Source organism: Nelumbo nucifera, chromosome 3 (genome assembly GCF_055504915.1).
Source record: "Nelumbo nucifera cultivar China Antique chromosome 3, China Antique-T2T, whole genome shotgun sequence".
In the NCBI taxonomy this organism is placed as follows: Eukaryota; Viridiplantae; Streptophyta; class Magnoliopsida; order Proteales; family Nelumbonaceae; genus Nelumbo; species Nelumbo nucifera.
In genome coordinates this window covers 93,270,024-93,342,112 of record NC_142651.1, presented here as the reverse complement: position 1 = coordinate 93,342,112, position 72,089 = coordinate 93,270,024, and the positions used below count along the sequence as shown (strand labels likewise).

General features: G+C 41.2%; 1 protein-coding gene across 1 annotated transcript; it reads left to right on the top strand.

Moving 5' to 3' along the window:
• The first annotated feature begins 27,863 nt into the window (after positions 1–27,863).
• Positions 27,864–67,215, top strand: LOC104589772 (putative leucine-rich repeat receptor-like serine/threonine-protein kinase At3g14840). The gene is made up of 24 exons (XM_010248207.3): positions 27,864–28,173; positions 28,916–29,090; positions 30,511–30,582; positions 30,704–30,772; positions 30,863–30,934; positions 31,052–31,123; positions 31,239–31,310; positions 31,398–31,469; positions 31,565–31,636; positions 32,526–32,597; positions 32,697–32,768; positions 47,866–47,937; positions 48,043–48,108; positions 48,267–48,332; positions 48,426–48,461; positions 48,619–48,662; positions 58,681–59,066; positions 59,145–59,343; positions 59,736–59,882; positions 60,332–60,450; positions 60,557–60,767; positions 60,858–61,095; positions 66,320–66,470; positions 66,597–67,215. Exons 1-24 carry the CDS (start codon positions 28,080–28,082, stop codon positions 66,987–66,989), a joined length of 3,042 nt encoding a protein of 1,013 aa, XP_010246509.1. The 5' UTR covers positions 27,864–28,079; the 3' UTR covers positions 66,990–67,215.
• Positions 67,216–72,089: the final 4,874 nt, after the last annotated feature.

Genomic DNA, 72,089 nt, shown 5'->3' with positions numbered 1-72,089 from the left:
AGGAAGATCTAAGTCAAGGAAAGAGATTAAGTGTTATCACTGTGGCATGTCAGGACACAAGAAATTCTAATGCAGAGTACTTAAGAGGGAACAAAGCAAAGAAAAGGGCGAAGAAAAGAAAGAAGAAGCCAATACTATAGCAACTGCAGTTAGTGATGATGTTTGTATTATATGCGATGGGGTCAATGCCAATCTCACATGTCAGGATTCACAATGGGTTGTTGACTCCGGTGCTTCGTATCATGTCACTTCTCGTCGTGTTGTTTTCTCTTCATATTCTAGTGGTCAGTTTGGTCATGTGAAGATGGGGAATGATGGAGAGTGCAAAATTGTCGATATAGGAGATGTATGCCTAAACACAAATACTACCTACAAATTGCTCTTGAAGAATGTGATGCATGTTCCTGAGATTCGCCTTAATTTGATTTCCACTAGGATACTTGATGATGACGGCTATCATAACTACTTTGATGAAGGAAAATGGAAGCTCACTAAAGGGTCTTTGGTGGTAGCTTGGGGAAACAAGTGCAGTTCTCTCTATGTGACAGAGGCTAAATCTTGTGGGGGAGAGGTAAATGCAGTCGAAGACTCTTCCATTGAACTTTGGCATACACGGTTGGGTCACTTGAGTTAGAATGGTTTGTGGATTCTTTCAAAGAAGCATAATGTTCCAGGTTTGAATTTTTCTGATTTGAAGTCATGCTCTCACTGCTTGGTAGATAAAGAACACAGAGTTGCATTTAAAAATTTCTCCTTCTAGAAGAGCAAATGCTCTAGATTTGGTCCATACTGATGTTTTCTCTATGGACTCTTTTGAGTCTTCGTGGTGCTCACTATTATATTACCTTTATTGATGATCATTCTAAAAAGGTCTGAGCTTATTGTTTGAAAACTAAAGATCAAGCTTTAGATGTTTTCAAATATTTTCATATTCTAGTTTAGAGGGAAACTGGAAGGAAGTTGAAATGTGTTTGTGCAGATAATGGTGGTGAATACAGAGGGCCATTTACAGCATATTGTAGAACTCATGGGATCAAGTTTGAGAAGACAGTGCCAAAAACACCTCAACACAACGATGTTGCAGAGAGAATGAACTGTACCATTAATGACAGAATTAGATGTATACTCTCTCATGCAAAGCTGCCTAAGTCCTTTTGGGGAAAGGTAATGAGAACAATAGTTGACTTGATAAATCTTTCTCCTTCGGTTCCTTTGGATGGTGATGTTCCTGAGAAGGTTTGGAAAGAAAAAGATGTATCTTATGATTATTTGAAAGTTTTTGGCTGCAGGGCATTTGTGCATGTTCCTAGATATGAGAGATCCAAACTTGACAGTAGAACGAAGCAGTGTATCTTTCTTGGGTATGGTCATGAGGAATTTGGGTGCAGGTTTTGGGGTCTAGTCAACAAGAAACTCATCAAAAGCAGAGATGCAATGTTCCTCGAGGATCAGACTATTGCAGACTTTGAAAAGCCAGATAAGCCAAAGTTTACAGATCATGAACCAGTTGACCCAGATATGGTTGGTCCACCAGCTGCAAATACTAGAAATAGAAGAGATGTACAAGAAGATCAAGACGAAAATACCCCTTCAATTGATAATGATCCAGTAAATGAAGAAGAGCAAGCAGATGAACAGAATAATTTAGAGCCACCAGAAGAGCCTCAGAGAAGATCCAATAGAGTGTGTCAACCTTCTGTAAGATACTTCCCTACTGAGTATGTAATGATTACTGATGGGGGAGAACCAGAGAATTATCAGGAGGTCTTGTCTCATGAGAAGAAACAAGAATGGTTAAAAGCCATGCAAGATGAGATGAAATCCTTGTGATGAAGGAAGATTTGGCCCGACCTCGCAAATCATGCCATGTGGCAAAAAGCAAGTAGCTCGGCACTTAAAGCAGCATACCGAGGGTACAAACACCAAAGGGAAGAAGACCAGCGGTCCGAACTCCCCTCGATGAAACCAACTCCCTAAGAGGAGCTCGAACTCCCTACAAGGGGCCCGAACTCCCTAAGAGGAACCCGAACTCCCTACAAGGGGCCCGAACTCTCCCTTTGGCCCCAAGCCACACAAAGCAGTGACCCGAACTAGTCCGTCTCATGATAGTTCGGGACACCCCTCCCCTATCCAAACTCGAGACTTCGCCTCGCACACCGCTCCAAGCACTTCACCTCCAGAGCATTGAACTGGACGAACCACACCGTACCTGACACCGAAGGAGTCCGTATCCAGGGGCGGCGCACCTGACTGACTTGGGATCTGACGCTTGACGGCCGCACTTCAACGGCCACCTGCCACCGTCACCTACCACCGCCATCTCCAGTTATAGAGACGGCTCCGACAAAAAAGAGCAGTGATGGTTCTGCCCCAACAGAGGCAATGACGCCCGAACTGGCAGAAGCATGGAAGTAATCATTCCCGACCTGACAGAAGTCTAGGAGTGAGTGCGCGAGGTGATTATAAAAGGCTCTCCACCCCCCCCCCCCCCAAAGAGGAGGTATGCAAAACTTTGCGCTATCTGGTTTTATCTTGCCTTTGAAGGATTCTAACTTGAGCTTCGGAGCCTTTACACCGGGTTCCCACCGGAGCTTCCTCATCTCCTCCGTTTTAGGTTCCCTGCTACTCAGTTCAGAGGCAAGGTCGTTGACAGCTAAGACTGGCCGGATTGCGCATCATCAATTGGCGCCGTCTATGGGAAAGCTTCAAAAAGCCTCCCTCCAAACTCTCATAACCTCTTTTCTTCAAAAAACCCAACACTCATGGCTTCTTCCAGCAACGCCGGACGTGGCACAGAGACAAACACCACCGGGGAACAACTTCAAGTCCCCGTGGTGGGCATTGGACAGTTCACCATCCCCCTTTCGGTGGATGGGATCCCCAGCTTAAATGCGCCACAAGCAGTGGCGCCCGTAAACCTTCCTACCACGAGCATCCCCTTTCCTCCCCCTATTGAGACAACCTTTACTGAACCAACTGCCATCCCCCTGGCAGCCAGCCAAAACCGGTTGGATGACCTGATGCAGCGCAAGCGGGCAATGCAAGCCCAAATGCAACAGTTCCAGCAACACCAGCTTCACCAGCACCAAGTACTGCACAACATCTCCCAGTATCACTATCAATAATAGTTCCCCCAACTGCCACTGAACCAACCACTACATCTGCCTCGGCACCCTGCTCCGAGGCCGGTTAAGGCCTCCCCACAAGATGGACGCCCCCACCAAGGAAAGGCCTCCCGGCCCCAGAACCCCCCTAACAGCTAGGCCTCGTCCCCAGGCCGAAGAGAGAGAAAAATCATCCCCACCTCGCAGCTCGCAGGCGGGTCGGGGACCTCGCCCGCAAGATCTGCACCTCGGAGCTCCAAGCCCAAATTCCCGCTCACGGAAAACCGATTCGGCACCCTGGCAGCTGACTACCAGCTTTCCGGGCCCATCGAGCTCGGCAACACGGAGGCCAGCAACGCCAGTACAAGGCCCACTCAACAACGAAGGCGCCGGCGAAGTCGCCGAACCGCCACCCGTGTCTTGTCAGAGCTCAAAGGCAAAGAAGAGACGAGCTCGGACGAGGTAGGAGCTGCCCCGATTCTCTCAGTTCCTTCCCCCCTCGCATCAGAACTCCTGGCGGTCCCCTTGCCCAGAGATTTCAAGCTCCCACCTCTGGACAAGTATGACGGGTCCTTCGACCCCAACGACCACGTTGACGCTTTCCAGTCCCAAATGCACCTCTCCAGGGCCAGCGAATCGTGCATGTGCGTGGCCTTCACCACCACCTTCAGGGGGGTAGCCCGCACTTGGTACAGGAACCTGGCCCCCGGGTCGATAAAGTGCTGGGCCCAGTTCGTGCAGGTCTTCACCGCACACTTTGTCACCAACAAACGGTGCCCCTGAATAGAGGAAAGCATCTTCGGAGTAGTCCAAAGGGAAGGAGAATCCATCTGAGGCTACATCAAGCGATTCAATGAAGCATGCTTGCAGATACCGCGGTTGGACCCCGCGGTGCAGCTCGCGGCGGCCAAAAGAGGGGTAACGCACAAAGAGTTCAAATGGCACATGGTAGCTAACCAGCCCACAACCGTGGCCGAATTCCTCAAGCTCGCGGACAAGTTCATGAGGATAGAGGAAGAAATCAACCAACGAACCGAAGGCGGGAACGAGAAAAGAAGGAGGGAAGGCGAGCCCTCCAACCCAGTCGACAAGAAAAGCCCGGCCCGGGAGCCGAAGCCGAACCAGTCGTTCCGAGCTCCCCTAGCAGTTCGGACGGATTACACGCTGTTAAACACGAGGCGGACCGAGATCTTAATGACGATCAAGGATGCCCCATACGTGAAGTGGCCACCTCGCCTAAAGGAAAATCCGAACGAGAGAAATAAGAGTTTGTATTGTAGTTTCCATAGAGACCACGGTCATAGTACCGAGCAGTGTAATAATCTCCGGGACGAGATAGAGGGACTCATCCGTCGCAGATACTTAAGAAATTTTGTACAACACAACAATAATAACAATAAGGCAGGTCAGCAAGGGGAGCACGAAAAGGATGCCCCCGAATCTAGCAGTAGACCTGCCGAACCGTTGCAGCGACAGCCTCTAGAAGAGAGGCCAGTTCGGGGAACCATCCATGTAATCGTGGGAGGTTTGGTGGTAGCAGGATGTACCTCGGCAGCAGCCCGGACTTCAGTTCGCGAAGCGGCCCTCGAGGAACGGAACCCCCCAAAAAGACCAAAGACCGAAGAACCAATCCTCTTCACGGAAGACGACGCGCGAGGGGTCCACTACCCCCACGATGACGCGCTTGTCATTAAACTAAGGATCAGCGACTTTGAGGTCAGACGCGTACTCGTAGATTCGGGCAGCTCAGCGGACATCCTCTTTAAATCAGCATTTGACCAGCTACAGTTACAGAGGAGCGAGCTGAAGCCCACGATTACTCCTCTGGTTGGTTTCAGCGGAGAGGAAGTCAGGCCCCTCGGAAAAATCACAGTACCTGTGGAAGTCGGCACATGGCCTTGTGCGGTCAGACTCAACCATGATTTCCTGGTGGTCGCAACCCCCTCCCCATACAATGCCATAATAGGGCGGCCAATCACACATATCCTACGGGCGGTGGTCTCCACCTACTATTTGGCCATGAAGTTCCCTACGGACTTCGGTGTGGGGGTAGCGTGGGGCGACCAGCTCGAGTCCCGCAAGTGTTATGTTGCCGCGCTGAAGGGAAAAACCAAGGTGGCCAACGACCTTGAACTAGAGCGGCCTGCAGAGCAAGGCGAGGAATGAGCTTCGCCCATAGAGGAAACGGTCGCAGTCCCGACTTCGGCTATGGACCCAGCTCACACACTTCAGATCGGTGCTTCCGTCGAGGAACCCCTACGAACCGAACTGGTCAGTTTTTTACTTCAAAATTTAGATATTTTTGCCTGGTCCGCGGCCGATATGCCTAGTATTAGCCCCGGCCTGATAACTCACAAACTTAATACTGACCCTGTAGTCAGACCCGTTAGACAGAAGAAATGCAACTTAGCCCCAGAGCACTGGAGGGCGGTCGACGAGGAGGTCGAGAAGCTCCTCGCAGCAGACTTCATAAGGGTAGTCCATTACCCGAGCTGGGTGGCCAACCCAGTGCTGGTAAAAAAGGCGAACGGCAAGTGGCGCATGTGCGTCGACTACACCGACCTGAACCGAGCTCGCCCGAAAGATTGCTTCCCCCTCCCCAGAATTGACCGCCTAGTGGACGTGACCTCGGGACATGAGTTGCTAAGCTTCCTGGACGCCTACTCGGGCTACAACCAAATCTGGATGGACCAGTCCGATGAGAAAAAAACCAGCTTCATAACCGAGTTCGGCCTGTACTGCTACAAGGTCATGCACTTCGGATTAAAAAATGTCGGGGCGACCTTCCAAAGACTTGTAAATAGGTTGTTTCGGCCCCTGATTGGCACGAAGATAGAATGTTATGTAGAGGACATGGTCGTCAAGACACAGTTTTCACAAGAATTAATACAAGAATTAGATTCTGTCTTCCAAATCCTACGTCAGTTTAGCATGAAATTGAACCCCAACAAATGTGTCTTCGGCGTCACCTCGGGCAAATTCTTAGGCTACATTGTCAATCGGCGCGGTATTGAGGCCAACCCAGACAAGATAAAAGCCATCCTAGATATGAGACCACCCCAGAAAGTAAAAGAAGTTCAGAGGCTAAACGGCCGCATAGCCGCTTTAAGCCGCTTCATGTCTAAATCAGCAGACCGCTGCCTACCTTTCTTCAAAGCAATCAAAGGCAAAGGGTTCGAGTGGACCCAAGACTGCCAGCTCGCGTTTGACGAGCTAAAAGGTTACCTCGCTAGTGTGCCAACCTTAGCCCGGCCCGAGGAGGACGAGGTCTTAGAACTGTACCTCTCGGCAAGCGATGAGGTGGTCAGTTTGGTACTAATAAAAGAAACAGACCGGGTCCAGTGACCCATCTATTATGCTAGTAAACTTTTGCAGGGAGCAGAGACAAGGTACCCGCAGATAGAAAAGCTAGCATACGCACTGGTGATAGTAGCTAGGAAACTCCGCCCGTACTTCCAGGCTCACACCGTCATCGTCCTGACTGACAAACCTCTGAGACAAGTTTTACTCAAACCCGAGGTTTCCGGTCGACTGACGAAATGGGCCATCGAACTCAGCGAGTATGACCTCCAGTACAAGCCAAGAACTGCTATTAAGGCCCAGGCCTTGGCAGATTTTATCACCGAGTGCACGTTTAGCCTCGAAGCCCCTGAGCTGGTCGAGGCCGAGATCCCCAGTTCGGGCGAGCTCGGAGCTCCCAAGCCAATAGAGTCTGAACCCCGTGAAGTAGCAGCCAATGTAGCATCTCTCCTGGTTAGACCAAATGCGAACTGGGATGAGGAGCCCTAGATCATTCACGTAGATGGCTCCTCGAACCAGCAGGGCAGCGGGGCTAGAATAGTGCTACGCAGCCCGAGCGGAACAAAATTGGAATACGCACTACGCTTTGAGTTCGCAGCATCCAACAACGAGGCGGAGTACGAGGCAGTGATAGCCGGGCTGAACCTAGCACAGAAGGTCGGAGCAAAGCACGTAGTTATCTGCAGTGATTCCCAGCTCGTGGTCAACCAAGTTACAAGCGAGTACGAAGCACGCGAGCTCACTATGATTGCATACTTGGCAAAAGTAAAGGAGGCTCTGCTCAACTTCCAGTCACACTTCATCAGGCAAATCCCGAGGTCAGAGAACACTAAGGCCGATGCCCTGTCCTGGCTAGCCAGCACAAGTCACAACGCCATGAGAATCGTGTACATAGAGGACTTACCTCGGCCCAGCATTCTCGATGGGGCGGAAGAGGTCGCTCCCGTCTTTGAAGCAGAGCCGAGCTGAATCGACCCACTCGCGAGCTTCCTGCTAGATGGAACCCTCCCTGCGGACCGCAATGCAGCCAAGAGGGTGCAGCACCAGGCAGCCAAATACGTCATAATAGACGAACGGTTGTACTGACGATCCTACACGCTCCCCTACCTGCGATGCTTGCGACCTGCCGAAGCTGAACTCGTACTCCGCGACACTCATGAAGGCATGTGCGGCGGATACCTGGGGGGCAGAGCCCTCGCTCAAAAGGCACTTCGACAAGGATACTACTGGCCAACGATGAAGGCAGAGGCCGTCGAGCTCGTCAGAAAATGCGACAAGTGTCAGAAGCATGCCAATATCCACCATCAGCTTGCTGCCGACCTCAAGTACCTCACCAGTCCATGGCCCTTTGCACAATGAGGCATCGACCTTCTAGGGCCATTCCCGCCAGCAACAGGTGGGAGAAAGTTCCTAGTGGTGGCAGTAGATTACTTCACAAAGTGGATAGAAGCTGAACCTCTGGCAACAGTTACAGCCCGAAACATACAGAACTTCTTTTGGAAGAACATAGTATGTCGCTTCGGGCTACCCCGGATACTGATCTTCGACAACGACAAACAGTTTGAGGATATCAAGTTCCAAGAATGGTGCCAAAGTATGGGAATTAGTCAGAACTTCACGTCGGTCGCACACCCGCAGGCAAACAGTCAAATAGAAGTAATGAACAGAGCCATCCTCCGCGGACTAAAAGCACGACTAGACCGAGCTAAAGGGTTGTGGGCGGACGAGCTACCAAGTGTTCTATGGGCTCACCGAACCACGGAAAAAACCGTCACAGGAGAGACCCCCTTTAACCTCACCTACGGCACCGAAGCGGTAATCCCGGCGGAAATCGAAGTACCTACGTTGTGACTAGAAGCATACGACGAGCAGACAAACGGAGACGAGTTGCGCACCAACCTCAACCTACTGGACGAGGTGAGAGACCTCGCGCACATCCGAACTGCGGCCTACCAGCAAAAGGTAGCTCGATACTATAACGCCAGAATAAAGAAGAGGAGCTTCCGCGTCGGCGACCTGGTCCTCCGTAAGATCATGGTACCCGAACCCGGCGTAGGAAAACTCAGACCAAATTGGGAATGACCCTACAGAGTAAAGAAAGCACTCGGGGGGGCATACGAGCTCGAAACCTTAGAGGGAAAGCAAGTACCCCGAGCATGGAACATTGTCAACCTAAGGTGATACTACCTATAGACCGCCAAGCAAAGTGGATAAAATCACCACCAAAATAGGCCGCGCAAGTGCGGTAGCCCGGACAGGAAACAGATCGGACGTATGATTAGTTCGGCAAAAATGCTCAGTTTGGGAGAAAGAACAACCAACACTTAAGCAAAAGTCATTCCATTTCAAAAGTAAGGTAGTACATAAAAAAAAAATTTACAAGCCCGGAGCTATTTCTTCATTGTCAGAAGGCACTTCAACAATACCCGAAGGCCCCGCCTCGCCCTCGGAGTCTAGCTCAGCGTCAGCAGCATTGGCCATCTCCTGAGTTATGCGCGAAGTGGATATAGCGCTAATATCGAGATCAGAGTACGCATTCTGGGTCATCCACCGACTTAGTTTAAAACCCCTCCTGTATGAATCCACCATCAGATCATCAAAGCCCGACGAAGCAATGTACTCATCAACAGCCTTCTTCTTGGCATCTTCGATACCTTGAGAAAAGATCTGCGTCCTCTCCCTGATGTCCTCCTGAAGGTACTCGACTTGATGCTGCAAATCCAGCCTCAAGTCCGCCATGTGCTTCACCACCACTCCCATGGCCTCAGCATCTCTCTGAGACCTCGCCTGCCTGATCCATGAAAAACGAGCAGTCTCTTCGGCAGCACGAGCAGCCTCCTCGGTAGCGCGACGAGCCTCTTCAGCAACTCGCGCCTGTCTCGAGCTCCTCTCCACCTGAGCCGCCAAGGCGTGAATAGAAGAATTCACCTACCAAAAGGGACCAAGTGATCAAAAGAACCAACAAAACAAAAGCCAAAGAGCACTAAAAAAGGGAGAACACTTACCACCATGGCATGGGTAACGGCACGATAGGCCACTTGATGCAGAGGGAGATCAGTCCATGCCGCGACCTCCTCGGGGAAAATAGCCTCCTTACTCTTTTGAAGAGCATGGGTCGGCGACAACACACTCCTGAAATCCCCCCGGGCCCTCGAGCCCGAGGGCCCAGCTCGCGTACGAGCAGACCTGGAGTAAGCAGGAGCACTGGAGTATGTAGGAGCCCCTGTATAGGTAGTCTCAACATAAGGGCCCCCTACCGGCTCCTGCATTGGAGGGACCATCTCGAGCTCCCTGGGCAGATCTTCTGGCTAATAGTCCGGCACCTCGGGCTCCGCATCCCGGGGCATCTCGGCGTGAGTTCGCTTGGCAACCCGCTTTCTCCTCTTCATGCCTTGAAACAAGTGCCCACCCCGGGTCCCTCAAGAATCCATCACACCTGCGAAAAGAAGTTCGCCATCAGTAAAAAGCAAGAAAGACAGCAAGATAAGAATCTCTAAGTGAAGAACCTACCCGAACTCAGGCCGGCCGCAATGAGCTTGGCCTCCGTCAGATACTGTTGACACTTCAGCCCAAGCCGCGCCCATTGCCGGAGGCCCTTCACCGTCTCTTTGTCAAGCGTGACCCCGGAGTCAGGAGCGGCCATCCCCCACCCAGTCTGAAACGGCCACCCTAGCACACTTCGCACCTTGAAATAGTCCCGCTTCCATGCTGAGACCTTGTTGGGGAGCTCATGTAAAAACTTAAAGCCCGGGCGAGGAGACAGGTAGTAAGCCCGCCTATGCCCGGGGAGGGGACCCGCTTGCTTCTTAAGCATCAAGATTGAAGAAAAAATCTCCAAGTCCAACGGAAAGCTCTCTTCGCAAAATAAGGAGATTGTCCCCACCAAGTTTCGAATGGAATTCGGGTGAAGCTGGCCGACCGTCACGCCGAAGTGGTTCAAGACTTCGACAAAGAGGGGATGGAAAGGCAATCGCAGCCCCGCGGTGAGCTGCTCCCGGAATATCATGATCTCATCAGGACCGTGCTCCCAAGGAAAGCTACCCGAAGGTATGAAATAAGCATACTCCCCGGGCAAGTTATAGTAGGTAATGAGGGATTGGAGCCCCTCGGGCGTCATGGTCGAAGGACTGAACTTGTCTAACATCCGACCCCGACGAGAGGTGGACGCCAAACTACCCGAAGCGCCTCGGCCTACGAGCTCGAACTCTTCCTCGAGCTCTACCTCTGGCTCGCTAGGGCTATCGGGGGATGCAACTCAGTTCGTAGAACCTGCATCAGACCCGCTGAAAAGACTATCTGAGCCATCCAAGCTAGACATCGGGGAGTGAGATGGGATCCAGGAAAGTACTCACCCAGACAAAGGCTGTAGACCACAGGAGCTCGGACGAGCGGAAGACCTTGAACGCGAACTGAAAAAACCCGGACATGAACTGGGTGCGAGCTGAAACTCGGACGCGAGCTCGAGAGAAATACAGAAGTGACAACAACTGGGGTCCCCCCCGCTATTTATACGCACAGTGACCAAAAGGCGACGACTTAGATCAAAGCCAATCTGACGGCCTACAGCCGCACTGACCGCACGTCCCCCGAGACCGAGACGTGATTGGCGCACGTCTTTCTGAAACTGACAGAGCACCGGCACACATCTTTTCAAAACTGACAGAACGCCAGCGCACGACTCCTTAGTAAAAGCGGCAGCGGCACGTCTTTTTCAAATTTGAAAAGACGCCCGCTATCGTGCCCCCACGTGGCGCGCTTTTTTGAAATTTCGAAATAAAGCGTGCGCCGCTACATCTATCAGCGTTTAGGCAAGCCGGCGCGCTTCCCGCCTGATGGACGCTCGAAGAAACCCAAGGAACCCTGACAATGCACCTCGCACCGTCAGAACCAAGATTCAAAGTGCAGGGCAAATCTACCTGACACCTTGCGAACTCCCCGCGCCAGGGCAAGACCCTTAGCATGAGGAGTGGGGGACAATTGATGAAGGAAGATTTGGCCCGACCTCGCAAATCACGCCACGTGGCAAAAAACAAGTAGCTCGGCACTTAAAGCAGCATACCGAGGGTACAAACACCAAAGGTAAGAGACCAGCGGTCCGAACTCCCCTCGAGGAGACCGAACTCCCCTCGAGGAAACCAACTCCCTAAGAGGAGCCCGAACTCCCTACAAGGGGCCTGAACTCTCCCTTTGGCCCCAAGCCACACAAAGCAGTGACCCGAACTGGCCCGTCTCATGACAGTTCGGGACACCCCCCCTATCCGAACTCAAGACTTCGCCTCGCACACCGCTCCAAGCACTTCGCCTTCAGAGCATTGAACTGGACGAACCACACCGTACCTGACACCGAAGGAGTCCGTATCCAGGGGTGAGATTTATTTTTGTCTTCGAGTTATTTGGTGATATGTGATGAAATCCACCTTTGGGTGAGTAGTTGATGCTAATAGCCTCTAGATTTACTACTAGAGAAGAACTTTGTTGTATCCCATTGATTTATTAGAGGAAGATTTTAAGTGATTAGTTGCCCGTGGTTTTTCCCTTCGCTTTGGAGGGTTTTTCACGTTAAAATCTTGTGTCTTCTACTTGTGGATTATGTTCTTATTATTGCATATAATTTTTTTACTTGGTTGATATTGTTTGACTTGCATGCCCATTTAAATTGCACAAAGTGGAAAACAAAATTATTTTATTTTCGTTCAGACATATATATTTCTCTATTTGGCTATTGTGAGATAGCAGGTTTTTTCGCAACACCTACTTGTATCAAAATACGAATGCAGATTTATTTCTTTTTTAGGATCCACAAACTTTCTTGCCCCCACTTCTTGGAAAATGAACAAGGTCAAAATTGTCCATAATCATTGTTTGGTTCCGTGTAGAAGTTTGATTAATTAGAAGAATCTTTCATCATTTCATCCTTGGACATTTCATTGCTTAATTGCCTTCAACTGTTGACGATCAGATCTAACCTTCTAAAACCTATCAGTCAACACAAGTCGGAATTAGTGATGAACTAATCAAACAAGTCCAAATATTTCTTCACAAGAGAAGTATTCCATATCGCCTGATACCTCTACTCCTTTTCCTTTTTAAATTTTAAAGCACTATTAGCACTATGAGGAGAGGAAAAGTAGAAATAGACGAGGTTGGTGGCGGTTTTTCGTTTTGTTTTTGTTTTTTGTTTTTTTTTTTTTTTTTTTTCTTTCATGAAGTACAAAATGGGGGTGGGGTTAACCTGCCTCCATACCCATAACACCCCAAACCCTAGTGGCGTCAGGATTTAAAAGTGAAGCCACATCAACAAATTGGAATCGGGAACTTTAAAGAAAATAGGAGGTTAAAGAAAAGTGAAGCCTATCACATCAACAAAGTGAAATTGAGAAAGTAGGAGGTTAAATAAAAAAGCTGATGACGCCAAATTGGAACGGGAACTTTAAAACTAGGATGTACGATAAAAACAAAAGCAACTATTACATCAACAAAACAAAAGCAACTATTACAATTTATTAAACTGTACTACTAGGCCTAGTAGGATCGGACTCCAAACATCCAAATTGGAATGGCCTCAAATTCGCCAAGAATCATATTTACAGTTGGCCTGTTTAATGCCACAAAACCACGGAATGGAAACCACTGCATATATTTATTTCCAAAACAATGGACTCATTGTTCTTGACCTGGAGTAATTGGAGAGAGATTATCAGATACCGGGTTCAACACATGACCTGACCCTTTGCGTTCTTAAGGCTAAGTTTGGAAGGAGTACAAAGAGTGCAAAATCTTATATTTTGTATTATTTTGTATGTATTTACGTTGTACATATTTGCATTTGTACTCTTTCTAAACTGAGCTGGAGTTAAGTCAGATTGCTGATTGAACAGAAAATAGAAACCGTCACACTTTTTCAGTTTGATGCACGGTTAAAATATGTTAATGGATCAGTTTGGTACCTGACAATTTCATAGTTTTAAAAACGACCCGGAGACCAAACCAGTCAGGGGTCTGGTTACCGGGTCGAACGGTCGGCCCGTTCTGACAAAACAATAAAAAAATTAAAAAACAATTAAAAAAATAAAAAATGGTCAAAACCATTCGAACGGTTCAAACAGTTAACTGCCCGGGTCAACGGTTTGCTGACCAAAATCAATGGTTTTGGGCAAATTTCCGGTTTTGGGGAAAACCAAAACCGGTCACCTGACCAATTCCTCGTTTTTTGGTCCAACCGTCTGGTCCGGTCCGGTTTTGAAAACCATGCCTAACATGATAATACTCTAACAGCAAAATGGCGAAACCCAAACCGACTAAATAGGGAGGAGTTAGATCTAGGGGTATCAACGATATTCAAAAATTCAGTTTTAAATTCGAGATTCAATATAATTGAATCGAATTCGGATAATTCAAATATTTAAACGGTCAAATTTGGATATTCTTTTCATACCGAATAGTTAATCAAATTCAAATTCAAATATGACCTGATTCGATTTGATAAATATCCAAATTTGATTAATTATTTAATTCTTATATAATATATAAAATATTTAAATGTTTTATATAATTTACATATGTAATAATTAAATTATATAAATAAAATGTTTATTTTACATATTTATTAATTACCTAAAATAATTAACTAAACGAACTCGAATTGAATCGAATCGAATTTTCTAATCATATTCAAATTTGGATATTTCCTAATCTGATTTAAATTCAATCTGTTTACACCCCTAGGGATGCAAACGGATCGGATTGGATTTGAATCAAGTATATTCGAATCTGATCTGACACTATTCATGTCGGATCCGATCTAATCTAATAGGACTCGATTTGAATTTGAATCCTATCATTAAGTTGGATCTTCAGATCTAATCTGATTCGAGTTGTTTTCTTTAAAAATTAATAAATTATTAAAAGAAAAATAAAATATACTAATTTAAATAAAGTAAAAACAAAAAATACAAGTATTTTTTAATTATTTTCATCACATATATACATTTTTTATGAAAAACAAGTAATATAAAAAAATTTATAAAAATATATTTATAAATAAAAAACATATATATATATTATATATTTATATTTTTATAAATATATAACATATATTAGATCGGATAGGGGGGTGATCCAAATCCGATCCGATCCAATCCAAAGATTCAAACAGGGGTGATATGAATTCGACCAAATAGGATCGGATCTCGGATCAGATTGGATCATGATCAGATCCATTTGCACCCCTGTACACACCCCTAGTCAGATATGGTTTTTAATGCTGCAATGTCTAAGGATGGGTTTAGCAATGGGTTCATCTCAACCCAAACATGACCAAAGAACCAATCAACACTGGACCAAAGAGGATAGGACCAAGTAAGTGCATATTTACCACTTAACCTACCAACCCAATGACATCCCTACTGAGTTCAGAATTGTAAACATAAATGGACTAAGGGAAAGTTCCCAATTAGTACCCTGTACTTTGGGCCTAGTGCCACTTTGGTCCTTGAACTTTAAAATGCAGCAATTCAGTATTCAAACTTTCAAAACATGATAATCTAATACCTACTGATAACTAGCTGTTAACCAGACGTTAAGTGGCATTTGAAAAAGACACAAATGCCCTTCAAGTGTCATCTAATTTTCTTTATCAACCATCCAAACATTGACAAAAAATTAACAATTTCATATCCTTGCCTCTTCTATTCAAGATAGTTGGAGTCACCAGAATGCCCATTTAAATGTGACCCCAACTTTCTTGAATTGAAAAGGCAAGGATTTGGGACTGTTAATTTTTTGTCAACGTTCAAATGGTTGATAAAGAAAATTAACACTTGAAGGGCATTTGTGTCTTTTTCAAATGGCTGGTTAATAGCTAGTTAATGGCAGGTATTGAATTTTCATATTTTAAAAGTTTGGGTATTGAATTGTTGCATTTTAAAATTCATGGACCAAAGTGGCACTAGGCCCAAAATATAGGGTACTAATCGGGAATTTTGCCATAAACTAATCCATGTTTTGTCTATTCAAATCAGTTATTAGAATTAGCTAATGACATGCGTGGGAATTGGGATTTATTTCTCACAAAGCACACCTCACACCGACCTCACAGCCCACCATCCCACCATGTAATGGAAATATCTCTCCACGAATACCAACATAAAGTACGGGAATGTTCCCGATGTACAACTAGGACATGTTATGAGGAACAAATCCGGACTCCATTCGTAGATGGATCAGGATTTTTTTTTTTCATTCAAAGTTACATGATATATTATGTATGTCTTTATTCTATATAGGGTATAAAAACACCTCAGCCTCTCATTTCATGGGAGCTAAGTCATAAAATAGGATCTAGTGTCATCAAGAGGCAAGTATGCCAATACAAGGAATTGTGTGGCCGTAGTTCATTCTCTTATTATATAGAATGAATAATGCACCCACCCCATACTAGCATTTGCTTGTTTCTTATCTACCAAAGTATGGTTTTCCAAACAAATGAAATTAAAATGGAAAAATCTATGATACCAAAAAGACATGATAGTAGAAAAGCTTCCACCAATCAAAGCATCCCATGAATTTTGATTAATACCATCTGATTGATCATCTCTTTTGTGATACCAGATGATTGGTGTAAGCTTTTCTAATATCATATCTTTCTGGCATCATAGTTAAACCCAATTAAAATAGAGAAACAAAGTAAAAGAAAATACTCCTTCACATTATCTTTAGGGTAAATTAATTGCTAAAACCTCCCATGAAGTTTGGTAATTGCAATCACCTCCCCTGAACTTTCTGACATAGTTGCAAGTATAGACCCCTTTGTTAGAATCTTTTAACAAGAAGCATGAAAATGTTCAAAATGCCTATGCAATTACTATTAAGGCTGGTTTCTACAGAAAAAATAAAGGGATTGAAACTATGTCCAAAATGCCCATGCAATTACTATTAAGTTTGGTAAAATTCAAAGTTGCATCTATACATTTACACACGATTGTTACAAAGGGATTGAAAAATAACTCAATTTTCAGAAAAGACATTGGAAGAGTTTGGGTAGCAATTCATATGAAAAGAAAATTTGGAAAATAAACATTTTGGTCAAAAGTATACATGGGTATTTTGGGAGTTCATATCTGCGCCCCACAAGGGGGCACCCCACAATGTCCCATAGCGCATCCCCGCCGTGTATTGGGAACATCTTCCGATGATACTACCAGACCTGATGATGTCATCACCGGGAGATTTCCCAATACAAGGCAGGGATGTGCTGTGGGACGTTATGGGGCGCCCCCTCGTGGGGTGCAGATCTGAACTCGTATTTTGGAGTCTTGGACATTTTCCTTATTAGAGGATTTTAACAGTAGGGTTCTATTTGCAAAAATTGCAACTTTGTCAAAAGGTTTAGGTGAGGTGATTGCAATTACCAAACTTGTGGTATGTTTCAGCAACGGTCATAAACTTTAGGGGAGGTTCCAACTATTTACCTTTATCTTTATTGGTGGGGATTGGTGACTTTGTGTGATGCACAAGCTTGGTCAAAGGAAATTGATAAAACGAAGGAGTTTATGGTTTCAAAACTTTTCATCTTCAAACATTATACTAATCAATTTAACCCCAAATCAATGTTCAAAATTTTGATATGTATCGCACCGATGGCTTCCTGATACGCCATATAGTGGGTGTTTCGGGGTCTGACCTGGTTTAAGGGGTAGATGGACCTTAAACTGACCCCTATAAACCAGATTAAAAAAAAAAAAAAAAAACTAAAAGAAAGGGAGAAGCAAGCCTCGATAAAGGCCAATATAAACCTTGCCCCAAATTCCATTTGGAGAAACTACTAATATATACCCTGCACTTTTAAAACCTACTCGTGTGTATGTTGTAAGATAGTTTCAAATAGAGTTTGGATCTACTCCACACAACGACCTCACAGCATGTTGCAACTGCAAATTGGGAGCATCCCCCTACTTGTATATTATTATTCATGGGAGATGTTCCCAATACAAGGTGGGATGTGTCTACGAGGTTGGTGTGAGGAGTGCTCTGTGAGGAACATATCCCAATAATAAGCCATCCATTTAGGAGTTTGGATTTCCTGCACTCGGAATGGTGTATGTCGAGGTGCACTTCCATTTATTTGATAACACGCCATGGGAATGAGGGCCCTGATAACACCCTCCGTTAGTGTCTTATTTTTTTTAGTTTTAAAATAAAAACCTAAAAAGTAAATGAAGATAATTTGTATTATCTAGCGATGGAGAAAAAAAACTATCTGTGTGAAAAATAAGCAGAGAACTTAAGCTTAAAAAAATTTTGAAACAGGGAGTTCTATTCTATTGATGAATGGCATAAGAAAAAATGATTCTCTTCTTCTTCTTCTCACTTTTTATAGGGACTCCATCAACAAGTTCCTCGTGCAAGGTTTTTTCTGCCACCCTATCAGTGTATTTGCAAAAAGAATCCTTCTTCTTCTCTCTTGAACTCCCAATTTCAGCAAAGTTTCAATTTCAGCAAGGTGAAGCTACACCGAGTGTTGACAACATGAAATTTCTGCAAGATCTCAAGCCTACTTAAGTTAGATCTCAGACCATTAAAAAAAAACCCAGAGAAACAACAATTCTCTAACTCAGTCCTTTCACTAGATAGCTGGCTCATCTAACCCTTAAAAAAGAAGAATGCCTGTAACCATGGTTTTTGAATTATCGTTGACCTAGACAGTCGAACTGTTCGGCCTGGGAACTGTCCAGGTAACCAGTTCAGTTTTACCCCAAACCCGGTCCCTGGCCAAAAACCATTGAATCAGTCAACAATCCGTTGACTCGGGTGGTGGACCTGTCGATCCATTCAATGGTTTTTGGAATTTTTTTTAATTAGTTTTAATTATTTTTTTATGTTTTTTTTGTCAAAATGGGCCATTCATTCGAACTGGATGGTTGAACCATTGCCCGGAAGCCGGTGGCCAGAACGGTTCCATTTCTGGGTCATTTTTTAAAGCCATGCCTGCAATTCATCCTTAACTTAAGCTAAAAAATTAGCTTCAAACAACATGAGACTTGTAACTTCAGCTAAAGGTCAAGAACAAAAATACAATTCTATTTGCATATGACTCCCACTCTTGATTGAAGATTTGAGAAAAAATCAATTTTTATGTATAAAACTTCTACTCTAAAGTTGTAATCTTTAATGGCTTCTACCACTGGTTGAAGCGTGAAGAAGAAAAAAGAGTTTTAAAATCATTAATGGCATCCATTGAGCTCTGGGGTTTGGTGGATTTTCCCTCTTTCCTTTGAGTCCAAATTCTTGTTTTTTTTTTTTCTTTTTTTTCTTTTTAAATTACATCATACAAACATAATGGGAAAACTTGTCCTTTAGCTTTACCGCACATGCAAACCAATTGTCCATGTGAACTGTGTGATGTGTTCAATTATGATTGGAAGTGTATCTCAGCCAATGTTCAAAGTATCGGAAACGCCAAGTGTATCGGAAAGGCAATTTTAAGAGATGTACCGGGATATGCTTTGGAGTTTGGATATGCATGCATATCAGAGAAAAACTAATATACACATATACGCTTGGAAACACTATAAATACTTTAATAAATCATAAAAATACATCAATAACACTAAATATAAGACCTCAATGAGGTGTATATATAATAAATTAAAATATTTTAATGGTTTTATGAAGAAGTATATTGTAGTTAATTATAATTTCATTAAAAATCCTATGCTTAACTATAATTTATAAATTATAATTCTTAAATTTTAATGTTTTATGGGATGGGAAAACCCAACTCTCCTATCCAACCATAAAACATGCATTGGCTCAACTTCTAAGTGAAAATATAATCAATAATTATTTATTATTTATTTCCAAAAATTATAAAAAATAAATAAAATATTATATAATATATTCAAAAAATAGTTATTAAAGAAGAAATTTCAATTGCTTTGTGGATATGATAGATCATCCATAGAATTATAATATATTCAATCATTGTGATCAAATGATAAAATATAATTAATTAATTAACTAATTTTTAATTCTAAAAATAAAAAAATAAAAAAATATTAAATAAGAAATTTCAATTGGTCTGTGGATATGATAGATCATCTATAGAATTATAAAATATTCAATTGTTGCGATCAAATGATAAAATATAATTAATTATTATTTTTTAATTCTAAAAATATAAAAAATAAAAAAAAATACTAAAGAAGAAATTTCAATTGCTCCATGGATATGATAGATAAATTCATAGATCTAAAACATATTTAGTCTTTATAGGTAGAGAAAAATTACATTTTCAATTTTTTTTTAATTTATATTTTCCTTAAATATCTTCATGAAATTTCCATAAATTTATTAATAACAAAAAAAATGTGATACAGGTCGATATGCTACCGATACACCCCCAGTACACCCAATACGCCCCGATACGGTCTGATACAGGTCTGATACGCATAAAAAAAAAGACGAAACGTCCGATTTCTATGCATATCCCATATCTATTTTTCAATAATACGATACGATACACCCCGTATCGGACGTATCGTATCAAAATTTTAAACCTTCATCCCATCACACACCATTCCGAGTGTGCAGTAGATCCGGACTCTTCATTTAGGGCAGTTTCATTTGCCCATTAATTTTTTATAATTCCAAGTTTATCCCTACAATACTGTTTATCTCCATCTTTGTTTCAAACCTCATTTCTTTTGAATCCTCCCACTCAAATGATCTGTTCTCCATTCTTTGGTGTGGGACAAAATCCATCTACTCTGAGGCCATGTATCCTAATAGGGTGGGACATCCCCTATGGAAGTCGTCATCGATGAAGAAACACTTGATCCAGATCATAGAACGAGGAGGAGAATTAGAAGAAATTTATGGAGCAGACTAGGAGTTTCAGGGTGTAGCCGGAAATCATCCCACACTGTGTTGAATCCAAGAACATGAATTGATTACCCTTTTTTTTTTTTTATTTTTCAGTTTTACCGTTTTACGTTGATGGGAATTAAAAGGGAATGTGTTTGAATCCAGAAATAGAGCTAAGGCGCTCAACAATGTCTCGAAATCACGGAGAAGTTAAGTAGTTACTCACGGTGTGAGATCTCACCGGAGAAAGAAATTCACTGGCCAAGCTCAAGAGGCGATCAACTTCTAGACGGCATAGATCAAATCCTCGCCATTGCAGACATCCTTCTAAGTTCTAACTGAGCTCTGGAGCCCCTAATCTGTCTTTAAGGGTTGTCTGCAATGTCTGCAGAATCGACCATTACCATTGTCCAGAAGTTCACCTAGATGTTAATTAAAAACTATGGGCTCTGCTGTTTACTCAGAAACAGAGAGAATGCCTTTTCTCGAATCTCGTCTACTTACGATGATCTGATTGAGAACGGAATCTACTCCATTTTATCCCTTTTCAAAATATTCACAGTGATACCCTTTCACATGAATTTTTACTTGATGATGTTGAAGTCGAAATTCTCAGGTCCAATTAATGCCCGTGATAATAAATGAAGCCGAAACCATGTAAAATAGGGAAAGATAAAAAAAATCTTTACAAATCTTGTATAAATTTCTTTTCTTTTTTCTTCCTTTACATAACTTTTCCTTCTAACCAAATAGTCTTAAAAGGCTGGTATTTTTATATGAATTATGACCTCAGCTCGCATGAAATGAGAGACTGAGGTTTCTTTCATCTCATGTGAAAACTAACCTTTTCACACAATAGTTAGTAGGACCCAAACGTATTTTTATCATCTTATGAGTTTTGCTTCTCAAAATTAAAAAATACATTGAAGAACACGTTTTCGATGTAGCGATTTAAAAAACAAACGAAAACGAGATTAATATCGTAGAACACCACCTAATCACAAATAGAAAAATATGAACATGGGTTTATTGTGAAAAAAGAAATTGGGTAAATTTTGGTTTCGAGTGCTTAGTTTTGTCTTTTGTAGTTTAAATTTTAAGAGCTCTGGATTCATCCAAGAGCTGGGTAGTCAAAGATAAGGGTATTAATGGATCGGTTTTGGACTGGATCCGTTTAAACTAAAATCAATTTAAACGAATTAGACAGAATAATAAGAAATATTGAATTGGATCCGTTTCAAATTTAATGGTCTAAAGTATTTATTAGATTGAATTGAATTTGATCCATCCGTAATGAATTTATATTAAATTGGGTTGGATTGATTCAATATCTGATCTATTAGTAATAGATAAGAATATAGGTGTTAATAAGTCAGATTTGAATTAGAATTAATTTAAATTAAAATAAATTTAAACAGATTAAACAAGACATTAAATTAAACCAATCCAAAGTATTCATTGGATTGAATTAAACCCGATCCATTTATAATGAATTCACATTGAACTGGATCGGATTTAACCAATTAACACCACTTGAGGGCCTTGAGGCCTTGGGGATCAAGTGGCCAAACACATTTAAGCTACTGGTGTAGGAAACGATTCTCGAGACAAGTTGTTGTGGATTGGAGTAAATGTGACCTATAAATGGGGACCATTCCTTTTGACCACCATATGCTACATCAAAAGAAAAAATCAGGGAAATTTAGTGTTTGGTCCATGGATTCTGTCAGTTCCATGCATGTTGACTATTAAATGTTGTGTTTGACGCTGAAGCCTGAGGGTAGCGCGAGTAGAGCTGTCACCCTCCATTGGATTACGAGTTGACCATGAATCCATGTTGATGAAGGCAAAGGCAACTTGGTTTTTCTTTTTTAGACTAGAATGTCATGCCATGCGTTTGGCTCTCCAACTCTCTATTTAGTTGCATGTAATCCAATTATAGCTCCGTTTGATTGCATGTAAAAATGAAGAAAATAAAAGAATTTTTAGAAATTGCTAATTTATAATGTTTAATTTTAATTTAGGGCTACAAGTTGAGTTATCTGATTTGATGAATTTCAATAATTCAATTATATTAGGCTTGGGTTAGGATTATCAAATTGTTTTCAAAACTGGACCGGACCGAAAAAATCGGGAACCAGTCAGTTAACCAGTTCCATTTTACCCCAAAACAGTTCTTTCGCCAAAAACCTTTGATTTGGTCAGTAAACCACTGACTTGGGCGGTCAAACCATTCAAACCATCCAACGGTTTTAGTCATTTTTTATTTTTTTGTCAGAACAGGTTGTTTATTCGATTCGAACAGTTAGATCGTTCGACCCAGGAACTGGACCCCTGACCGGTTTGATATGGGATTTCCTCATAAAAACTCTACACCATCATGAAACATTGGCAAACATATCTGCATATTGGGAATATTTCCTCATAAATTTAACACACATGTATTAAAGATATTCCCATTGTGTGGATGGATGACAATATTTCAGGGGGTGGATGCAGAATTTTGTAGGGAGGAAATCCGGCCTCTTACCTTTCAGGTTCATTGAAAATTTTAACAAATTCCCAATCCGTGATGCTAAAAAATTTTAAAATATTTCTTCAAAAGTGAGTAGTAGTGTTACATCATGAGTGTCATCAACTACAAAAATGCATGCGTCTAAGAAAATCAAATTTGTATCAATCAACCCAAAACTCATAACAACATCACACTACTGTACCAAACACCCCCTAACTCTGACCATATGAGTCCTATTTGATGCATTATTTCTAAGTTTCTGAATTCTTAGGTGGCTAGTTACAGATTTTACGTCTTTCCCTTCAACCTGCCTAGAATTACACACAGTTTGAGTAGACTTTGATTTTATATATAAAACATAGATTTAGATTCGATTTGTTTACATATTAAAACATTATTAGATTTATATAATATTAGCATATATTTTTAAAATTAAATATAAAACAACAAAATATATATTAAAAATGAAAAACAAGTTTATTTAAATAATCAATTTTGAGTGGGTTTATTATAGAAAGACTGAAACCATTTACAAACGGCTCCCATCACATGTTTTCCTTTTTATTTTGTAAGGACCACCGATCCCCATGCTCACTGTTCCGGTTTTCCCTCTCTCTGAAGTTAATGGCAGAACATGGGTATTAATTATAATAATAGTTGCTTTTTTACTAAGACAATTGACCCTTGGTCCCTGATAAATAGAGTTGAGTTCCTCGTTTGGGACCTAAATCATCCAAATTTTTAGATTAATTTTTTTAGAAAATAAATTTATTTAAAATAAGGGAAAATTTTTAAAATATAAAAATATTTTGATATATGTGATATAAATAATGTAATGTATGTTTATATTTAATGTACAATATATATTCAATGTATGTTTATATGAGAATTCACTCCATGATCCTATTCTTCTGCCATTATTAACAGAACCTAAAGACTAGGAGTACATAAAAATATCCCATTAAAATAGCTAGAAAGGCTCAACTAACTTGATCATGACTCATTCAAATTGTTAAACAAAATAGCAATAGAATCGGGATTACAAGCCGACATTCCCCCTTAATCCTAATTTGGAAAAACCATCATTCCGAGCATACACTTCAACTTGGCAAAAGCTTCATACTTCAACGGTTTGGTGAGAATGTCCGCCACTTGGTCTTCAGACTTGCAATACACCAACTCAATTGCTTTCTTCCTAACTTGATCTCTCAAGAAATGATAGCGTATGTCAATGTGCTTGCTTCTTCCATGTGTGACAGGATTCTTTGCCAAGTCCATTGCAGAAATATTGTCAATGAAGATCTTCATTGGCCCCTCAACTGGAGCATGGATTTGACTCATTACATTGAGCAACCATATTGCTTGACTGACATGCACTTGAAGCTGCAGCTGCATACTCTGCTTCACAAGTAGAAAGTGCAACTATGAGTTGCTTCTTTGATAACCATGAACAAGGTGTAGCACCAAAATTAAAACAATATCCAGAAGCGCTTTTATGGTCATCTAAATCTCCACCCCAATCACTATCCGAGTAACCTATGAGAGCACAATTGTTAGATGAAGAATAGAATAAACCATGATCATAAGTGCCCTTTAGGTACCGCATGATTCTTTTGGCAACTTGCATATAAGATTGGCAAGGAGATTCCAAAAATCTACTAATCAAACCAACACCGTAAGAGATGTCCGGCCTTGTGCATGTAAGGTATCTCAAACTCCCAACAATTTGCTTTAAATAGGTTGAATCAACAGGTGCCCTATCTCCATACTTTGACAACTTCATACCAACCTCTACGGGAGTTCCCACGGAATTGCAATCTTGCATACGGAGCTTCTTCAAAAGTTCAGTAGCTTGGGAGATGAAAATTCCATCATCTCTTTGAACCACTTCTATGCCAAGGAAATATGACATTAGGCCAAGGTCTGTCATCTCAAATTCATGCATCATGGACTTCTTGAAATCTTCAATCATTTTGGGATTATAAACCGTAAAAATTAGATCATCAACACAAAGGCACAACAACAATATATCACCAGAATCATTAACCTTCATGTATATAGCATGCTCGGAGGGACATTTCTTGAAGTCGGTCTTATGGAAGAAAGAGTCAATGCGCCTATTCCAAGCTCTTGGTGCTTGTTTTAGGCCATACAAAGCTTTCTTTAATCTGTACACCTTATCTTCACTTCCCTGCTTCATGAATCCTGGTGGTTGTTTGACAAAAGCCCCTTCTTCAAGTGGACCATTTAGAAAAGCTGACTTTACATCTATTTGATGAATTTTCCACTGATTCTGTGCAGTCAAAGCAATTATAAGTCTGATAGTCTCAATTCGAGCAATAGGAGGAAAAACTTCTTGATAATCATAGCCAGGTCTCTGCTCAAACCCCTTAACTACCAATCTTGCTTTATGTCTTTCCACCTCGCCATTTGACTTCATCTTTGTCTTGAAAACCCACTTCACATCAATAGCTTTGTGACCTCGTGGGATATTAGTAAGTTCCCACGTATTGTTTCTTACAATTGCCTTGATCTCCTCATTCATAGCATTCACCCATTTAGGAGGTTGGATTACCTCCTCGAATGTCACAGGTTCACTATCTACAAAGAAAGCAAAATGCACCAATTCTCCTTCATCATCAGGTGTTACCTCAAAATCTTGCAACCGTACAAATTGTTGGCGTTGCCTCCTTGGTCTTCCTGATTCTACTAAGCTTGTGGAATAGAACTTTCTTGAGCAAAGCTTGATGAGGATTCATTTGTGACAGGAACTACATCGTCCTCTTCAAAGATACTGAGCAGTTGCTTCTAGGAGTCTTTATGCATATCAACATCCCATTTCCCAGCCTCTTCTTCGGCAAAGGTCACATCTTGGCTGACAATCACCTTCTTTGTCACGAGATTGAATAGCTTGTACCCTCCACGCTTGTATCCAACAAAGATAGCCTTCTCTGCTCGATCATCTAGCTTTGTCCTTGTCTCCGTTGGAACATGGGCATAAGCTATGCAGCCAAACACCTTGAGATGTTTCACACTTGGCTTGAAACCACTCCACGCTTCTACAGGTGTGATATTCTAGACAATCTTTATTGGAGACCTGTTTATAAGATAAACAGAACAAGAGACAACTTCACCCCATAATGAATTGGGCATTCCTTTGGCCTTTACCATGCTCCTCATCATGTCCATGATAGTCCTGTTCTTCCGTTTGGCAACTCCATTATGTTGGGGAGTGTAGGGAAATGTAACTTCATGTTTTATTTCCTGTTCTTCACAATACTCATTGAATTCATTAGAAGTATATTCACCCCCACCATTAGTTTGTAAAGTTTTAATAGAGTAGCCACTTTCTCTCTCAGCATGTGCTTTGACAAATCAAATGAAAACATATGGAGAGGAGTACAAAGAGCAGGCCAAAGTGGAAAAGATTTTACAGGCGCTCACTTCCAGATTTGAGCATATCGTGGTGGCGATAGAAGAAACACATGATCTGTCTTCGATGAATGTCAAGGAATTATCCTGCACCTTGCAAGCCCATGAGCAACGCATGAATGAGAAGCAAAATGAAAAGCCAATTGAGCAAGACCTCCAAGCCCAAGTCTCCATTAAAGGTGAACAAAGTGGTGAAACAAGCCGAAAGCATGGTAGTTCTCGTGGAAGAGGACGAGGACGTGGTGGTCACTACTACAACAATAGAAGCTGTGGTGGCTATAACAACAATTATGAAGCAGGAGGTAGCCAAAATAATGACCAAGAGAAATCAGATTCAACCCACCAACAAAACACAAGAGGTCAAGGACACGGACGTGGTAGAGGAAGAACAAGAGTATCATGGACATGATGAGGAGCTTGCTAAAGGCCAAAGGAATGCCCAATTCATTCTGAGGTGAAGCTGTCTCTTGTTCTGTTTATCTTATAAACAGGTCTCCAACAAAGCAAGAACTCGACTAATATAAGTAGCAATAGTCTCAGAAGACTCCATTTGTAGGATCTCATATTGACTTCTCAAAGTTTGGAGTCTCACCTTCTTAACTTTGTCCGCACCTTTGTACAACATCATCAAGGTATCACAGGCTTGTTTTGACATGGTTGCTCCTGCAATCTTCTCAAAGACTTCATCATTCACCCCTTAATGAATGAAATACAGTGCCTTCTTATCCTTCTTTTTGTTTTCACGGTGGGCATTTTTCTGTGCATCGGTTGCGTTTTCTACAAGATCAGCAACCCCATTCTCCACGACATCTAACAACTCATGGTAATAAAAAAAACCCTCATTTGGACACTCCACCGATTGTAATTTTTCCCAGACAGGAACTGAGATTTGAACCAAGCTGTTCTGTTCATTGCACCTGCTCTGATACCACTGATATAGTATCAAACGTAGGAACAAAGACTAACAGGAGCAAAGTACGAGAGGATATGAGGAGAAGAACTTTTATTTCAGATTCCAAGTGGCTACACTGAAAAAAATCTATGAACTAATGGCCTATTTATAATAGGCTAAACCCACCTAAACTCCTATTCTTCTGCCATCAGAACCTAAAGATTAGGAGTACATGAAGATATCCCATTAAAACAGCTAAAAAGACTCAACTAACTTGACCATGACATAATTTAAATTGTTAAACAAAATAGCAACAGAATCGGGATTACAAGCCAACAAATAGAATTTTATATCGATTTTTGATATTTAATTAAACTCCATCCAAACGCCTACGAAATACGACTGGAGTATTTAATTACACTGGTATGGTATTTACACTCAAACAAACGCAGCCTTTGGTCTGGAATCTGGGCCGATCGACAAGAGTTAAGTTCCTGAACGGTTTGAACCGATAATAGAAATCCCTTGGCAGTTGGCAACTAGACGAATGACCGCGTTGCTAATTACTCACCCACTGGTTCCCCAGCGCCGTCTCCGAGTAGAAGGGTTAAAAAAAAAGTCAACGAAACACATACAAATAAGAATTGGTCAACAACAACCTCTGAATGTTGATAAGAACAGCTTTATTTCATCAAATTAGAGAGTTCGATGCTTGGTATCTTTACATAAAAGTCAAGAGCAGCACCTGTTTACGTTTGATTTACTGCCCAGCTTGTGGACTCTTAATACTTTATTTCTACTCCTCAACCACCTCTCTCTGAAGTTCGAACTTCAAACCCATTTAGCAGCAGAGCAGACAGAGCTCATCTCTATGACTTGAGAGTTTCAGACTCGTTGAAGAAAGATTTCCGCATCTGATAATCCAAAAGCGAAGCTGGTCTGGTCCCTCCAATCTCTACTGAAGGTTGGAAAGATGTTCACGGGACGTTGTTTGGTGGTTTGGGTGGTCGTTGGGTTGAGTTGCTTACTGACTTTGGCATCTGGAGCGACCCTTGTGAAGGATGAAGGTAAGTCAATTACTCATTTACTCCTAGCTAGTTACAGAGAATGAATCGTGAAGGGTCTGTTTAATTTGCTCTTCAGTTTTCACTTTCTAAGATAGATCCACATGAAAGATTTCACAAAGTTCTACTTCCTGCAAAAAGAATGTTTCTCAATTTCGCTTAAGTCGATCGAATCCTTCTTTCCCTTTTCCAGTCGACCATAAACCTTTATCCTGACCAGAGTACCGGATTATCCAATTCTATAGAGCAAGAAGAACTCTGATCAAGTTTAATTTTTATCCAATTCTATAGAGAATAATTATCATTTTCATGGCTGTTTTTGGTTGGAGAAACGAGAGTTTATCTGTTTTCTTTCTTTCTTTTTGTTTCTTTTAATTAATGAATCGTAGGTGTGATCAATTGAGCTCTGGACAATTCATCTAACTTATCAAAGTCTTAACTCCAGTCTGATCATGTCATCCGGCCAACTGTAAAGGGCCAGCTGCAATAAGTTTCCTGAGTTCCTGAGTCCTGACTCTGTTCTTCTGCCGAAGCAAGCCATAAACCAGACCAGACTCTCAAAACAACGTCTCCCAGTAGTTTCCAAAAAAAACAGGATGTGATAGCTTAATAATTGTTGATTAATGTTTCCTTAATTAGGATAACTTAATCGTTGTGACTAAACTATCCCTTGCCTTAGAACGTCGCGGAAGAAAACCATGGGCAATATGGTAATGTTAACATCATGATTTCCGTTTAATTTCAGTGAACGCGTTGCGTCAGATAGCGAAAACATTGGGGAAAACGAACTGGGATTTCAGCGTGGACCCATGCAGCGGCCTATCGGGATGGACGACTGCGAATCCCGAGAAGGGATTCGAGAACGCGGTGTACTGTAACTGCTCCTTCTCCAACAACACCCTTTGCCACGTCACCAGCATGTATGTATTGTAATTAATTATTGCCACGTCAGATTTATTTATTTATTTACAATTTGCTGTTCGCATTCTAATCCGCCGCAAACGCGATGATGGGTCGTGGACTATTTATTGGTCACGGGCATCACCGTACAGTCTATCTGTCCCATTGTTTTGTTCGGCCCATTGGACTTTGATCAATACATACACGTGGACTATTGGTCACTGTCTCACTCTCTCCGATCAAAAACTCTTGGATTAGAATCCTCTAATTTAATTATTGGGGTTCACTGCCCTGCCATATCATGCCATACTGCCGGGGACCGGATCTGTTCCTCACACAGGGCACTCGCATCCCACCATGCATTAGGAATATCACCCATATTCATATGTTATTATTCACGGGAATATTCTTAAAGAGATTGGTGTGAGGCGCCCTGTCTAAGAGATCCCAATTCTATACTGCCAAGCTGTTTTCATGTTGTCCTTGTCCTTGTCTTATTAAAAAAATAAATAAAAGGAACCGACTTTGATATTCCTTTAAATAAGTGCAGACTTCGGAGTATTAATTATTAAAATATTTTAAATTAAAAAAAATTCAAATGTAGAGGTATTATTGACACTTGATACAATTTTAGGGATAAAATTGATATTTCAATGTCCATATTTGGCCATTCAATAACTTAGGGCCCATTTGGAATGGTTTCTGCAAAGAGAGAGACTTCAGTGTTTACAAGACCGTATTTACACCATTTGCACAGTCTTCTACTTCATGCATTGGGAATATCTCTGTACTTGTATAATTTTTTTTTTCATGATAGTGTAGATACTCAATGCAAGGCTGCAAGGGACTGTAAGAAGTGAGGTGATTTGATCATGATGGTTGAGTACCTATGTTACGGAGAAGTCACCCGGAGTAACTTTGTACTTTTAGTAGCGTTTTTGTCATTTTGAACACTGAAAGGCTTTCCGAATTTTTACCAAATACAGCTTCTGGCGTTCTCATGTGGAGTCCAGCTCGGAATGTCAAAAGCTGCATCCGAAAGCCCTCTCAAACGGGCACTTACTTCTACCTAGTTAGAGTCTGAACCGCCTTTCCCTTTTGTTAATGGTTTTGCGGTTTAACCATTTGGACCAATGAATCAATCCATAACATCATAAGTCATAATCATAACAATAAAAATTAACAAAAAAATAGATAATACCATTAAGACAGATTAAAGGGTTCAACCATTCTAAGTCAATGGGACATTTTTCGAGTCAACAGAATTTTCTGTAATACGGCAGGTTACTGAAAATGTGACCGGATTATCGGTCCAACCGGATGGGTTAATGACGGACTGTGACTACTGGCTGTATCAGCCAAATTCTCTAATTTTATTATTTTTTTCAATGATTTTAGACAGCTCTGAAATCGCTTTTGTTCTTATTTTTTGGAGTTCAGAGTTCTCAAAGTTCAGAGTTTACCAGGCGTGCTCCCACCAGAGTTGGTGAAGCTTCCGTATCTCCAAGAGATGTAAGTTATAACTTCCTATATCTCCGTGGCTCATCCTAGCATTTTCTTACATCGTTTGCTAACTTACGCATTCCGATAATAACTAACTTAACTGCCATTCTTTTTATTTTTTCCTTTCCAGTGACTTAACCCGCAACTACCTTAACGGTACAATACCCTCAGAATGGGGTACTATGCAGTTAGTGAATATGTAAGCTGTTTCTTCTCTTACTCACTCTCATGTTCGTTTTGCAAACGAAAGCTTTTAGGTCTGAAAATTAATGAACTAGGGTTTCCGCAGCTCTCTTCTCGGGAACCGTTTGTCTGGTCCAATCCCAAAAGAATTCGGAAACATCACCACTCTCAAAAACTTGTAAGTATTGATCTCCAATCTCCTTCATGTGCCTGTGTGCGCGTGAGCGCGAGTGAGTTTCTATGTTTGAGTGTAAAGTTATTCATTACTTTTGCTTAAATCAATGCCAATTTTCAGGTCACTCGAGTACAATCAGCTCTCTGGAGTTCTTCCTTCAGAACTTGGGAATATTGTAGGCTTAGAGCGAATGTAAGGCATTTCTGGTTTTTACATTCATTGCCCGATTGATTGGTCCTGGTTTTCAGCTTTATTGAGTATGCCTATATATCAAGAATTTTCTTATGCTTTTTTTTTCACTTTCTAGATTGATTTCCTCGAATAATTTCACGGGGCCATTACCAGAGGCATTTTCCAAGCTGGCGAACTTGGGAGACTTGTTAGTTTCTATTACATTTTCCATTTTGTTCAATCACAGGTCACCTCTTCCATTTTGCTCATCTTTTTCATCCATTGACATATGCAGCCGTATAAGCGATAACCAATTTAATGGGACGATACCCAATTTTATAGGAAAATGGACAAAACTTGAAAAACTGTATGGATTCCTACTTCCAAAATTTAAATTGCTTTTTAGTGGTAAAATTTGAAGGTGCCATTTTCTTCATTTAACTCCAATTTTCTTGATGACAGTGCAATACAGGCAAGTGGTTTGCAGGGGCCTATTCCTTCTAATATTTCATTCCTGGAAAACTTAACTGACTTGTGAGTGAACATTTACTGAGACTCATACATGTAGTTTTATTTTTACATGTTCCCTCCCAGGGGAATCTTAAAATGATTCTACGTGTGAACCATATCACCTTTTCTTGTAGCAAGTTTCAACCCAGTGGGTTTTTTCCACATGATGGGAAGAGCTATTTTTTCACCTTTTACATTTGAAAAATCTAATATGTTCAGAGGAAAAATCAATATGTGGTGGTATGGGGCTGAAAAGAAAGAAATACATGTTGATAATCCAGTTTTCATTAGATAAATGAAGAGCTGTTTCTTCACCCATGTACATTTGAAAATTCCAAAGGCAATTATTTACAGAGGAAGAATCAATGTGTGGTGCTTTATGGAGCTGGAAAGGAAACAATACATGTAGCTAATCGATGTCCATGGTATGGTTCATCAGATGGCTTAAGAGCCATTTTTCACCCTTGAACAGTTGAAAATTCCAAAGGCAAATTTTTGCAGAGGAACAATCAAGATGTAACAGTGTATGGGGCTGAAATGGAAAAAATACATGTATCTAATCCATGGTATCCCTCATCAGATGGATGAAGAACACTTTGTTTTCCATCCTTGTACATTTGAAACTTCCAAAGGCAATCATTTGCTGAAGAAAAATCAATATTTGGTGACGTATGGGGCTGAAAATGAAACAATACATGTAGCTAATCCAGAGTATCCTTACTAGATGAATGGTTTGGATCTGCCATGAAACCCTCCCTCTGCCAGAAAACATCTGTTATTGAAGGTTTAAAACAACCAAGAAAAGAATAGAATACATTTCATATTATTTTCCTCATTTGATTAAATGGATACTCTTTTTTAATAATTAACTAAAGAATTCTTATTTGTTACTATTGGTGAATTTTTTGTTCAGGAGGATAAGCGACATAAGTGGAACAGAATCGACTTTTCCACCACTGAGTAATATGGCAAACATGAAGACACTGTGAGTTGTATGGTTATAAATCTCAGTTTATGGAAGCATATACCCATCTGTAATTTTTTTAATGGTCTGAAATAGAATTTATTTGATTGCTTAATATAGGATATTAAGGAGTTGCAATATCATTGGAGGTTTACCTTCATATCTTGCTGACATGACAAAACTCAAAACTTTGTAAGTCCAAACCTTTATCTCCCAACAAGATTCTTTTAGAAGTAAAGAAATACAAGTACTTATTAACCAAATGTTTCTTTTTCATTTCTTGTTTTGTAAATGGAACAGTTGTATGGTGCTTGACATGTGAAAAGATTTCATAAATTATTCTTCTACACATTTGTTAATTGTTATGCAGTTTATGGATTGGAACACTGTAGAGTTTATTTTCTATCTTACATAGAACATTGGGTAAATGGTATATGGAAGTCAAAATAAGTTGCAACCTAATGCAGAATAATGCAAGTGGTTATCTTGTTACACTAATTTTCACTTTTACTTCAATATAGTTTGAAATGAATTAAATAATAGGTCTTGATCAAATTACAATATCAAAGGACATTATTCAGATGAGATGAAGTATCTATAGTAGATTGTCGAGGCTTATCACAATGAAACATTACAGAGGACAGTCCAGAGGTTTCATTTCCTCTAAAGGCACTGTTTATGCAACTAAAGGGATGTGGCAGCTTGCTGGACAACTCCATTGCTCATTATTTCAATCCTCTGACAATGAAGAACAATGGATACTACATTGTTAGTTATTGAGGCTCTGTATTATTTTGTTGAATATGGTAAATAGAATTGCAGTGAGAAACTTGGAGAATATGAAATATAAAGAAAATGGATGATTACAACAACTTTCTCTATTAGGGATAGGGGATAGAGACCCATCATTAACTCAATTTAGGGTGAAGTTGAAGATGAAAAAGAAGAAACATAAACAAAAAGACTATTTCCAATATTTACAGTGGAAATATTATGATTTCTACGATTTTTTTGGATAAATAACAGAAAACTTTTTATGAATCAGAGAACACCACACCTCTCACCAAAGTGAACAACAGGCCCAATAGTACAAGCTTCTCCAAGGAGCCCAATAATATAATAAAAATCAAATACAATTACACATTACCTCCTGGCCTTAGGCATCCCCAAACTAACTGATTCTAGATACCCCTACAATTGCTAGAGAATCGGCTGTAACATAAGAACTTCTAGGAACCCAACTGAATAAGCTGTTCAAGTTGGAGCTTTAATATCTGAGCCTGTCTCACCATCAGCTTAAACTTCCAAGGGATCTGTTCTTGAGATTTCATCCAGCTGATTATGGCTTGGCAGTCACCCTTGACCCCCACTTCCTTCAATCTCTGCTCGCTCATTAATTTAAATCCATGAACCAAAGCTTGTATCTCAAAGCCTCAGCCCTTACCATGCCCAATGGGACCAGAAAAACTGATGTCTATGTTACCAGAATAATCCCTAAGAGCTCCCCTGACACCTGACTCTCCTAGATTTCCGAGGCAAGATCCATCAAAGTTGAAGTTAATTTACCTGAATCTGGGGATTTCCATAATTCAGTCCTTTGCTGTCTTCTGGCCTGAAATTCAGCTATTACCTTCCACATCTTTAGCATTTCACTAAGGAAAATACCCTTGAACTCATCACAAATTAAAGCCCAATGTGCAACTCTTATTTTTATAAGCTCAATCAACTCTGCAGCCTCCATTGATTCTTCAAATATGTGTGGATTTCTTTCATTCCACAATCCCCACAACACTGCTCCTTGCATACATTGACAAATAATCTTGTCTTCGGGTAAGATGATTGGTGTTTTCCCCACTCCTCAGACATAGAATGCACACATGAGGGGAGAGACACCAGACGCTTCCTTTGGAGTCTATCACAATTCTTAAGTACTTGATTGGCAGATCCCAACAGAAAACCTTTACCTTAGGGGGGATGGGACCGCACTAAAGCTCTTTAGTTGGGTACTGGTTTATTGCAGTAGATTGGTAAAAAGTTTGAAAAAAAGGAAGTGAACAAGAAAAATACCACTGGTATTTGGCATCCTAAACTCTCTCATCCTACCCCTGAAGGAACTAAACCCACCTCTTGAAAAGTGTCAAGTAGAGAAACAAAATCCCCCATTTTAGAGTTCCTTAAAGCCCTCCTTGACCCCAAATCCCGAACCAAACCTCTTCCCCCCATAGGACACTAAATCAGAGATAGGTTTATTTTTGAGATTTGATAAATTATAGATTCTAGGAAAGACTTGGAAGAAAGGAGTACCTCCCAACCAAATATCTTCCCAAAAATTCACCTTGATTCCAGAACTTGCATCATCATATTTATATGTTGCATGAAAATAGGAACTGAGGTCAGAATTGATTTCCAAGAGCTTCTTACGGTTTTATTTCTAACAGGATCCATGCCCTACCTGTTAGGATGAAGCCCATAGATGCTTTTAATAACCCAGTTACACAATGTCTCCAATTCTTTGGGGAATCTCCATAATCATTTGCCCAATAGTGCCATATTTTTCTCCTTCATCCTCTCAATTCCTAAGCCACCAGTCTCCTTGTTTTTGCACACTTCCTTCCAATTCAAAAGATGGTCCTTATGATCATTCCTTGGATCCCATAAAAAGTCCCTTATTATCTTTTCTATCCTATCCATTGTCCGAGAAGATCAAGGATAGAAGGAAAGAGCAGAATTTCCCTAACACATATGACAATAACCATGGTAAACAACTTTAGGGATTCGAGAATATGTGCCTAAGTCTATGGGGAATAAGCATTTATTATTGCAACTATTTTTCATAAATATTTTCCTTACCTTTATGTGGTTATCTCCACTATATATTTGTCAAATGATAGTGTAGGACGGGGGTAAGGTTGGGTTGGGGAGCGGTCTCTTTGAAAGACGAAGAGAAGCCTCGAGAGTGAAGGAAGGTGAAGGTCTTAAAGAAATGGAAGAGTTGTGGATGCTCGAGAGTATCAGTAGCAAATGCTTAGGATCGGATGAGTTCCAATGTGAGGAGGATCTCTATTTATGAAGGAGGTCCCCAGATCCTTAAAGGTAGGAGATTAACATATTTGCTCTGTATCGGGGAAGGGAATATTTGATTAGCTGTCAATCATTGGGTGCGCTACTAAGGTATTGCCACGTGTCTCATGAGGATTTTCTTCAAGGATTGGCTTTCCTTATCCTTGAGATCCCTCATTACTCACGTGTGCTACTACTTTTTTGTGCATCATGACTAATCCTATGTGGCAACAATGACGTCACCGTTCGGCGGTTGGTACTTCGTAAATTCCACGTGACGGTTTGCAAAGTCCTTTGCTGTCGTGGATTTGCGTGTGTTCGGGCACACGTTGACCTCACTGTGGGCTCGGCCTACTGCCCTTTTTAACCTGTCGTCCAGAGTGGGCTCGTGGGTTGTGAGTTCATCGCACGTCATTGTAGGTGTGGCTCCATCGCACACTTAGGTGTGTTTGGGTCTATTGGACGGGTCTTTCTGAGGTTCATTTAGGTTTGGGCGTGGATTGAACTTGGTGGATGGTGAGTTTCCACTCACCTCGGAAGCCTCTTCGAGGGAGGCTTGACCTCCTAAAACAGAAGATGGAGAGAAAAAGAGAAGGGAAGGAAGGAATAAACTGGACTTAGGGAGAAGAAAATTAAAGGATAATCATTCATTGCTTTCATTATATGATGATGGCCTTATATAGCTGGCCTACAGGTGTAATATCAGAGGGAATATCCTCTGATTTCTAGGTAACTAACTCTGGTAGATAACATGGATGGAATATCCTCTGGCGGCAGAGTAACCAACTCTGAGTGTAACTAATTCTGGGGCTCTGTCGCCTGTCTTCTCTGTCTCCTTGTGAATGGCTGATGGGTGGTGGCCTGCTCCACTCCCCTAGTGGGTTCTGGAAGGAGTGTTTAGGTCTCAACAGTTCCTTTCCCCTTAGCACTAACCTTGCCCTCAAGGTCTAGGTTCGGAAACCTCTCATTCAGCCTTAGATAAGGTTCCCAAGTGGCCTCTTCTGGAGGCAGTCCGGCCCATTCAACCTTGGCTTCTGGCACAACCTGCCCTCCTCGCCGAACCCATCGGAAATCCACAATCTTGATAGGCTCTGTGTAAATGTCCCCTTCCTCTATAAATTGGGGTAAGTTGGGTGAGATAGGGGTATGATTCCCCACAGCTTTCCTGAGAAGTGAGATGTGAAACACCGGGTGAAGCTTCGAGGTAACAGGGAGGTCCAATCTGTAAGTGTGAATAAACCCTAGTTGATTCTAGGTCAAAGTAAAGAAGAAGAAAGAAGAAAGAAAAGAGAAAGAAGAAGAAGAGTGTTCGGCCATACTAGAAGAGAGAATATGAAAAATCACTCTCTTAGCCGACCCACTTGAATTTTATTCATAAAACTTAGAGTTACAAGAAAGACTATTTTGTCCCTCATAGAAGATGGGACACATAACTTAAACTCAGATACAATAGACCTTTCACTTTCAAGAAGATAAACCAGAATGACCAAAATACCCCTGACCGAGCATTCTAACACTCCCCCTCAAGCTGGAGATTATATATCATATAGTTCCAGCTTGTTACAAATGTAATCTATTCTTCCCCGAGACAATCCCTTTGTGAAGAGATCTGCCCACTGATTTCCTAAGGTCACATGAGATGTAGTTATTACCCCACTTATCACTTTCTCTCTCACAAAGTGACAATCCACCTCAATATGTTTAGTTCTTTCATGGAAGACGGGATTGGATGAGATGTGAACAACAACTTGGTTATCACAGTATAGTTTCATGGGTTTGTCAATTGAGAACCCCATCTCCTGTAGTAAGTTCTTCAGCCATACTAGTTCACATGTGGTATGGGCCATAGCCCTGTACTCTGCTTCTGCACTACTTCTTGCCACCATTGTTTGCTTCTTGCTCTTCCAAGTTACAAGATTTTCACCCAGGAAGGTACAATACCCTGTGGTTGATCTCCTGTCTGATATAGAGCTAGCCCAGTCAGCATCTGTGTACCCTACTATCTCAAGAGTTCCTCCCTTTTGGTAAAACAAACCACGACCTGGAGCACCCTTTAGGTACCTAACAATTCTCAGAACAGCTTCCCAGTGAGGAACCCGGGGATGTTGCATAAACTGACTCACCACACTCACAGCAAATGATATATCTGGTCGGGTAATGGTCAGGTAGTTCAACTTTCCCATCAACCTTCTGTATCTTCCAGGATCATCAAACTCTTCACCTGCATCCGCACTTAACTTGGCATTGAGTTCCATAGGAGTCTCTGCTGGTTTAGCACCTAACGACCCTGTTTCTTCAAGTAGATCAAGAACATATTTTCTCTGACATAGGTTGATCCCCTGTTTCGACCTCGCAACCTCTATTCCTAGGAAATACTTTAGCTTCCCCAGATCTTTCGTATTGAAGTGGTCCTGTAAGAATTTTTTTTAGCCTATCAATTCCATTGCTGTCACTTCCAGTTATGACAATATCATCCACATACACGACTAGCAAGATTTTCCCATCCTTTGAGTTATAGCTGAACACAAAATGATCAACCTGACACTTGTTTCATCCCAAAGGCCTTCACCACTTCACTGAACCTGCCAAACCATGCACGTGGAGATTGTTTCAGTCCATAGATTGCCTTTCTGAGCCTGCACACCTTACCAGCCTCCCCCTGAGCAACAAACCCTGGTGGTTGCTCCATATACACCTCCTCAACAAGATCACCATGTAGGAAGGCATTTTTTATGTCAAGTTGTACGAGAGACCAATCATACATAGCAGTTAATGAGATCAACACCCGAACTGAACCAATTTTAGCCACAGGAGAAAATGTCTCCATATAGTCCACACCATATAACTGAGAATAGCCCTTGGCCACTAACCTTGCCTTCAATCGTTCCACACTGCCATCAGGAAGATGCTTCACTGTATAGACCCATTTACACCCAACAGTGTGCTTATCGAGAGGAAGAGTGGTGAGTTCCCATGTGTGATTATGTTGTAGAGTAGAAAGTTCTTCTTCTATGGCTTGCCGCCACCCTGGGGAGGCAAGGGCTTCCTGTACAATCTTGGGAATGGGAACCGATGAGAGTAATGATATAAACTTGCAATGAGAAGCAGAAAGGTGAGCAGTGGAAACATAGTCTGAAATGGGATGAGAAGTACAAGTGCGTTTACCTTTCCGCAAAGCAATAGGGAGATCAAGATCTGAGGGAGAAGGAGCAGGAGCAAGATCTGTCGACAGGTGCTGAAGTGGAGGAGGGGCCGAAGCACTTCTGCGGGTATACACTTGAGTAATTGGCGGCCTCTCTGTAGTAACAGGCATATGATGTGCATCGGCAGTAGGAATGGGAGCTACGGGAAGAGTGTCCACAACCGGTACAGGAAGAGGAACCACAGGGGGAGAAGAAGAGACCCCGGCATCTGAGAAAAATGGAACTGATTCAAAGATGGTGACATCAGAGCACACAAACGATTTATGAAATTTTGGGTTATAACACTTATACCCTTTCTGAGTTCTTGAGTAGCCAAGAAAAATACACTTCGTAGCTCGAGCATCTAGCTTGTCTACTCCAGGCCCCAAGTGCTGAACAAAGCAAACACAACCAAAGACTCTTGGGGTGAGAGGAAATGGAGACAAAGTGGGAAACAACACAGAGAAAGGGGATTGACTTCCAAGGATTGACATGGGCATCCGATTTATCAGAAAGCATGATGTAAGAACAGCATCACTCCAAAAGTGCTTTGGGACATTCATATTGATCATCAAGGACCGAGCAGTTTCAAGAAGATGTCTATTTTTCCGTTGAGCTACACCATTTTGTTGCGGGGTGTAAGCACAAGATGTCTGATGATTTATCCCATGATGTTCTAGGTATTGCTGAAATGGTGAGAAGTTGTATTCTTTGGCATTATCGGAGCAAAGTATTTTCATAGGAACACCAAATTGAGTGCGTATTTCAGCATGAAATTTTTGAAAAATAGAGAACAATTCACTACGGTCTTTCATAAGATAGATCCATGTCATCCTTGAAAAGTCATCAACAAAGATTACAAAATACTTATACCCATTGTATGACACCACTTTAACTGGACCCCATACATCAGAATGAACTAAGGCAAAAGGACTTGAGACACGACTATCAACTCTTGGACTAAATGAGACTCGATGATGTTTTCCCAACTGACATGACTCACAATCTAATGATGAAAGATGACTCAAGGAAGGAACTAACAGCTTCAAAGCCTTGAGAGAGGGATGACCAAGTCTGTAGTGCCACTGGAGAGGAGTAAGAGACGATTGAAAAGTCACTGGGGGGCCACCACCATCAAGGTAATACAAACCACCTGCTTCATGCCCTCCACCAATCTTTCTCCCCGTCTTGAGATCCTAAAACACACAAGAAGGAAAGAAGGTTACAGAACAATTAATGGACTTGGTTAATCTGCTAACAAACATAAGGTTAAAAGGGAACTTAGGAACATATAAAATAGATGCTAAAGACAAGGAGGAGAGATCAACATCACCAACACCACAAGTAGGAGATGTAGAACCATTAGCAAGTGTAACTGTCTGAGATGTGGAGGAGTGAGAAAGGGAAGAAAATACATCAAGAGTCCTAGACATATGGTCCGAGGCTCCGGAATCAATGATCCAGGGTGAGGCTTTGGAAGATAAGCAAGTCATACCTGAATGGGCAAGTGTAGTTGTGTTCTGCTGAGATGTTTGAAGGAACTGCTCATATACTGCCCGTGGTACACTCACCATTTCCTGCTCGGAAGCACAAGCGGGTGTGGAGGGGGTTGGGGCAGTTTGCTGGCTTTCAGTAATTGTGCTACTACTCTTAGATGTAGCATGGTTAGCCTAAGTGTTGGGTGGACCACGCAAATCATAGCAGAAATTAACTGTGTGCCCCTCTAAGCCACAATGTGTACATTTTCTCTGAGCATTACTCCTTCCTTTTTTACGGCTTCCCCCTAACTCTCGGCCTCCAGTCCAGCCACTAGCCCGGTTAAACATGTGTCCACAACGGTTGCTTGGAGGGCCACTGCTGCCACCACCACTTCTACTTCCACGGCCACTCCCTTTAGTCACTACCAAACCAGATCTATCAGAGAAGGAAGAATGTTCTACCGGCTCAATGGATGTCCTCTTAAGACGGGCAAAAACTTCTTCAAGTGAGGGGAGAGCTGATCCCCCCAATATCTATGCTCTGATAGGCTCATACTCAGCCTTCAAGCCCACAAGAAACCTAGTCACATCAAGTTGTTCACATTGCTGTTGTTGGATCTGGACATCTGATGTTTGAGGGTGATACACATTTAGCTCATTGCGGATGTTCCTTAAACTTGCATAATACTCTTCTAAGCTTTGACTTCCTTGCTTCAAATTGAAGTACTCTTGGTATAACTGATATACCCTAGTTGTGTTGTCTTGTCCAGAGTAAAACTTTTTAGCATGATCCCGGATTTCTTTGGCTGTATCTAGGAACATGAAGTTCACACTAATCTTTGGTTCCATGCTGTTCCAAAGCCATGTCATTATCTGTGCATCATCTTGTTCCCATCACTGAACCTTGGGGAATCAGAGGAAGGTTTCTCCTCTCTCACATGTTTTACTTTCCTCTTGGCCTTCAAGAACACCTCCACAGATTTTGCCCATGGTACATAGTTCTCACCATTCAACTTGATGGATGTCATCTGAACACTTAGATAATATGGAGAAAGCATGATGCCGGTTTTGTTGTCTTTCCCATCTGCAAATGAAACCATCTCAATTATTTCGCCTTTGAATATACACCACAATCTCACACTCTTCACAAGACTTATCTCACTTATGATACCACCAACTCCACCTTCTTCAACTGCACATTACACACTACACTCTAAAGCTGAAATCATTCAGTCAACACATCAAACACTTGGACTGCATACTGCAGAACTGATTACACACAAGGTCTAGGAGTTCACTTTTAAGCATTTAGAATCATAGATATGTCAGCCACCACAATACAACCATCACCACACCACTGCTGTCGTGGACTTCAGCAGTCTACTACTCTTCTTTCAGCACACATGCGAACAAGAAAACAAAGGAACATGACTGATATGTGCATCAGTCTCACCCAGCACCACAACAACTAACTTTTGAAGCACAAAAAATTAGCATTCACAGTCCATTTCTGAGCACACGACAGCAGTGTCCATACCTGTATACGTCCAGCCCTCTTCGTACACTGAATAGAGGGTCTAGTATACCACTTCAACGACCACCACAGCACCGGCCAGAGGCATTCTCACCTCCAGGCCCTCAAAACGGCAACTCCTTTTCAGCCCTTTATCGAGTCTCCAATCAGGTCAGTTGTAGGATGATGAAACCTACTGTGAAGCTGGCGGCGAACCCAGGAAGAAGGCAGCAGCCAGAAAACACGAGACCTTATTGCTCTGATACCATGTGAATAAACCCTAGTTGATTCTAGGTCAAGGTAGAGAAGAAAAAAGAAAAAAGAAAAGAGAAAGAAGAAGAAGAGTGTTCGGCCAGACTAGAAGAGAGAATCTGAAAAATCACTCTCCTAGCCGACCCACTTGAATTTTATTCATAAAACTTAGAGTTACAAGAAAAACTATTTTGTCCCTCATAGAAGATGGAACACACAACTTAAACTCAGATACAATAGACCTTTCACTTTCAAGAAGATAAACCAGAATGACCAAAATACCCCTGACCGAGCATTCTAACAGTAAGCAACAAGGCCCACTCTCTCCAGCACCTTATAGGGCCCATAATATCTGGGAGCTAGCTTGTGCCAAGCCCGTCTCATCACTGAGACCTGGCGGTAAGGTTGGAGCTTAAGGTAGACAAAATCACCTACCTGAAACTCTAGTGGGCGGTGGTGGGAGTCATAGTAGACCTTCATCCGTTCCTGGGCTTTAATCAAATTGGCCTTGAGCAGTCTAAGGGTCTCATCTCTTGCCAGTAGGTGAGTCTCTACTTCTGCCACCTTATCCGACCCAAATTCATAAGGTAATATGGGAGGAGGTTCTCTGCCATATAGAGCCTTGAAGGGTGTCATTCCTGCCACTGACTGATAAGTCGTGTTGTACCAGTATTCTGCCCACGGAAGCCAGTGGACCCACTGTTTGGGCTTCTCCCCTATGAAGCATCTCAGGTAGGCTTCTAAGCATAGACTAAGAACTTCAGTCTGTACATCTGTCTGGGGGTGTTAACTTGTGGATGGGTGCAGTTGGATTCCTTGCAATCGGAAGTATTCCTTCCAAAATGAACTCAGGAAGGCAGGGTCACAGTCCGAGACAATGGATCTTGGTGTCCCATGCAATTTTGACGTCCCGTATGAAGATGTCAGCCACCATTGCTGCAGTGTAAGGGTGAGGCAGGGCAGAGAAATGGCTATACTTGGTGAGACGGTCAATTACTACCATGATAACCTCCTTCCCTAAAGAACAGGGAAGTCTGGTGATGAAGTCCATGGAGAGGTCTTCCCATACTTGCTCTGGAATCTTGAGGGGTTGTAGAAGGCCCACGGGAGACTGTGAGGAGTATTTCTGCTGTTGACAGGTTTGGCATTCGAATACATAGTGTAACACGTCCTTGCGCATTCCTACCCAATGGTAGTGGCTGCTGAGCCTCTTTAGAGTCCTTAGCACTCCTGAATGTCCCCCCAAAGTGGAATCATGAAACAACTTCAATAGTTCAGTTTTGTGGCTGGAATTTGGAGCAATCACGAATTTGCCCTTAAAGAAGAGGTCTGGTCCTACAATTTGGTAACCTGCAACCTGGGAAGGGTCCTGCCTCAATTTTTCCCTAATGTCCTACAGCTGCGGGTCAGACCTTGCCTCTTGCCATATGGCTTCAAACAAGGGAAAACTGGGCTGAGAATAGGTTAGTTGGGTCAGCTCCTCTACCCGCGATAAGGCATCAGCTACCCTGTTGGCGGGCCCAGGTTTATACTCTATTCGGTAGTCGAAGCCCATCAGTTTACTAAGCCACTTTTGCTGCTCCGGGGTGTGCACTCTTTGTTCTGCTATATACTTCAGACTTCGTTGGTCTGATCTTATAATAAATTAGTGTCCCAATAGGTATGTATGCCATTTCTGGACTGCCATTACCACTGCCATCATCTCCTTGACATAAGTGGACTGGTTCTGGTGAGCGGATGATAGGGCCTTGCTGAAGTAAGCAATGGGCTGTCCCTTCTGCATCAGGACGGCCCCTACCCCTACACCTGAGGCATCACACTCTATCTCAAAGGGCTGGGTGAAGTCCGGAAGAGTAAGGACTAGAGGGCTCGAAATTGCTGTCTTCAAGTCTTCAAAGGCCCGTTGGGCCTCATCAGCCCAGCTGAAAGAATCCTTCTTCAACATACGTGTTAGAGGGGCGACCATGAGCCCATACCCCTTAATGAAGCACCTATAATACTCGATAAGCCCAAGGAACCCCCTGAGAGCCTTTACAGTAGTGGGCTTGGGCCATTTTTGGATGGCATCTATCTTTTCTGGGTCTGCCATGACCCGCCCTGCTGCAACCACATGGCCTAAGTATTGTATATGTTTTTGTCCAAAAGAACACTTAGTCATTTTGGCATGTAACTGATGTTCCCTTAGAGTGGTGAGGGTAAGTTTCAGATGTTCCATATGGGTGTCCCAATCCTTGCTGTAAACCAGAATGTCATCGAAGAATACTAAAATATATTGCCTTAAGAATGGCCTGAAAATGTCATTCATGAGGTCCTGGAAGGTGGAGGGGGCATTTGTGAGTCCAAACGGCATAACCAGAAACTCATAATGGCCATCATGGGTTCTGAAGGCTGTCTTGTGGATGTCGGTCCGGTGAACCCAGATCTGATGATACCCGGATCGCAGGTCAAGTTTGGAGAACACCTGTGCTTCTCCTAACTCGTCCAGCAGTTCATCAATGAGGGGTATCGGGAACTTGTCCTTCACTGTAATCTGATTCAGGGCCCGGTAATCTACACAAAACCGCCAACTACCATCCTTCTTTTTTACTAGGAGTACAGGGGAAGAAAATGGGCTAGTGCTGGTCTGTATATGCCCCTTGTTCATTAGCTCTCTTACCGCCTTCTCAATTTCTAGCTTCTGGAAATAGGGGTATCTATATGGCCTCACATTGGCCGGTTTAGAATCTGATAAGAGGGGTATCTGATGGTCATGGGCCCGGGGTGGAGGTAATTGGATTGGTTCCTTGAACACATCACCAAACTAATCGAGTATCGATCGTAGTGCCTCGTGTTGGGCTTCCGTGGGTTGGTCACAGCTTGATTGTTTAAAGTTGGAACTGTGGGCTGCATGCCTAAGTGCATAAATAAGGGCTGTCCAGTATCCTTGGAGGCCCATAACATGGAAGCTACAGTATCATCTTGGGGACTCGGAGGCCGCACCCCTTGTAGATGGCAAGTCTGACCATCCTGATAAAAGTCCATTGTCATTTTGGCCCAATCACAAAGTGCAGGCCCTAGGCCATGTAACCAATGAATTCCCAGAATAATATCAGCCCCTGAGAAATCCAATGGGTGGAGATCTACCACGAAATAGTGGCCTTGTATAAGGATCTTTTCCTTCTTGCACACACCATCACATAACATCTGACTTCCATTAGCCACATAGATCGAAAAGAGTGGAGTGGGTTGTATGGTCATACCTAGTTGCCTTGCTAATCGGCAAGTGATGAAATTCAGGGTAGAGCCACTGTCAATCAAGATCATCACAGATCGGCCCACCAACCTTCCTTCTATTCGCATGGACTGAAGAGGGTTGAGGCCCATGAGGGCGTGCAAGGAGATCTCGGCTCCAACAGGTTCAGGTTCATCTGAGATCAGTTCACAGTCTTCTACGTGTTCTGGGATGGTCCCTTCCAGTTCTTCCTCTGTCTGAAGGAGAAACACTCGCTGGACTCTGCACTTATGGCCCGGTCCAAACTTGTCATCACAATTGTAACAGAGGCCCTTCTCGCGTCGGGCCTGCATCTCAGCCCACGAGAGGTGTTTGAAGGGCACAGTGGGCCTGGGCAAAATGGCTTCTGAGAATCCCCAACTTGTTTCATGGGTTGCTGTTCGGCCCGCTGGGGAACCCTCACATTCGGGTAGGATAGCTTGCTGGTTCTGCGCATACTATCGATCTTCTCTTCTTGCAGGCGAGCCATACCCACCGCCGCCATGACTGTCGCTGGTCGAAGAGCTCTCACTTCCAAGCGGATGTCTTCTTTGAGACCTCCCACAAAACACCCTACCAAGGCCTTCTCCGGCCATCCATGTACCCTGGTCCCCATTCTTTCGAACTCGAGCTGGTAGTCTGCTACCGTCCTAGTCTGTTTTAGTCGAGTGAGGAGTTCGTCGTAATCCACGAATGTCGTCAGCCCAAAACGGATTCACAGAGCTTCCGTGAACTCCGCCCAAGTTACCTGAGGATGGGTTTGTCAATACCACTGGAGCCAGAGAATAGCGTCTCCTTCTAGGTGAATGTAGGCGATGGCGACGCGCTGGTGTGCAGGGGTTTCATGGTACTCGAAGAATCTCTCTGCTCTGAAAATCCAAGGAATGGGATCTCCACTGGAATAGTTGGGAAAATTGATTTTAGTGACCTTTCCGGCGGGGTAATACCCAGTTCCTTGGCTACCGGAAGCAGAGGCGTCAGCCCCTGCTGGATGACTGGTCTCGCCGGACTGTTGTTGAGAGGCAAGGTTAGAGATGACCACCTTGAGATCCCTAAGTTCGTTCAGTACCTGGTGGAACCCAATCTCAAGTTGGTCGACTCTATCTTCCATGGTAGAGGATCTTGTCTGCGGCATAGCTGGTCTGCGACTTGGCTCTGATACCAACTTGGTGTGTTTCCGCTCACCTCGGAATCCTCTTCGAGGGAGGCTTGACCTCCTGAAACAAAAGATGGAGAGAAAAAGAGAAGGGAAGGAAGGAATAAACTGGACTCAGGGAGAAGAAAATTAAAGGAGAATCATTCATTGCTTTCATTATATGATGATGGCCTTATATAGCTGGCCTACAGGTGTAATAAGAGGGAATATCCTCTGATTTCTGGGTAACTAACTCTGGCAGATAACATGGATGGAATATCCTCTGGCGGCAGAGTAACCAACTCTGAGTGTAACTAATTCTGAGGCTCTGTCGCCTGTCTTCTCTGTCTCCTTGTGAATGGCTGATGGGTGGTGGCCTGCTCCACTCCCCTAGTGGGTTCTGGAAGGAGTGTTTGGGTCTCAACAGTGGACCGTGGGTTTATCGCAGTTTTGCTTAATGTTTTGCGGGTTCATCGCAAAGGTGGCAGTGTACCGCAAGTTCATCGCAGCATGGGGGTTGATTGCAAGCTGCTTGTAAGTGCTCCTGTGGTGTTACTCTTGGTGTCTGAGTGTTCTTTAAGGGTCCGGGTGAGCTGTACATACCTACAGATAGTGTAGAACTCCCATTCTTTCCATGCCATTCTGTCTCAAGATTCTTGTCTTCACTCCTTGTCATTTTATATAGAGAATGGAAAAAATAGTTTGTCAGTAGTGCTCATATTGTGGCAAGTATACTTTTTTAGGTGCCCTTTTCAAAAAAAGAAGGATAGCTATTCTGTCATAGCAAATGGAGGTTCACTTGGATGCAAATTAAAAGAAAAGTATTGAAATAATATGTAACAATCTACCCATGAGTAAGAAGCAGTTAGCTAGTTAGACAATAAAGATTAAATAAAGTTCATGTATCTAGATGGAGAGAAGAAGCAACAATATGCCTTAACCAACTCAAGAGCTTGTACTTAATACTTACCTACACTTTTTAGTTAATCTGTCTTTTGTGCTCACATCTCGGGCTGGCAAGCGTGATAACATAGATTTGAGTCTGAGAGCAGCCACTTTGTGTAAAAAATGCTAAAGGTTAGGACCATTTCCAGTCTATCCCTCCCAAGACCCCAAATAGCTGGGACAAACATTGGCTAAGGCCTTTTTTTATCTTATGTGCTCACATGCCTTTAATTGGTAAGGTTTGTAGAATACTTGAGCGGACATGGTTAGGTTGCACCTGAAAATTGTTTGAGTTTGTTTTTCTAGCCATTCAAGAGAGAGAACTTTCATATTATAATTTAGACAGATATGCTGACACTTTTTTATCACAAATTTCTAAGTGGTTAACCATTGATAAAAAGTATTCAAAAGAAATGATTTAAAAAAAGGTTGCCACTTTTCTCTTATTGTATTTATTTCCACATGTTCCTGCAGAGACCTCGGCTTTAACAAGCTGACAGGGGAGATTCCAAGTACCTTTTCAAAGCTAACAAAAGTGGATTACATGTAAGATCTAATAGTTGCAGTTTGGTAATCTAGTATCAAGTTTCTAAAATGTTTTTATGATGCAACTTCTCAATTACACTATATCATTGATGTTTTGTTGTTTAGATATCTTACTGGAAATTTGCTAAATGGTCCTATACCTGATTGGATGGTGAAGAAAGGGGAGAGCATGTAAGTTCGTCTTTCTAGTTTCTTGATACTATTAGTGTCATCATTTTTAGTCAAAAGTTTCAGTTTTTCAAACAACAAATGACAGTGTCTTATATAAATAAAATTTTGCTTCATTATTCTTTTCTTCAAGAAAATGATTGTTTAATTTTGACATACAGTGATTTGTCCTATAACAACTTTACATTGGGAAGCACACTGCAATCTAGTTGTCAACAACGAAATGTGTAAGAACATTCAATGCAGTTCCAAATTCTTCTATGTTGCTGTAATAAAATATTTCAGTTTCGCTATTAACCTTTTCCTTTATATTTCTTCAGAAATTTGTTTGGAAGCTATTCTTTAGGAAAAAACTCGTAAGTTTCTACTTTTCGTTTTATACAATACATTTACAGGTCATGTATTTAATTAAAAGTACTTGCAGACAAGTACTTTAATCTATTTGTTTTTACGTGAATATCTTTCATCATAATTTCGTAGTGCTGACATTTTCTTGACCTCATTTTTATGTAGAACTGGATTAATTGCATGCATGCAGGGCCTTCGTTGCTCACAAAGTAAGTACTCAATTCTGAAGTTAGACCTTTGGTTGTTGCCTTGCATGAGTTTCTTGGTAAAGAAATTTGCTTTATGGTTTCATATAATTTATTTTCTGCCACTGTAAATGACATAATCTGTATTACATTGCTTTGGTAAACCAAAGGATGCTCATGAGAAAATCATTCTAAAGGTAGCAAACCATATCAATTATGTTTTTGGTCAAAGAAATAATCAAGGATAATATAAAATGGTGAAGGTGAAGATGGGAAGAAAATGAAAACCAAATCTTCTCTTTTGTTTATGAAATGAATAACATTCTTATATACTTAAGCATTGGCTATGTTCAAGACTATAAAATGTTTAAGAAGAATATATTAATTAATATGCACTTCTCTTCTATTTTATCTATTTAGTTAAAATCATCATTTCATTAACAATAGCATATTAGAAGTTATGAAATATTGTTTTTATGTTTCAAAAAACCAGAAATAAATACAAGCATAACTTAAATTTGCAAAATTTTGGTAACCTATTGTTTTTTTCTCGGTTCTAAAGGTATATTATAAACAGATGAAGCCATGAAGATAAGAGGCAGAAATAAGGCCAGTTTGCATGGTATTTGAATTCTTAACATTTTATAGGCCCCATCTAAGATTTTTCTAGGGTGAAAAATCAGCTTAAAAAATGAAATTGATTGATATAAAAAAAGATACCAACCATTTGCTTTTTTGATAAGTAACTTTAAAAATTTTATTAATTAAGCAACAATATATACATAAGTACAACCGAGGGTGGGCCTTGGTGCAACGATTGGGTTGCTCCATTGCAACTTGGGAGACCAAGGCTCAAATATTGGAAATAGTCTCTCTGTATGTGCAGGGTTAAGGCTGTGTATATATGGCCCTCCCCAGACCCCACATTGGTGGGAGCCTTGTGCACTAGGCTGCCCTTTATATACATAAGTACAAGCATCCCTTGGAGAGGTACGAGTCTCACAAAAAAACTTAAAATCAGATTACAACTGAGCCCAGTACAGTTGTTCCCAATTAACCCCTTGCTTTGCTAAATGTATCATCCATCCCATTTTCCGATCTCTGAACCCATTGTATATCTAATGCTATGTTGCTAGTTAACCATTTAAACCTCTTGACTTCATCTCTATAAGCCCATATTATAGTCTCCAGATCCTTCAACCATCCCAACACCAACTTAGAATCCCCTTTAGTAATCAACTTCTCCATGTTGAACTCCCTTGCTATCTGTACCCCTTGAATAACAGTCAGAAATCCAGCCCTAAAGAGTTCCCAGAACCTACTGGTCCTGAGAACAAAGCAACAACATGAACATCTTTATCTTTGAATATTCCCCCTACTCCAGATGGGTTTGGATTACTTGACTACTCCCATCAAAATTTAGTTTAATAAATCCTTCAGAATGAGATAACCAAATAGAAAGTGTTAATTCCTTTTTGAAGAGCCTTTTGCCACCTCTTCCCATTTCCTCTAAATATCATCATAGTAAAATTGTGAGAAGATGTCCAATGTTCTAACCCAATGTATCACCCTAGTCATAACACATTACGCCACTGGTTCCTTCTTTCCTTTTCTAAGAAAATTATTGCATTCTGTTCTTCCCAAATAGGCCAAAATCATTGCAGCTCTTGTGCATCTCTACAGAATTCTTCCCCTTCTTTTAGGCCACCTTAATTTTGATAGATTAAACAACCTTTTCATCTCCGCTAGCAAAGTCCACTTGTACCCAAATAAAGAAACAAACTATTCCAAAATGCATGCAATAAATGGCAGGAGATTAGTAGGTGGTAACAACTCTCACCATTAGTTTTACATAACCTGCACCAATTTGGGGATACACAAAAAATGTCTTCTTTTTCGTAGATTGTCCATGGTATTAATTGTAATTTGAAGAGCTATACTCGAAGTAGCAAGGAGGAGAAGAGAATCACAGAACTGAAGAGAATGCCGAACTGTACTAGGCAGTCGACCAGTCTTTTATTTATAGATGAATATAGTACAAGGTACAAGAAATTACTGGGATACCCCTGATTAGTGATGGGACACCCAGATGACTTAAAACACTAAACAGGATTAGGCCCATTAACAAAGGCCCAGTTACAAGATAAGTTAAACATAAGACTGGGCTAATAAGAACTCTTATAAGCCGAACAACACTCTGACATTCTAACACTCCCCCGCAAGCTAAGCATGGATATCAATCATGTTTAGCTTACCAAGTATGTCCCTGAACTTTGTTGATGCCAGCCCTTTTGTTAATACATATGCAATCTGCATCTCTGATGGAGTATAAGGTACACAGAGTTCTCCTGAAATAATTCTCTCTCTGACAAAGTGTCGATCAATTTCAATATGTTTTGTCCGGTCATGCTGTATGGGATTGTTGGCAATGTTGATAGCAGCTTTATTATCACAATACAGCTTGAGAGGACCCTCAGTCTTGATACCAAGCTCATTAAGGAGAGTTCTGAGCCATAGGAGTTCAGCAACCCCGTGTGCCATAGCCTGGTATTCTGCTTCTGCACTTGATCTAGCCACAACATTCTGCTTCTTACTGCGCCATGTGACTAGGTTTTCTCCCAAGAATGTACAGTAACCTGAGGTTGATTTTCTGTCTCCAACAGATCCAGCCCAATCAGCATCAGTGTAGGCTTCAATTTCAAGTATGCTGTTTTTTCTGAATAGAATTCCTTTACTTGGGAAAGTCTTCAAGTATCTGAGGATTCTTTCCACTGCTCTCATATGAGGGGCCTTTGGTGAGTGCATGAATTGACTGACAACATGCACTGCATAGGCAATGTCTGGCCGAGTAAGGGATAAGTATATCAGTTTTCCAACCAATTTTTGGTACCTTTCCTTATCACAGTATTCCTCACCCATTGATTCTTGTAATCCATGGCTTGGTTCTATTAGAGTGTCTGCTGGCCTGCACCCCATCATACCTGTTTCCTCTAGGAGATCTAGCACATACTTTCTTTGACATATGTAGATTCCTTCTCTTGATCGAGCAACTTCAATCCCAAGAAAGTATCTCAGATTTCCCAGGTCTTTGATCTCAAATTCTTAAGCTAAGAACTCCTTCAGCCTCTTCATCTCTTTCACATCATTTCTAGTAATCACCATGTCATCCACATACACAATGAGTACTGTAAGTTTGTCATCCTGTCTCCTTGTGAACAATGTATGATCTGCACTGCTCTGAGTGTACCCTATTTTCCTCATGGCCAAACAAAGTCTCTCAAACCATGCCTGGGGAGATTGCTTCAAACCAAATAATGCTTTCCTTAGTTTACATACCTTCTTTCCAACATCATATCCAGGTGGGGGTTCCATGAATACCTCTTCATGAAGATCACCATTTAGAAAGGCATTCTTCACATCCAGCTAATGAAGTCCCCAAGAGAATTTTGCTGCAAGTGACAGTAGAACCCTGATTGTGTTGAGCTTTGCTACTGGGGCAAAGGTTTCCTTGTAGTCAATTCCTTCCTTTTGTGTAAATCCCTTTGCCACAAGTCTGGCCTTGTACCTCTCAATTGACCCATCTTCCCTGTGCTTTACTTTGAATACCCACTTGCACCCAATAGTGCCTTTCCCCTCTGGCAGGTCCACCAATTCCCACGTCCTTGTTTTCATTAGGGCTTTCATCTCCTCATTCATGGCTTTTTTCCACCTTGGATCAGATGCCACCTCTGAATACCTGGAAGGGATACATACAGAGGAAAGAGCAGACACAAAGGAGTGATAGGCAGGGGATAAGTGTGAGTAAGAAACATAATCAGCTATGGGATGCTGAGTGGTACAAGAGCGAACAGGCTTACGGAGAGCAATGGGAAGATCCAAATCTGAATTGAGTGAGTCGGAATTACCTTGGATTGCAGAGACAGATTGATCTGAGTTCAACTGGTTGCAATCATGAGATTGAGGGGCCTTCTTCCTTCTACTGTATGTAAGTATCTCTTTCTCTTGTTCACTAGAACCTTCAGAAGCATCAGCCGAATCTGGAGAAGTAACTGGCACAGTGGAAGTCTCACTAGGTTGACCCGGAATGTTACAGGTACTAGTAGTGGAAGGTGATTGTAATCTGAAGAGCTATACTCGAAGTAGCAAGGAGGAGAAGAGAATGTCGAACTGTACTAGGCAGTCGACCAGTCTTTTATTTATAGATGAATATAGTACAAGGTACAAGAATTATTGGGATGCCCCTGATTAGTGATGGGACACCCAAATGACTTAAAACACTAAACAGGATTAGGCCCATTAACACAGGCCCAGTTACAAGATAAGTTAAACATAAGACTGGGCTAATATGAACTCTTATCAGCCGAACAACACTCTGACATTCTAACACTCCCCCTCAAGCTAAGCATGGATATCAATCATGTTTAGCTTGCCAAGTATGTCCCTGAACTTTGTTGATGCCAGCCCTTTTGTTAATACATCTGCAATCTGCATCTCTGATGGAGTATAAGGTACACAGAGTTCTCTTGAAATAATTCTCTCTCTGACAAAGTGTCGATCAATTTCAATATGTTTTGTCCTGTCATGCTGTACGGGATTGTTGGCAATGTTGATAGTAGCTTTATTATCACAATACAGCTTGAGAGGACCCTCAGTCTTGATACCAAGCTCATTAAGGAGAGTTTTGAGCCATAAGAGTTCAGCAACCCCATGTGCCATAGCCTGGTATTCTGCTTCTGCACTTGATCTAGTCACAACATTCAGCTTCTTACTGCGCCATGTGACTAGGTTTCCTCCCAAGAATGTACAGTAACCTGAGGTTGATTTTCTGCCTCCAACAGATCCAGCCCAATCAGCATCAGTGTAGGCTTCAATTTCAAGTCTGCTGTTTTTTCTGAATAGAATTCCTTTCCCTGGGAAAGTCTTCAAGTATTTGAGGATTCTTTCCACTGCTCTCATATGAGGGGCCTTTGATGAGTGCATGAATTAACTGACAACATGCACTGCATAGGCAATGTCTGGCCGAGTAAGGGATAAGTATATCAGTTTTCCTACCAATTTTTGGTACCTTTCCTTATCACAGTATTCCTCACCCATTGATTCTTGTAATCCATGGCTTGGTTCTATTGAAGTGTCTGCTGGCCTGCACCCCATCATGCTTGTTTCCTCTAGGAGATCTAGCACATACTTTCTTTGACATATGTAGATTCCTTCTCTTGATCGAGCAACTTCAATCCCAAGAAAGTATCTCAGATTTTCCAGGTCTTTGATCTCAAATTCTGAAGCTAAGAACTCCTTCAGCCTCTTCATCTCTTTCACATCATTTCCTGTAATCACCATGTCATCCACATACACAATGAGTACTGTAAGTTTGTCATCCTGTCTCCTTGTGAACAATGTATGATCTGCACTGCTCTGAGTGTACCCTACTTTCTTCATGGCCAAACAAAGTCTCTTAAACCATGACCGGGGAGATTGCTTCAAACCATATAATGCTTTCCTTAGTTTACATACCTTCTTTCCAACATCATATCCGGGTGGGGGTTCCATGAATACCTCTTCATGAAGATCACCATTTAGGAAGGCATTCTTCACATCCAGCTGATGAAGTCCCCAAGAGAATTTTGTTGCAAGTGATAGTAGAACCCTGATTGTGTTGAGCTTTGCTACTGGGGCAAAGGTTTCCTTGTAGTCAATTCCTTTCTTTTGTGTAAATCCCTTTGCCACAAGTCTAGCCTTGTACCTCTCAATTGACCCATCTTCCCTGTGCTTTACTGTGAATACCCACTTGCACCCAACAATGCCTTCCCCTCTGGCAGGTCCACCAATTCCCACGTCCTTGCTTTCATTAGGGCTTTCATCTCCTCATTCATGGCTTCTTTCCACCTTGGATTAGATGCTGCCTCTGAATACCTGGAAGGGATACATACAGAGGAAAGAGCAAACACAAAGGAGTGATAGGCAGGGGATAAGTGTGAGTAGGAAACATAATCAGCTATGGGATGCCGAGTGGTACAAGAGTGAATATGCTTACGGAGAGCAATGGGAAGATCCAAATCTGAATTGAGTGAGTCGGAATTACCTTGGATTGCAGAGGCAGATTGATCTGAGTTTAACTTGTTGCAATCATGAGGTTGAGGGGCCTTCTTCCTTCTATTGTATGTAAGTATCTCTTTCTCTTGTTCACTGGAACCTTCAGAAGCATCAGCCGAATCTGGAGAAGTAACTGGCATAGTGGGAGTCTCACTAGGTTGACCCGGAATGTTACAGCTAGTAGTAGTGGAAGGTGATGGTGATGAAATGGGAACAAAAAAGAAGGGAGAATGAGAATCCTCTTCCATCCCACTACACTCCCCCTGAAGAGGATTTTGAGAAGACTGGAAATAGGGTTGAGACTCAAAAAAGACTACATCTCTGGTGACATATTTTTTCTTGGAGACAGGATCATAACACTTATACCCCTTTTGTGTAGGAGAGTACCCCAAAAATATTCCCTTTGTAGCCTTAGGATCCAGCTTGGTTTTCTTTGGATCCTTCACATGTATGAAGCATGTACAGCCAAAAACCCGTGGGGGAAGAGGAAATTCTGGAAGAGTGGGACACAAAACAGAGAAAGGGGTCTTCATACCCAGTACCTTAGATGGCATCCGATTTATCAGGTATGATGCAGTGAGAACAACTTGAGACCAATATTGCTTGGGCACATTGTGCTGGAAAAGAAGGGCTCGAGCTGTCTTCAATAGGTGCCTGTTCTTGCGCTCAGCAACCCCATTTTGTTGAGGGGTGTAAGCACATGATGATTGATGTTACATGCCTGCATCTTCCATGAATGAGTTCAGGGATCTTTCAAAGTACTCAGCTGCATTGTCTGAATGGAATTGCTTGATCTTTTTATCAAATTGTATTTCAACCATCTTGCAAAACATCATAGTTATCTAGGGAACTTCATCATGTCCTTTCAACAGATAAATCCAAGTGCACCGAGAATAATGGTCAATAAAACTGATAAAGTAACGGAAGCCATCAATGGAAACAATGGGAGAAGGACCCCAAACATCAGAATGAACCAAATCAAAAGGGGCTTGAATTTCATTTCTAGAAATTGGATACATTGATCTGCATTGTTTTGACATTTGACACACATCACAAATTAAACTCTGACTCGGAATGCCCTTACATAATTCGGGAAACAACATTGCTAAAGAAGAAAAAGACAAATGACCTAGCCTAGCATGCCACAAGTGCAACCTAGTTATTGACTCCACACATTCCGGACTAGTAGTAGAAGCTTGCAAGGCTGAGCTGACATCTTCATCAAAATAGTAGAGGCCCCCATACCCATGACCACTCCCAATCGTTCTCCTCATCAATCTGTCCTGGAAGACACAATGAGAAGGAAAGAAAGTTATACTGCAATTCAAATTTTTTGTAAGCTTTGAAACAGACAACAGATTTGAGGTAAGACTAGGAACATGTAGGACTGATTTAAGAGAGAGATCCTTGCTTAGGTCAACCACCCCCTTTCCAGAGATGGTGGAGAGGGACCCATCAGCTACTCTCATCTTATCCTGGCCAGACAACAAGTGATATGTAGAGAATAAGGACATATGTGTCATATGGTCAGTGGCTCCGGAGTCAATCACCCAAGAGGTAGAATTAATGGAACTAGTTGCACTAAATGCAGAGGCTGTACCTGATTTGGCAAGAGAGGTGGAAGCTAAAGAATTGTTCTTCAGACGGGCTAATGCCCGACTAAGAACCTCTACCTCACTAGCTGTGAAGCCCAAAGTACTTGGTCCAGAGGAGTCGGCAGCCTGCCTTGCGGTGGAAGAGGACACTATCTGAGTACTCTGTGAGTTGTCACTACTGTTGTTGGTGGCAAGATTCCCACTTGCTGTGTGGCCCCTATGTTGCCTTTTGTCCTTTCTTAGAGCAGCTGGCTTTAGATGAGGGTACAAGACCCAACACTTCTCCTTTGTGTGTTTCTCACCACCACAATGGGTACACTTGAGGGACTTCTTGTCTGAAAATCTATTCCCCTTAGTGGAGACTAAGGCTGAGTGTTCTCCAGGTAGTTCTGTTGAATGTGTCTGGGAGTCAACTTGCATCTCCTTTCTCCTTACTTCTTCATTCCTCACCAAGTAGTAGACATGGTGAAGCTCAGGTAATTCATCTCTCCCTAGAATCTGTGACCTAATACCTTCATATACAGGGTCAAGACCCGCCAGAAACTGGAAGGCCCTGCCCTCCTCAATCTGCTTGTCATGCCTTCCCTTATCATTGGCATTTTCCCAATCCAAAATCAAGTGGTGGTCAAGCTATTCCCAGAGGCCTTCTAGTGTTGCAAAGTAGGTTGCCACGGATATGTCTCCTTGCCTTAGGGCTGCAATGTCTTGGTTCAGCCTGTAAATTCTAGCATTGTTCTTTTTCTGACCATATGTCTTAGATACTTTCTCCCAAATTTTAGCAGCTGTAGGGAAGTGATGAACAGTTCTGGCCACCCTAGGAGTCATAGAGGCCAGCAACCAAGACATGACTGTGGCATTTTCCTTGCGCCACACGGTGTATTCAGGACTGCCAATTTCTGGTTGTTTCTTGTCTCCATCCAAATAGCCAGTGAGTTCACGAGAGGTAATGAACAACATTGCAGAGACGGACCACTCTCTGAAGTTGTACTCATCCAGTAGCACACTTGTAATCTGCAAGCTGTGCAGATTAGGGTTTTCTAGGTTTGAGGACCTTGTGACAGGTCTGTTATCTCTAGAGGAAACTTCACCGGATAGTGAGGACATCCTGACTTCAGTCCAAGAGTTGTTCACAGTACTATAAGTGATTCTGTTAAGGACTGGCCAAAGTGGTACAGTAGCAAGTATCCAGTTCACAGTTCGGGTACAGTAGCAAAGTAGAGGTCTGTAACTGAACCAGTTCAGTCCAAAAGTAGGGCTGATAACCGACCTGAAGAAAATCTGTAACTGAAGTTGCCACAGTTCTGTAAGAGTCTTGCTGATGCACCGAAACTGCAACTGTAGAAGAAGCTAAGTCTTTACCACTTGTTCTGCACAAGTCTTGCTGGAGCACGAAACTGCAACTATAGAGGAAGTTCTCTCCCTCTCGGCTAGTGCTAGGACTGCTGAATCAGCCCTCAACCAGGTCTGTCCTATACAGACCTCTCTTAGTAGCCCAATAGCTACTACTTGCTGGAAATAATCTAGTAGGACATCTACTTCTGGGTCTTACTTCCCTTGAGTCCTACAACTAAGAGAAACCCTAGGTTCGAACTTGCTTTACTCTCTTACACTCCTAGGTCTTTACTGCAGCAACCCAGAAAAGGAAGAGAGAAGTTGAAAAGACAGCAAGAGAAGAGAGTGCACCTGCTGAAACCAGGAAGGAGCTAATGCTCTGATACTATGTAATCTGAAGAGCTATACTCGAAGTAGCAAGGAGGAGAAGAGAATCACAGAACTGAAGAGAATGTCGAACTGTACTAGGCAGTTGACCAGTCTTTTATTTATAGATGAATATAGTACAAGGTACAAGAAATTACTGGGATGCCCCTGATTAGTGATGGGACACCCAGATGACTTAAAAAACTAAACAGGATTAGGCCCATTAACACAGGCCCAGTTACAAGATAAGTTAAACATAAGACTGGGCTAATAAGAACTCTTATCAGCCGAACAACACTCTGACATTCTAACATTAATCTTCCTATGATAAATTTGCCAATAAAAGGTACCAATCATTTGATTTTTCTCTCTCTTTTAAAATCGGATAACTTGCCATTAGAAATCCATTGTAATTTAATTGGATTAAGTGGTTAGAGATCATTCAATAATCCCTTCTGTTGGTCCTACAAAATTCTTATTCGAGGAATATTCAGTAATAATCTTGACCTGCTATGCATATGACTGGTTTCTTTTTTGACTAACAAATTCTTTAACCAAACTATGTTATGCATAAATATGAGGTGCAACTGAAATATGACTTTTTTATGCTAATCTTTTGGTGTAACATGGCCACTAATTTCTTGTTGCCTTTGTCCTAGATGGGTACAAACTCCATATAAATTGTGGTGGAAGAGAATTATCCATAGGAGATATCACATATGCAGCTGATCAAGAGACACCTGCTTCCTCAAAGTTTTTTCAAAATAGTAAATATAACTGGGCATTTAGCAGCACTGGTTACTTCTTAGATGATGACAAAACTGTAGATGATTATACATTTTCAACTACATCAATACCCTTGAACAACCCTGGAAACTCTGAATTGTACAAGTCGGCACGTCTCTCTCCCCTTTCTCTCACATATTATGGTTACTGTCTGGGAAAGGGAAATTACACTGTGAAACTCCACTTTGCAGAGATCATTTTTACAAATGGCCAAAATTATAGCAGCCTTGGAAGACGGATATTCGATGTATATATTCAGGTATTGTTAAATAACTACAAGAAAAAGATACAAGTCTGATATCTTAAGTCAAGTCTAACTGCTATCAATTTAATGCAGGAAAAGTTGGTGTTGAAAGATTTTAATATAGCAAAAGAAGCAGGTGGAAATGACAAGGCAATCATTAAGAACTTTAGTGCAGTTGATGTATCAAGTGGCACTTTAGCAATCCGCTTCCATTGGGCTGGGAAAGGAACAACAGGAATCCCTACTAGAGGAGTTTATGGTCCTCTAATATCAGCCATCTCTGTGGATCCGGGTAAATACAGTTTTTTTTTTCACATAGCTTCTCTTATTATCCTAATTCATTTTGACTAAGATGATCAAATGTCTGACTGAACTGACATGATTAGAACAGATTATATGCAATCATCAAATCAGTGAACGAATTTTGTTTTGCATCTGTAGTCGCCAGGAAAAGAACAGCTCAAAATAAATTCATAAGAGTTGTCATAAAGAAGAAGTAACTTATTGAGAATATAAAGGAAAATTATGTTTGTCTATGGTTGTTTACTTTAATGTTGGGATAGTTGTTTTAAGTCAGCCAAGTTATGTAACTCTTTGAAATTGGCTACTCATATCACTGTCCAATAATCACCTTATCCAATAAGCATGAATATCTGAATTTTTTGATAATGATTCTTCTTGCAGAGTTCCCAATTCCTCAAGAAGGTGGAAAGACACTATCAGCGGGTGCTGTGGCTGGAATTGTTGTCTCAATAGTAGGCGTCATCTTCTTGGTTCTGGGTATACTTTGGTGGAAAGGCTGTCTGGGTCACAAAAATACAATGGACCAAGGTGCGGACAAACCAATTATCCTACAGAAAACAGAAGTCAAGAACAAAAGCAGTTATTTCATGAAAATTAATATAAAAAAAAAGGAAGAAGTGGATGTTCTTGTTTTATTAACTATATTAACAGTGGACGAAAACTGCTGCAGGAGCTAATAAAGTGCTTCTATTTTTACGGAAACTTTGGTTATCCTGTTCCTTTTTATTTTTGGGTGCTTTTCCAGTAATATAGTGTATTATTCTGTACAAATTGTAACAAGATTTTTAATTAAGGGAAAATATGACCCTAACGGTCCTTATTTCCCATGGCTTCTCATGTTCCTATATTGAGTTGGACCTTATAATTATTTCAGTTTGTGAAAACTGAATGTGCAGTGTAAATTAATAGTTACAAAACAACTTACGAGTTATGACTTTCTCTGACGCATTTCTCATGTTATTCGTCTCCTTGGACAGATCTTAGAGGTCTAGACCTACAAACTGGTTCCTTTACATTAAGACAAATTAAAGCTGCCACAAACGACTTTGATCCTGCAAATAAGATAGGGGAAGGTGGCTTTGGCCCTGTTTACAAGGTATTCTCCATGCTAACCTCTTTTCTTGGTTTGTTACTTTTGTCATCAAGTATAAATGTTATATAGAGGCACTTTATTATTTTATTAATTTATTATTCAAACACAGGGTGTGCTATCAGATGGTACTGTGATAGCAGTCAAACAGCTTTCTTCCAAATCAAAACAAGGAAATCGTGAATTTGTAAACGAGATAGGCATGATATCTGCTCTGCAACATCCCCATCTTGTAAAGCTATATGGATGTTGTATTGAAGGAAATCAGTTGTTGCTGGTATATGAGTTCATGGAAAATAACAGCCTTGCTCGTGCTTTGTTTGGTAAGATTAGCTTATTTTCTTCATTGCATACAAGAATACTTCTTGAAAGACAGCTAAAATTCCAATTTATTTTCACTTGATGATATAAAGGTCCAGAAGAGTCCCAGTTGAAATTGGATTGGCCAACCAGGCAAAAGATTTGTGTTGGGATAGCAAGAGGCTTAGCTTATCTCCATGAAGAATCAAGGTTGAAGATCGTTCACCGAGATATCAAGGCTACCAACGTACTTCTTGATAAGGATCTTAACCCAAAGATATCTGACTTTGGCTTGGCCAAGCTTGACGAAGAGGAGAACACTCACATAAGCACACGAGTAGCTGGAACTTTGTGAGTTACCATACTCCACATTTTTTAAAACTTGTAGTAATGATTTTTTATTCTATAATAAAGAGAAGAAACACTATCTTGGTTACCTTTTATAATTCCGAAAATTTGATCCACTAGGTGTGATTCCTTTGGCAGTATTCTGGTGTTTCCAAGAGCCCTCTTGTTTTCTTTTGATTTCCAGAACACTAGAGACATTGCAAAGGAACACACCTGTAGGTTTTCAAGACTGCTATTCGGTTTTGATCACTAAGAGATTTCAGGTTCGATGAGAAGAGAAAGTGAAGAAGATGTAGAAGAAAGAGTGATGGAAGAGCAATAGAACACAGATTTTCAGGAGAACAGAATGTCAATATTCTGCCGCCGCCACTTTAAGTTAATATATATAGGTTATGCTAGTTACATGAAATGACATATCTGCCCTTGGTGTCTACATCATAACTGCTAACAAATAACAACCAATATAAAACTGAAACTAGAAATAACAGAACAGCAGCAAAATAACCACAACTGTGACTAGATATATTCTACCCTATGGACAGAGTGGGACCACAGCTGTGGGGCCCACATCAAGTGCTAGTCTGAATCTATCGAACCAAGCCCTAGGTGACTGTTTCAAACCATACAAAGCCTTGTTGAGTCGGCAGACCTTCTTACCTACTTCTGCATCATAGAAGCCAGGAGGCAAACACATGTAAACTTCTTCCTGCAGATCTCCATTCAAAAAGGCATTTTTCACGTCCATTTGGTATAAAGGCCAAGTGTGACTTGCTGCAAGGGACAAGAGAACTCGAATAGTAGTCATCTTGGCTACCGGTGCAAATGTCTCCAAGTAATCTATGCCATAAGTCTGTGTAAACCCTCTTGCAACTAACCGAGCTTTATACCTCTCAATAGATCCATCTACATTATGCTTCACCGTAAATACCCATCTGCATCCAACTGGTTTCTTTCCTTTTGGCAAATCAACTACCTCCCAGGTGTTGTTCTTCAACAGAGCATCCATCTCAACTTGCATTGCATCTTTCCATTTAGGGACGGATAAGGCTTCTTGCACTGTTCTTGGAATAGGGACATTGGAAATGGAGCTAAGGTAGAACCTGTAGGTAGGAGACAGGCGATCATAGGATAAAAAATGGGAAATACAGTGGGCTATGGATGTGGTACAATGTCGTTTCCCTTTACGGACTGCAATTGGAAGGTCAAGATCATCTGTAGAGGAAGTCTCTGTGGGCTTTGGGACTGAAGTATCTGGACCTGAAGCTGCAGATGAGATTGGAGCTGGTCTGGACTGCTGATGATCAGGATCAACCTACCTGCACCGCCTGTGATAAACCCTCAACTCATGATCCCTCTGACCACCCTCACCATTGCAGCTTTCCCTCAACTCCTAATCTCTCTGACCACCCTCACCATTGCAATTCTCATCACCCAATGGAATAGGTAAAGGAATTGCCCCACTCTCACTGCTCTCCCCCTGAAGACAAGAACTCAAACCCCCACTCTCACTACTCTCCCCCTGAGGGGCAACCCGAGGATAATAGGGTGTCCCCTCAAAGAAAGTGACATCCATGGAGACAAACTTCCTCCCGGAGACAGGATCATAACAGCAATAACCCTTTTGAGTTTGTGCATAACCAAGGAAGATGCATTTGGAGGCTTTGGGTTCGAACTTGGAGGGATGGGGTCCGAGAAGCTAAACAAAGCAAGTGCAACCGAATGTCTTGAGGGGAATAGAAAACAAGTCCTCACGTGGGTGTAGAAGCGAAAAAGGAGATCGCATATCAAGGACCCTGGAAGGGACCCGATTAATAAGGTATACCGCCGTGAGGATAGCGTCCCCCCAGAAGCGAATAGGGACATTGGAAGTAAACATGAGGCTTCTAGCCACTTCCAAAATGTGCATATTCTTCCTCTCGGCAACTCCATTCTGCTGAGGTGTATGAGGGCAAGAGCTCTGGTGGATAACCCCATGATGAAGAAGATAAGATGTCAATGATTTAGCAAAGTATTCCTTTGCGTTATCAGATCGGAGAACTTTGATCTTGGCATCAAACTGAGTTAGGATCATTTAGTGAAAATTTTGGGTCAGGGAAGGTACCTCATCTCGTGAACGCATGAGATAAACCTAAGAAAAGCGGGTATGGTCATCAACAAATAACAAAAAATATCTGTACCCACCCATGGAAGGGATATGATAAGGCCCCCAAACGTCAGTATGCACAATATCAAAAGAATTGTCACTCCTTTTATTACTCAATAAATAAGGCTTTCTACAATGCTTAGCAAACTCACAACTTTCACACTATAGCTGAGACAACTCAATAGACTCAAATAAAGTAGGAAACAAACTCTGTAAAGATCGAAAAGACAAATGACCTAATCGGTTATGCCAAAGCATAACCGGACTCACACTCTTAGAAACAAAAAACAACTTCTCTATTGACTCTCCCTGACGGAACCGCTCCCCGAGCAGATAGATCCCATTCGTCTCACGGCCAATCCCAATCACCTTCTGCGTCTCCAAGTCCTGAAAAACACATCGGTCAGGGAAGAAGGTTACTGAGCAGTTCATATGCTTGGTAATACTACTGACTAAAAGAAGGTTAGTATCAAGCTTAGGCACATGCAAAACAGATGATAGGGAGATAGTATCTGAAAGCTTGATGCCACCCTTCCCAGAAATAGGAACCAGGGAGCCATCAGCAATAGATACTTATCCCTACCAGAAGACAAATGGTAAGTAGTAAACAGGAAAGGCAAGCTCATCATGTGATCAGATGCACCTGAGTCTATTACCCAACAAGGTTCAGTAGTACCTGGAGCTGAGGCATGATAGGCTGAAGCTCGAGTACCTGAATGGGTGAAGGCAGATGTGACAGGGGCTGATGGAGGCTGCGGTGGCTGAGCTAAATTTCCAACCTCCTTTTCTAGCTGTATTAGGGCAGCCCGAACTGCAGCTAAGGTCTCCAAAGATGTTCCTTTTGTGCCAGATGAGGATGCTGAATCAGTGTTCATGGCTACATGAGCAGTGCTCTTCTTGTTTCTTAGCTTCGCAGGAACCAAGTGGGGATGCAGTTTCCAACATGTCTCTTTTGTATGTTTGGGTTTCTTATAATGTTCACAAACTACATCCTTCTTGTCTTCCTTCCTCCTGTCCTTCTCTGAATCACCCCCTAATTTGGGTGTAGCCGCTACAAAGGCTGATATGGGTTGCATCATAACCTTCCTTCTGGTTTCTTCACTGTGTACAAATGAGTAAGCCTGAGAGAGAGTCACACTGTCTCTAGTCAAAATCTGCTGCCTCACAATATCATATTCTGAGTTCAGTCCCGCCAGGAACTCAAACACTCTGTTTGTCTCGATGTGCTTTCTATGGGTCTGAGCATCTTTGGGACTCTCTCACTCAAGAGTCTCTAAGTGATCAATCTCATGCCACAGGGACTTCAAGGTAGAGAAGTAGACCGATATCGGTTTCTCTCCTTGTTTAAGGGTGTTCACTTCACATTTCAATTCATATGCTCTGGCAACATTAAGGGGTTGGGAGTAAGTTTCTTTCATAACATCCCATATCTCCTTAGCTGTCTTTGCCCACAAATAATTCTGGCTAATATGAGGCTGCATAGAATTACACAGCCATGTCATAACCAAGTAGTTTTCTTGCATCCACTTGGTATATGCCGGGTCTCCCTTGGAAGGTTCTTTCATATCTCCCAGGAGGTACCCTAATTTACCTCTTCCACCAATAGCCATCATGGCTGATTGGGCCCATTCCAAATAGTTTGATCCATCAAACTTTACGGTCGTAATCTGACCACCCATCTCAGAAATACCACCATAACTGATGTTCCCAAGACTGCCTTCTGCCTGAATTTTAGACTCCATTTCTGTCAAGTCTCAAAACAGTACTTGAATCACCAATCACAATCAAAACAGTATAGGCCTGATCTGTATTCTCAGTGTATGTGCACAAAACAGAAGTAATTCTGATCTAAAACCAACTAGCCAACACAGCAGTAGCTGTCCGTAGACCTCTAACCCCCTTAGAACTCTGAGAACAGCTTTAAAACAAAACTGATATGCTAGGGAAAGTTAGGGTTTTAATCAGTCCTGAAAGGAAGCAATTCAGTCGCACAGTCCAAACTGTATAGATGAGCTTGCAGTAGGGTTAACAAGAAACCCTAGAATCTGATCGGACCTACCAATCAACTTAAGAGTAGCTCTAGGTAGATCACAGGGTTCAGTCAACCACTAGGGCTTGCCGCAGATCACTTTCAAACCCTAGAGTAGAGAGAAACACAGTTCGGTCCAGGGTTTGATGTAAAACCCTAGGAAATCGAAGAGAGGAAGAGCTAGAATGGTTCAGCCTTCCCCTCCAGATAGGTCCAACCTATCTTCTCTGAAAGAACTTCTATTAAAAAGTAACAACTTACAAAGAAAAAATAGTTCACTGCCTTCTAGGGTTACCTGAACCCTAGTCTTCTCTGATCCTTCCTGACCACCAACACTCTGCAACCCTAGAAAGTTTCCAACAGCTGCTAGTACCTCTGGCGATCTCCAAGAATCAGTCTGCCGACTCCTCCTTTTCAGCTTTCAGTCCTAGGAGATTCTCATGTGGTCGGCTGGTATTAGACTCACATGAAAAACCCTAACTTGGCTCTGATACCATGTAGGTTTTCAAGACTGCTATTCAGTCTTGATCACTAAGAGATTTCAGGTTCGATGAGAAGAGAAAGTGAAGAAGATGTAGAAAGAGTGATGGAAGAGCAATAGAACACAGATTTTGAGGAGAAGAACAGAATGTCAATATTCTGCCGCCGCCACTTTAAGTTAATATATATAGGTTATGCTAGTTACATGAAAGGACATATCTGCCCTTGGTGTCTACATCATAACTGCCAACAAATAACAACCAATATAAAACTGAAACTAGAAATAACAGAACAGCAGCAAAATAACCACAGCTGTGACTAGATATATTCTACCCTACGGACAGAGTGGGACCACAGCTGTGGGGTCCACATCAATGTTCTCTACAATACCAAATGTCCCCTTGACCTCCCAAAATCTAAACTGTAATGTTTAACTAAAAGCAGCATGACCCATTCACTGGTTGAACTTAATAATATTATACCTTAGGGAAATATCTGTACTCTTACAAGATCCATAGCTTTTGAAAGGTGCAGTATCATATATGAAATTTGATATGATAATATTCAATTTTCAGTGGATATATGGCACCGGAGTATGCAATGAGAGGTTACCTAACCGACAAAGCAGATGTTTACAGTTTTGGAATTGTTGCCTTGGAAATTGTCAGTGGAAAAAGCAACACTAGTTTCAGGCCAAAGGGGGAATCTGTTTATCTACTTGACTGGGTATGTTGGATCTCTTGTTATATCACATCCTTATTATTTGTTATTTTCATGATGGTTGATTAAAATTTTTTGTATAACTTGAGTTTAAAACAAGCCTGTCTTCTCACCCTTTTCCTATTTTATCAGGCCCTAATTTTGAAAGAGAAGGGGAAATTGATGGATTTAGTGGATATAAGGTTGGGGTCGGAGTTTGACAAAGAAGAGGTGATGAGAATGATTAATGTGGCTCTACTATGCACTAACACATCTTCAACACTTAGGCCTGCCATGTCCGCAGTGGTAAGCATGCTTGAAGGCCAGGCTGCCATCCAGGAATTTGTTCCAGACTCAAGCATCACTGATGATGAGGTAAGGTATAAGGCCATCCAGGATCATTTTTGGCAGAAACAAGATCAAACCGTGAGTGAAAGCCAGACACAAAGCATGTCAGTAGATGGACCATGGACTTCATCTTCTACATCTGCTCCTGATCTATATCCAATCAATCTGGATTCCCAATATTGGAACAACAGAGAGTAGAGCTTAATCTTCCACGTTTTGAATGTTCAGAGGTTTGGGTTTTCATCAGTAAAAGTAAATGTATAAAAAGTTCTTGCAATTTGTATAAAATTTGTTAAGCATGTGAGTATTTTTTCCACCAACATGTTTTACTTGAATGAACAAATAATGGAACTCTTGTGATTTGGAGTATTTGGATTGATACTTATCACTAAACCCACAAATTCCAAAGTTGCAGTTCTTTTTGTATGGTTGTTGGACAATGCAGTTTTAATCCCCTTCAACCAAATTACATACAGAGTAACACAAACACAAATAAATAGATAATAGATAAATACATAAAGGAGACCCGAATCAAAGTTAACTAGGCACTCCCAACCTGTATCTCCTCCGACCTCAAGCAATACCGAGCTGAAAAGTCTTGGGGTGCTGATCTGTGCTGATCTCATTTTTGACAAGTGAGGCACATGAGCACATAAAGGGGAAAAGGTTCCCTTGATTTTTGATAATTAGTATGCTGGGATATTTTTGTCATAGAAAAAGCTTTTGATTAATAATTGAGCGTCCGCCCCTTTATTGAGAGGGGGGATCACAATCTTTTCTTTTGTTTCTTAAAGCTTATATGCTAAATCTTAGTTTTCCACTATAAAAAGTGAAACAAAATAGTGGAGTTTTGGACAGAGTTTTAAATGATGTTGAAATTTTGTGAAGCTTCATTTTCATTGTAGTCCACTGACACATAAAATTATTTCATCAATCATGTTTATTTTGTCCTCTAGTTTATCTCACTTTTAGAGGCATTAAATACAGAGTGTCAGAATTTTCCAAAATGAAATAGGAAAACTCTGTAATTTCTCACCCAGAAATCATGAATATTTGGGTGTGAAATTTCAATTTTCTTTTGAATTGACTTTGGTTTCACAGTATAAGTACAATATATTTACTGAATATTCTAATTTCTCATGATACATCACGATACATTATGAGAAACTGGTTTATGTCAAATAAATAATAAAGGTCCAGAGGGATGCCAATTAAAATTGGATTGGCCAACTAGGAACAAGATATGTGTTGGTACTTGGTATAGCAAGTGGGCTGGCTTATCTCCATGAAGTATCTTGATTGAAGATTATTCATAGGGACATCAAGGCTACAAATATATTGCTTGGCAAGGATCTTAACCCTAAAATCTCTGGTTTTGGATTGGCAAAGCTTGATTAAGAGAATACTCACATAAGCACTCGAATTGCTCGAACTTTATAAGTTGAAAAGACCCCAAATTCTATCTAATAAGTATAATTGGTATCTGTTGGTTCTAATTTTTATTTATAGGTGAAAAGGGAGTTGTGGGTTATCCTTTGGTAACAATAACCAAAGCAACATTTATTGTTAGATCTGTAATCAGTAGCTTTGAATTCATGCATTTAAGTCTCACATGTCAGAATCTTGAAGGCTGAATTGCTGTGTTCAGGAATCTGTTACAGATCCAAGTATATCTGGTGATGATTTGAAGTCTAAAGCTATGAGGGATCATTACCGAAAGATCTTAGATGAAAGCAGCAGGGAGAGACAGACCAACTGTAAATTGATTGATGGTCCATGGATTAGGTCTTCTACATCTTCCCATGAATTACACCCTATCAATCCATATTACAAATCTTTGAATTACAGAGAGTAGCTTTTGCAACATTTTGATGGATCATCCATGTACATTATGCTAATATGTGTATCATGTCCATTCAGTCCCCTTGTTTCTATAATATAATGTGGAGAGGCCAGGGACTAAAGTAAGAAAGATGAGTGTCTTGAAGTTTTAGCAGGTTTTGCAAATATCTGCTCAACCAGCGTGTATTAATTAATTGATTGAGTTCTACTATGATGTAGAAAGCCAAAATGGACTCAATCATCTTTAAGAATTGTGGGTCAAAGTTATATTGTAACCTGCAATAACAGGTGACGGGTCACAAGTAGGTTGACCGTATGTTTTGGCTTTATCATACCACTCCAGATATCCTATCCACAAACTCTTCGAGTCTGGATCTCCTGCCCACAAGAACTCTGCCCATGCCTACCCACAATACACTACCCCCTGTGAATTGGGAACATCTCCCCTGCATAATACTGTGTAGAGGATGAGATGTTCTCCATATGTGGCTGCGATAAACGTGGGCAGAGTTCTTGTGGGCTGGAGATCCAGACTCAAACTCTTCCCACATCCCCTACCCACAAGAACTACCACCGTGTATTGGGAACATCTCCCCATGAATATCATGTCTCTGGTATTAGAAAATCATGATACATTATCAATCTTAGTGATCAAAACTACCAATTCAATGGCTTTTGGTTATATAGGCTAGGTTTGGAAAGAGTACAAATACAAATAAGTGCAGTGCACATACGTACAAAATGATACAAAATACAAAGTGTTTTCTTTTCTTTTTTTGGTATTCATAACCTCCCCTGACCCCCTGTTCACTTTGTTGCGGGATTCGATTCCATGTCAACACTGGAACAAACCAGCTAACACACCAACAAGCCAACCCTTGGTAAAATACAAGGTGTTGTACTCTATTTTTTTATACTAGTGGGGCCCATGTGGTGCACAAGATGAGGCACCCCTCCTTGTCCCTCGCCCTCATAAGTCAAAACACTCTACTCCATCTCTGCCCCAACCTCAATGATAGGACAGGTTCGGAGCGAGGCACCCACCCCGTCGGGGATGGGGAATTCCCAAATTTTCCCCACCTTGAGGCAACCACCTAAAAAAATCTCATTTATGGATATTTTACAAATAGGATTATGTGAATTTGGGGGTATTTTAGGAATTGGATTATGACAATTTGGGGGTATTTTATAAATGAAACTATGGGATCCTACGATTATAAGAATATGAGGAAAAATTAGAGATATTTTAAAAATCAATACTAAATATATGAATATTTTACTAATTTACCATTAGGTTTAGGGAATTATATGCAAACCCCATCCCTAATTTGGGGCAAAAATATTTTCCTTGTCCCCATCCCCGTTTAAGATTTGAGAAAACTTGTCTTGTTCGGGGTGGGGCAGGGTAGGGCTCTAGTTTTACAGGGATAATTTCCATCCTTATAATTCTAATAATTTTCTATAACTAATTAACTAACAATAAATTAAATAACAATAAATTACAATATTTTAAGATAATTTCCATTTATTTAATAATTATTTATTGAAATTAAATAATTATGAAACAATTTCTAATAGATTAATTTCCTAATTTAATTTTCTTAATTGTTTTAATTATTATTTAGTTGAATAATAATAATAATAATGGATTATTATTTAAATATTTTTAGAATATTTTTTCATAGATTAATTTCTTACCTTTTTAATTACTTATTTAAAAAAATAAGTGTGGATTATTATTAAAGAGTTTCCCTAAATTATTTAATAATTGTTAACTATAATTATTGATTTTATAGAAATTGGTAAATTACACTAATTAGTAATATCTTCTATCAATAAATTATTACTGTAAAAAATTAATGAAAATTTATTAAATTACGATGATTAATGTAAACTACGCTAAATGCGCGTTGAAACTTTGAACATTTATTAATAACAAAAAATTATTAAATAATGGATTCTTTTCTTAATTTTTGGTAGATTATTAAATTATTTAATATTTGTTAAATAATGGATTATTTCTGAAATAATTATTTCATAATTTTTGGTAGAATATTTTCCATAAATTTTGTATAATTTTCATAACTAATGGATTATTTAACAATAGATTATTATTTAAGAATACATTATTTAACAATAATGGAAGATGCCATGATTATATAGGAAACATTGAATTCCCCTTATTCCCCTCTCTTTAATTTGCTTGAAATCATGTCTATAAATATAAATATAAATATTATTTGATTTGGAAAACCAAATCTTAATAAATTATGACCCTATTTTTATGGGAAAGTGGAGAGAGTAGAGGGGAATTAGAGATAAAAGTGAAGGAGAGGATAAAACATATAATGAGCTAATTAAGGAGAGAAGTTAGGTTGTTATAGAAAGTGAGAGAAATGAGTTGTGGGGGGAGAGAGAAAACTCTAAAGATATTACTTTCAAATATCCAATTTTGAAATCATATTCACTATCATGATAATTGTGCTTTTCCTTGCTATGAGATGCAGCCTCTTGGATTTAGAAATCCATTTATCTAGCGATTGCTCTGAGAGCTTGTGGCAGATGTCAATGGAATTCCAGAACTAAGTTTGTTTTCCCCCATTTTCTGCAATGGATCTACTGCACTAGTGTGTGAAACAAGATCACCAAATTCATGTACATACCCTGACCTACATTAGAACAGTGAGGATCAACAACACTTGATGAGTCAAATTCATCTTCCCATGCATTCTGCACTTGGAATTTAGATTGGTGATCAAGTGCTTCCTGAAAAAAAGGGATAAACCAAGAAAGAAGATGTATTTGTGAAGGGAACAGACAGGCAGGCAAGATGAAGCTTGATTTGAAAAACTCCCAAAATGGCATTGTGAAGAGAACACTTCTTGTACAAACCAAGAATTTATCAAATTGAAATTAAGATGTATTTGTGATTCAAATATTTTGAATGGAGAATGGTTTTTTAATTTTTATTTGTAATTGATATTTTTTATTTTTGTATTTCATTCCAATTTAAATGAATATAGAGAAAACAAGTTATTTGAAGCAAATTAGAAAAAAATAAAAAATAGGTTATATGAAAAAAGTATGGCTTTAGCGGTAGTCGCAAATGCCGCTAAAGATGTAGTTGACTGCCGCTAAAAAATAACATGACAGACTTATAGCGGCAATCGTGACTGTCGCTAAAAAATTTTGTATTTGTAACGACAGTCAGTAAAACTACCGCTAGAACTAGATTCTAGCAACAATTGTTTTAGCAGTTGTTTATCGACTGCCTATAAGGTCTCTTGCGGTAGTTTTAGAGACCTTTAGCGACAGTTTGTTGACTGCCGCTAAAAGTCATTTTTCTTGTAGTGAGAGAGGGTGCTGAGATGACAAATTAGGAGTGGTGGGATGGGGGAGAGAGAGAGAGAGAGAGTTAAGGAGAATGCAGGGTTAGGGTAATGGAGTAAGGAGAAT

Coding starts and splice junctions, on each gene's coding strand:
- LOC104589772 (XM_010248207.3), top strand. CDS start 28,080: ATGTTCACGGGACGTTGTTTGGTGGTTTGGGTGGTCGTTGGGTTGAGT. Junction 31,470..31,564: donor TGGACAAAACTTGAAAAACT/GTATGGATTCCT, acceptor TCTTGATGACAG/TGCAATACAGGCAAGTGGTT. Junction 48,333..48,425: donor AGTTGTCAACAACGAAATGT/GTAAGAACATTC, acceptor ATATTTCTTCAG/AAATTTGTTTGGAAGCTATT.